Source organism: Rhipicephalus sanguineus, chromosome 9 (genome assembly GCF_013339695.2).
Source record: "Rhipicephalus sanguineus isolate Rsan-2018 chromosome 9, BIME_Rsan_1.4, whole genome shotgun sequence".
In the NCBI taxonomy this organism is placed as follows: domain Eukaryota; kingdom Metazoa; phylum Arthropoda; class Arachnida; order Ixodida; family Ixodidae; genus Rhipicephalus; species Rhipicephalus sanguineus.
This window is the reverse complement of record NC_051184.2, coordinates 118,380,198-118,452,286: the sequence shown is the minus strand read 5'-3', so window position 1 is coordinate 118,452,286 and position 72,089 is coordinate 118,380,198. Positions and strand designations below refer to the sequence as shown.

At 48.8% G+C, this 72,089-nt stretch overlaps 1 protein-coding gene across 4 annotated transcripts; it reads left to right on the top strand.

Annotated features, from left to right (window-relative positions):
- Positions 1 to 21,474: 21,474 nt before the first annotated feature.
- Positions 21,475 to 62,488, top strand: LOC119406066 (zinc finger protein 90-like). 4 transcript variants are annotated; one of them, XM_049418853.1, is made up of 9 exons: positions 21,475 to 21,658; positions 30,356 to 30,491; positions 31,362 to 31,493; positions 33,022 to 33,086; positions 35,110 to 35,245; positions 39,622 to 39,695; positions 56,969 to 57,098; positions 61,984 to 62,278; positions 62,363 to 62,488. In XM_049418853.1, the coding sequence occupies exons 1-9, from the start codon at positions 21,625 to 21,627 to the stop codon at positions 62,477 to 62,479; spliced, it is 1,119 nt and encodes a 372-aa protein (XP_049274810.1). In that variant the 5' UTR covers positions 21,475 to 21,624; the 3' UTR covers positions 62,480 to 62,488. The 4 variants fall into 4 exon arrangements, with proteins under 4 accessions (XP_049274810.1, XP_049274809.1, XP_049274811.1 ...); XM_049418852.1 differs by having other exon boundaries at positions 61,984 to 62,479; XM_049418854.1 differs by lacking the exon at positions 31,362 to 31,493 and having other exon boundaries at positions 61,984 to 62,479.
- The last annotated feature ends 9,601 nt before the right edge of the window (positions 62,489 to 72,089 follow it).

Below are 72,089 nucleotides of genomic sequence, written 5' to 3'. Positions count from 1 at the left end.
CAGTAGTGCTCTGAGGGGCGGTATTATAGCCGTAGGTGACGAAGAGCAGAATGGCACCGCAATTTGTGTGATCGACGGCGACGTACATTGAGTGCATGTCGCCAAGCGTGCGGTTAAAGCGTTCGGTTAGGCCATTCGTCTGCGGGTGGTAAGCAGTAGTTTTGCGGTGAACAGCATGGCACTCCTTGAGAATGGCTTCGACGACTTCCGACAAGAAGACACGGCGTCGATCGCTGAGAAGCTCCAGGGGTGGACCGTGACGCAGCATGAATCGGTGTAGTAGGAAGGAGGCAACATCACGCGCTGTAGCAGCTGGGAGGGCAACGGTTTCGGCGTATCGCGTTAGATGGTCAACGGCGACGATGGCCCAACGGTTACCCCACGCGCCCAAACGGACGGTTAGGGCAAGGTAATGGTTGTAGACCGACTGGTGACACATGCGTTGAAGGTTTTCGGCGTTGGCAATCGAGGCAGGAGCGGGCGAACTTCTGCACGTAGCGGTGCATCCTTCGCCAGAAGTACCGTTGTCGAATGCGGTGGTAAGTTTTGGATACCCCAGAGTGCGCGCATTGCGGATCAGAGTACAAGGACTCGCACATTTCAGCACGCAGACTTCGAGGTATCACAAGTAGCCACTGGCGGCCGTCGGCGTTGTAATTGCATCGGTGCAGTAAGTCGTCACGAATGGCCAAATGGTGGGCTTGACGACGCAACGCGCGAGTGGTTAGTGTTACCGACAGATCAGTGAGCAAGTCTATCAGCGAGGCGATTCATTTATTCTTGCGCTACTCGGTAGCGATGGTGTGAACGTCGATGGAAGAAACAGCAATGTGAGCTACTAAGCAGGAGGCAGTGTCGTCAGGCAAGGGGGAACGCGAGAGGGCGTCAGCGTCAGCACGCTGGCGTCCGTTGCGGTACAGCACGCGGTTGTCGTAGTCTTGCAGGCGAGGTGCCCAGCGGGCGAGACGGCCCGAGGGATCCTTCAATGACGACAGCCAGCATAGTGCATGATGATCGGTGACGACATCAAAGGCGCGACCATACAAATACGGTCGGAATTTTGTAAGGGCCCAGATGATTTCCAGGCACTCTTTTTCCGTGACGGTGTAATTGGTCTCGCTCTAGTAAGCGTGCGACTTACCTATGCGACGACACATTCGGGGAACCCTGGTTTGCGCTGCGCAAGAACAGCGCCGAGGCCTACACCACTGCCATCCGTGTGTACCTCCGTTGGGGCCGTAGGGTCATACTGGCGTAGTATAGGAAGATACGTCAACAAACGACGGAGCTTTGCGAACACGTCCTCGCATTCGGACGACCACGAATGTAGGGGCCCGTTACTCCCAAGGAGCTTCGTCAGCGGCGATATGATGGTGGCAAACTTGCGTATGAAACGCCGTAAATAGGAGCACAGTCCTACGAAACTGCACAGTTCTTTGACGGATGTAGATTTATGAAATTCGGCCACGGCCCGAAGCTTGGCCGGATCGGGAAGGATTCCGTCCTTGGACACGACGTAGCCTAGGATTGTCAGCTGCCGTGCTGCAGATCGGCACTTCTTCAGATTCAGTTGGAGGCCGGCGTTGCTCACACGCGTCAAAACATGCCGCAGACGTTGAAGATGCGTGAAGAAGTCCGGCGCGAAAACGACGACGTCGCCCAGGTAACACAAGCGCGTGTGCCATTTCAAGTTGCGCAGAACGGTGTCCATCATGCACTCGAAGGTCGCGGCCGCATTGCACAGACCAAACGGGATGACGTTGAACTCTTACAAGCCGTCGGGTGTGACAAAGGCTGTCTTTGGTCGAGCGTCATCAGCCATGGGTACTTGCCAGTAACACCAGTGCAAATCGAGAGATGAAAAGTATTCTGCTCCTTCGAGGCTGTCAATCGCGTCGTCGATTCGCGGCAGCGGATAAACATCCTTCCGAGTGATCTTGTTGAGTCGTCTGTAGTCCACACAGAAGTGCACAGAACCGTCCTTCTTGGCAACGAGAAGAACAGGAGACGCCCATGGGCTGTCCGAGGGTCGAATAAAGTCGTGTCGAAGCATATCGTCGACTTGCTCATTAATTATCCGACGTTCTGTGGCAGACACGCGATATGGACGTTGCCGCAGTGGTGGTTGGGCACCAGTGTCGATGCGATGCGTAACAGCGGACGTGCGGCCGAGTTTTCCCGACATCGAAAGAAGAACGAAATTCTTCCAACAGGCACAGAAGCTAGGCACGCTGGAACGACGTAAGGTTGTAAGCAATGGAGGGACCAAATACATCCGCGGGTGACGAATCAGACGTGGAAATGGCACTGATGGTACGGGAACTGGTGCAGTGCGAGTCATCGGGTGCGTCCAGAACTTGTGCGTCTTCGAGGCGCTCCACTCTGCCAAGACCTCTCGCACCAACGTAACAATGTGCGGGGATGGGTTGGTAACAAAAATAGCGGTGCTACCCTGAGTGACTTGCACGGTCGCGAAAGGTACCCCCAAACCTTTCCTAGTGCAAACGCGGTCAGATGGTGAAAGGAGTACAATGGTGTCGCAGAGACCGGCGCAGTAAACTGGCACGGCCGTCGACGAGTTTGAAGAAACTTTGGTATCGTCTTTGCCGAGGATCTTGGTGAATGGCGATGGACTGTCTGCCGGCGTCAAATGTGAGAACGGTGAGAGTTCGATGGCGGCTGGTGCGCAGTGAATTATAGCGTCGTGGCGGGCGAGAAAATCCCATCCCAGGATAACGTCGTGGGAGCATGCAGCAATTATGATACACTCGACGTCGTAGGGAACGTTCTGAATGACGACGCGAGAAGTGCATACTGCTGTAGGCCTAATACTCTGGGAGCTGGCGGTACGGGGGGACATCCCAGAAAGTGGCGTCGTCACTTTTCGGAGTAAGCGGCTAAGTTTTGCGTCCATAACGGATACGGCGGCTCCAGTGTCGATAAGGGCAGATGCGCGAACACCGTCCACAAACACGTCTATGCCATTCGATGGACTTCGCTGAGGGCTTTTACAGTTCGATAGCGTCGCACCCGTTGCCTCGTGGACTCTGACGACTAGTTTTCCTGCTCTCGTGCGACAGATCGTGGCCGCATTGGTGACCGTGAGCGACGTCGTGGAGACGGAGAGCGGCGAGTGGATGGAGCTGGGCGTGACATCGGTGACATAGGCGGGTCGTAGAATGTACGGCTGGACTGGCTAGTGGCGGTTGACGCGACTCGAGGCGGCTGCACACGATGGAAGTAACGTCCCACGTGACCGCATGAAAAGCAGATGGGCCGATTGTCGGGTGTGCGCCATCGGTTCGCCGGGGCAGGTCCCGCCCATATCGCAGGATGCGATTGACGAGGCGGCTGCTCAAATGACTGCATGGTGGGTTGCAGTCGGGGCCTAGGGATGGCGGCAGCATACGTTGCCGGCACGCCCGCTTCGAAGGACGGAGGTCTAGCGGCAGCTTCGGCGTAACTCAGTGGTGCAGCCGCAGGGATTGCCCGGTGCGTCCTGGCGACAACTTGAGCGTAACTATGTGGCGCAGGAGCCAGAGGTTGCTGGTGGTACTCAGGCATCCCCTCCGCAATTTCCTGCTCAATCGCTCAGCGGAGGGGAGGAAGAAGGGTCATCGATGACTGCTGAACGTGCGGCGGATGGGCGAAGGCCAGGAGAGAGAACTGGCGTGCGATTTCCTCGCGCACGAATGATTTCATTTCTGCCAGCAGCGTGTCCTAGCCAGGTATGGCCGCCTAGCCAGCAAGCTCTTCGTCGCGTGATGGCGAGCGACGGGTCATCGAACGTTGCCGGCGGAGCTCCTCGTAGCTCTGGAACAGTGTTATGACCTCGGCCACGGTGGAAGTGTTTTTGGCGAGCAACATGATGAAGGCATCGTCGTCAACGCCCTTCATAATGTTCCGGATCTTGTCAGACTCGGACATGGTGCTGTTGGCTTTCTTACAAAAGTCCAGGACGTCTTCGAAATGACTGGTGAAAGATTCACCGGCCTGCTGAGCTCGTTCGCGTAAGCGCTGTTTTGCTTGCAGCTTACGAACTGCAGGGCGGCCAAAAGCATTGATGGCGGCAGTCTTGAAATCCGACCAAGTCGCAAAATCAGACGCGTGGTTGTTGTACCACAAGCTTGCTACTCCCGCGAGGTAGTAACCCGTTATACTTGTGGTACGGGTCGGAGTATTTTCATTTATGTTTTTCTTTTATTTACCCCACAATAACTGTTGTCCCGCGAGGTAGAAGACCAAGATGCTCAACTTGCCTGCTTCGTCCCATTTGTTGGGTACGCTCACGCGCTCGTAAATTGCGAGCCTGTCCGACACGTCGGTGCCATCGGCACCAGTGAAGATAGGTGGATCGCGGATGCGTGGGACACCGGGACATGTGGTCGGTGTGAGAGGTGGCGTTTGCTGAGCGGCGTCTTGAGGCATGGTAGATGGCAGAGTACGGGAACGAAGCTCCAGGGGCATCGAATGGGAGCACAGCACTTTCCACCAATTTGTTAAGCTGTTTATTTGACGGCACTCGGCGACAATGCGCTATGGCGACAGTCAAGGCAAAAGCACGGGCTCCGAGCACGAGCGGCGTTTAGAAAAGGACGACCCACTGGAGCTGCTGGAGAGCGCAACCGTTAAACAGTACCAAATGTTTCGCCACACCTTCAACAGTTATTGCGACTACGTTAGCAAGAGAGGAGCGAGAGATTGGGCAGTTTGAAGATGGCGCAGTTGTTGCCTCTTGAGGTACGGCGCTTAGTTTTCCCCGTCGGAGGGTCTGCGCTTGTGACGCATTGGTGAGAGCGATCGTCGACGAGGAGATGGAGACCGCTGCGGCTGGAATTCAGTGCGGTTAGTCGGGGCACAGAGCGGTGAGGGGCCAGGAACACATCGGGGGAAGGGCTGACTGCCATATTGGGACAACTGTGAACCGTCGATGAAAGTTTGGGGGCAATGGAGGGCGACGCGTCCGGGAGTGCATCAAGCGTATAGCGCGAGACGGTACGATTTTCCATGCGATGCGACGGCCGACGCGGCGGTGCGGCAGCCGGAATGGTGGCTGTCCGATGCTATGAAAGGTCACATTCCGGTTTCCCCACCGCCGCGTCGGACGTCGCATTGCGTGGAAAATCGTACCGTCTGTCTCGGCCTTAACAAGTGGGACGATTATCAGGCATACTCCAATAATTGCTCACTGTCGGTGCTGCCCAAGATGCATTGTAAACAGGCTGTTGCGCAGCAGTCAGTCCGTTGTGTAAGGCGGCTGCGGAAGCCTTCGCATTGTCTGCGCATACGTGAGGGGAGCGGCCACAGGCTGCGCGGCTTGCGGATAGGCGACAAGAGCGGCCACAGGCGCATAATTAACAGAAGTAGCGGGAGGCGGCTCGTGGTACGCCAGGGGAACAGCGTGAGCGGCGTCCTTGGGTATGACAGTGCGTAGCGTGGTGGGCAGTCGGGAGGTGGGCTCGTGAGTCATGGGCATTAAGGAGAGTTGGCGGGCACATTCCTCACGCATGTAGTCTTTGACCCGCTGAAGCAACGTGGAATGGTCAGGGATGGTGTCAAGGCTGAGCAGTGACTCACTGCTTCGAGGAGGCTGCCGAGTCAGGGCGCGTTGCTTCTTTAACTCATCGTATCTAACGACTTCCGAATCGGACGACTTCCGAAACTAACGACTTCCGAAACCGTGCGCGGATTCGCAGCAAGGAGTATGTACAATGCGCCGTCGTCAGTGCCTTTGATTATTTTCTTAATCTTGTCAACTTCGGGCATGGTTTCGTTGACACGTCTATAAATGTCGACGGCATCCTCAATATAGCTTGTGAAGCTTTCTCCAGTCTACTGCGATCGGACGCGCAAACGCTGCTCTGCGCGCTGCTTGCGGACAGCCGATAGACCGAACACTTCAGAGAAGGATGTCATGAAAGCGGACCACGCGGGGATGTCGTGTTTTTGATTGTGGTACCACAGTTCGGCGACTCCAGTAACATGAAATATGACGTGACCTAGCTTGTAGGAGTCATCCCACTTGTTATGCGCGCTCATCAGTTCGTAACTGTTCAGCCAGTCTTCCACGTCGGTCTCATCTACACCGCTGAAAATCTTTGGGCCCCTTATGCGAGGAATCCCGGTGCAAGTGACAGACTGCAGTGAGGGCTCCGGTGGGTCTGCGTTGGGTGCCAACCCGTCTGCCGTGCCATCTTCCTATTGGCGGCCGCCACACGTGCCATGCCCCGCCGACGTCTTCCTCTTTGATGTGTCGCACGTGTCCGTTGCGCGGTGCTCCTATAGCATCACCCACCGCGCTTCGGAACCCTTGCGCCACCAACACCAAGACACAGCACCGAATACATGACGCTCGCATTGTTCGCGCACTCACTCATCACAGATGCCCACCTATTTCATTTTGCGAACCTAATTTGCGTGACACGCAGCTGGGTTGAAGGCAGGCGCGAGCTTTGTGTGGGGGTGCACTTCATACCTTTGAGCGTTTCCTTTGAAGAAAATCTAGTGCAAGGTAGTACTTTCAAGCACAAGCAATCAGCATGCTTTGCCACTTTCAACGTAGTATTAAGCTTCAGTGCTTTTGAGAGCATCCACGCCTTTGAGATTTCGCCTTCAAAAGGTAATAAATGACACGGTGCTCCTCAACAGCTGGCCAGAATTTCGTGCTTTCATTTCAGTGTTTGATTTCCTCAAATTTATTTGGACACGAGGCATCCATCTGCACATAATACATATACTGGCACGTAACTAAACAGTACTCGCGCCAGTGTCCTTTACGTCGCAGGCGTAGCTCACCGGCTTAACTAAGAGTAGCACAGTTTCGCTTGCAAAGCACCATCATTACAAGAATAAAATCGCGCAGGTAGCTTCCAAAAGGGGTCGCTGAACGATACTGCAGTTTATACTCTCTGACAGCACGCTTTTGTGAGCAAGACGCATTATTGTAAGAGCTCTCGCGCAACAAAAATTACGTTCCGCGAAACTACCCGCAAAGCGTACTCTAATTAGTACTCGCTGCATGCTGAAATGATGAGCTCTCACAAAACTTTGTGCACAACTTGTAATACGGGGCAACGAAACATCGTTTCACTCTTTCGCGAGCTGCACTGCAATTACGATTCACGCGTACTACAGCGAGCACGTTTTTTTACAAATCTAACAGCGTACGTATCTGACGAGGTTGCTTCCGCAGCCCACTCAGCACGTACTGTATACATTGTGGACTTGCATGTGCAAGATATTCTTGATGTTCCAATAAAATCAGCGAAAATGTCCAGGCTAGAAAAGACGCGATACACGCTCTCCGACGGGCTGAGTTTCGGGAGTTTCACGTTTGCTCTGTGTAGCGTCTGCTGGCGTGGCAGCCCGCGCATGTTGTTTCGGTGCGTGTGCGATAGATGGCGCGACACGCGATGCAAATATGGCGATGCGCATGAAATTCGCCGTGTTCTGGTCTATAGGTTCAAGGTATTTTGGCGACAGCAGCCCGCTGACAAAAAACATTCTTGGAGCAGCTCTAAGCATTATATCAGCGGCAAAAAAAAAACTGCGTTTTTCTAAGTTTTACGTAAGGTGCAGTTGACTCATTTAGAGAAAAAAAACGTGTCATGTGTTTTCTGGTCATGTCTCGCAAAACGTGCTTTCCCTATTTCGTTACAGAAGCCACTAACTAGTGCTTCTACACAAGGCCACATTAATGCAGTCTTTTACATACCAGTGCCAAGCGTAAAATCATAATGCAAAAAAAATTTTTAAATGCTTCTGCTGTTACGTTTCGCATTAAACATGCACCAACTACGCCGACCAAATGAACATTAGGTGCATAAATGTGTCTTTATAGGGACAAGCGATGCATTTGTTGGTGGTCATGTCATGAGAAACGTGTTTTCGCCTATGCATTTTAGGTGACACTAAGCATGTTTCTACCTACGGCAAGTGTGGTGCATCTTTGACCTAAGTGTATAAGTGTATAATGTACATATTGTCGTTTTTAATGGCTGCGCTGTTATATATCGCAAGAAATGTCTAAGAACTGCTCGCATAAGACAAAACGTAGTGCACACATGTCTCCTTATAGCAGTAGGTAAGGCATGTGTTTGTCGTTATGCCATGAAAAACATTGCATTTCAGGTGCCGCTAAGCAATTTCCTACAACAGCATCAGTGATGCACCGATGGCCTACCAGTCACGAGTACTCGCACATAGTCCAGGCATGCTTGTTTCTTCGCTCCACTCTTACGTTTCGCGTGAAATATTCAATGACTACGCTGAGCGAGTAAAATATAATCGTCTGCATGCGCATTTGTAGCACATCTGCGTGTGGTGATATTATTCAAAACTTCTTTTCTTCATTGAATTACAGGCGCGATTAGCTGTTGTTGCCATATAACTGTCAGGCCGACACAAATTTTTACGCGACAGCGTTAATGACCCCCGTATCGCAGACATTATGGTGTCGCTGTCGGCTTCGGTATTGGCATCGGCGTCGTTAGTGCTGAGCGAAAAATTTGCCTGGCCCGGGAGGGAAATTCGCGATGGATGTAAAGAATAAACAAACAGGGCAGATCCCACGGGCCGTGAGAATCCCTATCATGCAAAGCACTCAACGAGAGGCAGCCTGTGACGTTTTTTTTTTTTCGCTTTCAGCCAACCGTTACGACGCAGAACGACGTATTTGTGAAAATTGAGAAGTGCCCATATCGTGGACTTGCCATGTGCGACGAGTGCATTGGCATGTAAAGGCTACATAATGCTCTAACGTAACATTGCTACTCACGTTAAAGCAGAGACGTCAGTTTTAACGCAGCGGAGTGGACGCTTCCTTGCGAACATGTCCATACCAGAACTTGCGGTCATCGGCGCCTTCAAGCAACGCTTGACTATATAGTCACAGATGTAGATATGTATTATGTATTACATTCATATAAAAGCGGGTAGGCAACAAGGCAACCACAGTTGCCATAGGGCCTTTTTCCGAAGCAGGTTGACGCACTGGCACGGCTCTGCGGTAGAATAGTTGACTGGCATGAAAAATACAGATTTACACATAAACTTTAAATACAAGTTTTACAGGCAAGCAGGAAAAATTCGGCGACTCTACAATAATGATGCACCAAGCTGAAATAGAAGTCATGCTTATTTTCGGCAGCAGTGTCGCAAGGTTGCAGTCTAAAAACATAGGTTATAAGCAAGAAAAAACTCTTTCAATGCGATTTTTGGCGCTTACTCGCGAATATCTACATCAAGCTTGCTCGCCGACACACGCACAATGTCGTGGAGGTGTTCAGTGGTTAGTTAAGGAAGGGGAGGGGGGATTTTGTCGTCGTGCCGGGGGCCAAATAATACTGCCCCGAGGCCCGCAAATTACTGACCTCTGACCTATGAAGTGTACCAGGGCTCTCAAACTCATCTCTACAAATAGGCTGCAGTCCCGAAATTCGGTCCAACAAGGGCCGGGACCGTGAGAAAAGTCGGCACATTAAATAAAATGTCACCTAACGTTGCGATTTGAAAGAACGCCTTTCTCATATCTCATATATGGGTCATATCCGAAGGAGACTTGACGTAGGTTTCACGAAAGATATCGTTGATATCGATACCAATCCGCAAAATGAGTAAAATTCTGAAATACAGCGTTTCTTGTACGGCGATGTTTCGACACTTAGCGACCGCATGTGGTCCCTCGCGAAAAAAATGCTTGACGCCAGTCCCGTGTCTGTAGCTCCCCCTAAACAATAATAACAAAAATAAATCCTCAAAATAAATCGAAGTAAAAGCATAGCCATTATTTTTCGTGCCAAAAATAAAGTAGTCACTTCCCATCAGCGTTTACTTCTTGAATCAGTGCCGATAGATATTGTTAATACACACAAAATACCTCGGATTTATTTTTCATCAAACCTAGGCTGCGATGCACATGTAAATTTTATTTGTAAGAAGCTTTCTGCGGTAACAGGAGTGTTGTCTCGTTGTCGTAATGTTTTGTCGCTCAAGGTCAAATTTCAGATATATTACGCGCTGTTTAATTGGCATCTATATTATTGCCCCCTTGAATTACTCTGCAAAGAAAGATAGTCCGCCAAATTGGAAATATTGACCCTTTCGGAACAACGCGTAAAGCTTTCCAAGAATTCAATATTATACGAGCTGACAACCTTTATACATTTCACTTATTGCACAAACTTTATTTTTTATATAGGAAGCTGTCCAACTTCATTAGATCACTGCCATGCCTAGAGCGTCGTGTCATTACAGTACCCACAAGAAATATAGACATTTCGTTCGTACCGCGTTTCCGCACTTCATATAAATACCAAGCCATCGCCTACAATGTTCCACAATACTTAACACGCACGAAAGTACGATCACTTGCAACAAGAAACAATTACGCTTATATTTCTGTTCTCTGGCGTCATAAGGACATTCGCAAGAAACTATTTTCCTAGTCGATTTCATAGTTTCCTAGCTTGGTCTAATGTATATATATTGTATCATGTCAGATTATATTATCTTGTCTTTTATTAGCAATATGTATTTCTGTGTATATGTATAAAATGCATATATACGCATAAGTGCGTCAGCGGATACGATGGCCTATTGATAGTGTACTCGGACTTCCGTAAACCCTTTTTATCACACACTGATATTATGTATTGGAAAATAATCAGTTGTGAAATAATTTCACAAAAATTATGTATTGTTCATATTTGCTCTTGTGCCTGCGTATTTGTACCTTGAGTTATTTCCGCGCCATTGCCACGTGTATGTACAGGTTAGAGCACTGCACGGGCCCGGGCCGTCCGAAGCGTTTTCTGGCGGGCCCGGGCTGGGCTCGGGCTTGAAAGTGCGGGCCCGGGCCGGGCCCGGGCTGGAAGCCGCAGGCCTGGGCCGGGCCCGGGCCGGGCCCGGGCTTGAGGCTGCGGGCCGGTTCGGACTCGGACCCGCTCAATAAAAGGCATAAGTCGGACCTTCGAGCACACGCGAACGTTATGCATTGCATGGTCTAAGGTGTACTGTGCCAAGCTGAAGTGACACGTGCAAAGAGCTGGCTCGTAGTAAAGCTTAGCAATGAAAATAGAAAAACAGTTGAAGTGCTATTTTTTTTTTCACCAGTATAGATAGGCACTGTATATTTTCACTAACGTTTCGTCTGCGGGACCAGACTTTGGCAAAGTAACAAGTACATCGTGGTGGGTTTCCTTATATAAACACGCCAGATCACATATTATATTTATATATATATATATATATATATATATATATATATTGTTACGGAGAGGAAGTGAAGGAAGACGAAGGGCTGAAGAGCCTGACTGGCGCGCGAGTGTGGCGGTCAGCCATCTTTACTCTTTTACTGATTCCTTTCTGTAAATACATATTTTATATACTCATACAACCCCGTATCATATTGGTGGACGTGCTGGGTACTTCAGCAGGCAACGGAGCTCCGCAGCGGACGTCGCATCGCCCTCCCAACCATGGCTAACGTTGAGCCTCCTGCATCAACGTCGCTGTCTCCATCAACGTCGCCATCACCACCACTTGTTTTTGTACCACCTAAGGATCCCGGTACGTTCTGTCGGACCGATGGCGTCGACGTTGAAGACTGGTTGGCCATGTTTGAACGCGTGAGTGTACCGAACAGATGGGATCCCACACTTCAGCTGGCCAACGTGTTATTTTACTTGAGGGGCACTGCGAAGGTGTGGTACGAAAACAACGAAGAAGAACTCACTAGCTGGGACCAATGCAAAGAAAAGTTGCGAGAGGTATTTGGCAAACCCGCCGGCCGTAAGATCGCCGCCAAAAAGGAACTGGCCTGCCGTGCTCAATCCTCCACGGAATCGTACCTCTCCTATATTCAGGACGTGCTCGCTCTCTGCCGAAAGGCCGACAGTGACATGACGGAAAGTGAAAAGGTCGGGCATGTGCTGAAGGGGATCGCCGACGATGCATTCAACCTCCTGATGTGCAAGGGCTGTTCGACCATGGATGCGATCATCAAAGAGTGTCGTCAGTTCGAGCAAGCAAAAAGCCGCCGCATTCTGCAACCGTTCGCCAGACTTCCAAACACCGCTGCCACGTCGACGTTGGAAGAGCAGTCAACACCGCAACATCCTTCGCCGCCGGAAGACCTGACACGAATTGTTCGTCGTGAACTGGAACGATGGCGCCCTCAGCATTCTATTCGCGCAGCTCCAATGCCACTCCTGTTACCGTTCCTCTCGTTCAAGCCATCGTTCGTCAGGAGCTGGAAAATATCGGAGTGCATTCTGTGTGTTCTGTCGCCACGCCCAGAGTCAGCCAACGCCTTTCTGCCACGTCCTCCTCAAACCGACGATTCTCTCCACGTTCTCGCAACCCGGCTGAGTGGCGAACTGCAGATGACCGCCCAATATGTTTCACCTGCCACCGCGCTGGACATATTGCCCGCTACTGCCGCAGCACATGGTCCTCGGCCCCTCGTGCAACGACCAATATGACCCGTTTTGACAGTAATGCCCGCCATTTTTCACCCGCTCCCGAGTCCAACGCCGCTGACGATGCCGCTAGGAACACTTGGTACAGCCGCTCGCCTTCGCCACGTGGACACCAATCTCGTTCGCCGCAAACACGTCGCCCATCGTCCCGTTCGCCACAGCCACGACGCCTATCGTCCCCCGTGGCTTTCAGCCGCCCCATTTCGGAAAACTAAGAAATGCAGCCCCCGGAGGTGGCGCTGCATTGACGACTACGGCAGCAAATCCTCTCTCTGTACACACCAGACGAAGTGTCATCGACGTTAAAGTAGATGGCGTACCTGTTCAAGCACTTGTCGACACGGGAGCGAACCTATCTGTAATGAGTTCACGGCTACGCACACGTTTAAAGAAAGTCCTCACACCAGCAGCTACACAAGTGCTCCGTGTGGCCGATGGCGGCACGCCAATCGTTCTTGTTATGTGTACTGCCCGCTTAAGTATAGTCGACCAACCTACTTCAGTCATTTTCGCCGTGATTGACCGCTGCCCTTACGACGTTATCCTTGGACTGGACTTTTTGTCAAACCACTCTGCTCTCATCGATTGCGCTACCGGCGTCCTTCAGCTAGAACTGCCTCAGCTCGTCGCTGCTTCCAACACTACCCCGCCGCGACTGTGCTCTCTTCAAGACGTGCGTCTCTCACCTCAGGCAGCCACCTACGTCGTTCTGACAGCAGAGCCGCAGGTTCCCGGCGGTGAATATGTCCTCTATCCCCTCGTTGACATTCTTTTGAGCCGGAACGTTGCCGTTCCGCATACACTCGTCACTGTCACCGACAACCGTACCTCGCTACCACTTCTAAATTTCAGCTTGTGCCCTCAAGTACTTCCTCGTGGCTTGTTCTTGGCCAACATATCTGATGCTGACGAATTTGAAATTGCAGCTCTCAGCGCCGAGACTGATTTATTTGCGCCTACTGCGACTCACAGCTCATCTTCTTTGCCGGCTGATTTCTCGAAGATGATTGCCCCGGACCTCAACCCTGCACAGGCCAATGACATCCGTCGCCTCCTCGCGTCGTACAGTGACATTTTTGATCTTGACGACAGACCTCTAGGGCAAACGTCCGTCGTTCAGCACCGTATAAACACCGGTGACGCAAGTCCTATTCGTCGGCGCCCCTATCGTGTCTCCCACACTGAGCGCAGAGTGATCCAAACGGAAGTCGAGACAATGCTTAGCAAAGGTGTCATCGAACCGTCAGACAGTCCTTGGGCCTCCCCTGTCGTCCTTGTAAAGAAAAAAGATGGTAGCTGGCGCTTCTGCGTTGACTATCGCCACTTAAACAAGATCACCCGCAAAGACGTATACCCGCTACCACGCATCGATGATGCGTTGGACTGTCTGCACGGAGCTACATACTTCTCGTCTATTGATCTTCGGTCCGGCTACTGGCAGATTTCTGTCGAGGCAATGGACCGCGAGAAGACTGCCTTCGTAACACCTGATGGCTTATACCAGTTCAAGGTCATGCCCTTTGGCCTATGCAATGCTCCTGCGACATTCGAACGGATGATGGACTCTCTGTTGCGAGGTTACAAGTTGTCTACTTGTCTTTGTTACCTTGACGATGTGATTGTCTTTTGTTCCACCTTCGACAGCCACCTGACGCGTCTCGCTGCAATTCTCGCAGTCTTCAGAACAGCCGGACTTCAACTGAATTCCAAGAAATGCCAGTTTGGCCGCCGGGAGATTACCGTGCTGGGTCATCTTGTAAACGCTGACGGCGTCCAACCAGATCCTGAAAGGATCCGCGCTGTTCGCAGCTTTCCTGTGCCCCGCTCTACTTCTGACGTGCGGAGCTTCATCGGCCTATGCTCTTACTTTCGTCCTTTTGTGAAGAACTTCGCCGACATTGCTAGGCCACTAACAGATCTGCTGAAGAAAGACACCATATTCTCATGGGGCCCTGAGCAGGCTCAAGCGTTCACCGCTCTCATTGGCTTCTTGACTACTCCCCCCGTACTTGCCCACTTTGATCCATCTGCTCCAACAGAAGTTCGCACCGACGCCAGCGGGCACGGTATCGGAGCAGTTCTCGCTCAACGGCAGCACAGTCAACAGTGCGTGATAGCTTACGCCAGTCGCCTGCTCTCTTCCCCCGAGAAAAATTATTCCATCACCGAAACAGAGTGCTTGGCTTTAGTCTGGGCTGTCGCTAAGTTCCGGCCATACCTATTTGGCCGCATGTTCTCCGTCGTTACGGACCACCACGCTCTCTGCTGGCTCACTTCTCTGAAGGACCCGACCGGACGTCTTGGTCGCTGGGCTTTGCGGCTCCAGGAATTTTCGTTCACAGTCACCTACAAGTCTGGACGTTTGCACAAGGATGCAGACTGTCTTTCTCGTCATCCGGTGGATCCTCCTGACCCCGCTGCGCATGATCCGGACAGCTGCGTAATGGCTTTTACTGACGTGAGCCACATGCGCACCGAACAACGTAGGGATGAGTCATTGCGCACCATCATCGATGCCATCCAGTCTGGCAGCACCGACGCCGCATTCCGTATGTTCGTGTTGCATAACGGCATCCTCTACCGCCGCAACGTCAGTATTGAAGGCCCTGAGCTCCTGCTTGTCGTTCCTCGCCATCTACGGCCCGTCATACTTGAACAACTTCACGACGCACCGACGGCGGGACATCTCGGAGTTTCGCGCACATACGACCGCGTGCGACGTCGGTTCTTCTGGCCTGGGCTATACCGCTCCGTGCGTCGTTATGTTGCTACTTGCGACCTATGCCAACGCCGGAAAAGGCCTTCTCTGCCGCCTGCTGGATTTCTACAACCAATTGAAGTTCCCTCGGAACCATTCCATCGCGTCGGCCTTGACCTGCTTGGCCCTTTTCCGACGACGACTTTGGGAAATAAGTGGATCGCGGTCGCTACAGATTATGCGACACGTTACGCCATCACGAAGGCCATGCCAACTAGTTGCGCCACTGACGTCGCGGATTTTCTTCTTCACGACGTCATCCTCCTCCACGGTGCACCGCGACAGCTGCTGACGGACCGGGGCCGCTCTTTCTTGTCGAGAGTTGTCGACGACCTACTTAGATCTTGTGCCACAGAGCACAGGCTGTCTACCGCCTACCATCCACAGACTAATGGACTTACTGAACGTCTTAACCGCACACTCACAGAGATGCTTTCCATGTACGTCTCTCAAGATCATCGCGACTGGGACGCCACGTTGGCCTATGTGACTTTTGCATATAATTCCTCTAGACATGACACCACGGGATTTTCACCTTTTTATCTTTTGTATGGTCGCCACCCCATATTGCCGTTTGACACCGTCTTACCTTCCGCGCCATCTGTTACCATGTACGCTCACGACGCTATTGACCGGGCTCACATGGCTCGTCAAGTCGCCCGATCTCGTCTCGCCACGTCGCAGGAGATGCAGAAAGCCCGCTATGACCACCGGCATCGCAATATGACGTTTGCCGCAGGTGAGTGGGTGCTCCTTTGGTCACCATGTCGCCGTGTAGGGCTCTCCGAGAAACTCCTGTCCCGCTACACAGGACCCTACCAAGTCTCGCGTCAAGTTAGCGACGTGAATTACGAGATTGCGCCGTTGCACTTCGATTCGTCGAGTACGCCACCTGTTGACATTGTGCATGTTTCGCGGATGAAGCCCTACTTCTCTCGCAATTCATCGCCGGACCTGCGTCGAGACGGCGCTACAACGCCCGGGGGTCCTGTTACGGAGAGGAAGTGAAGGAAGACGAAGGGCTGAAGAGCCTGACTGGCGCGCGAGTGTGGCGGTCAGCCATCTTTACTCTTTTACTGATTCCTTTCTGTAAATACATATTTTATATACTCATACAACCCCGTATCAATATTATCAGCACTAACAATGGGCCAGATCACGGTTGTTCCCATGGGAGAAATAAAGATTTCGGTCTTTTATTCGAGGTTGACACATACGGTACATTTCATTTATATTCCTTGGTATTACGTGCCAAAACCAGGATATGATTATGAGGCACGCCGTAGTGGCACCGGAACAATTTCGACCACCTCGAGTTCTCTAACGTGCACCTAAAGGTAAGTACGTACACGGGTGTTCTTGCATTTCGCCCCCATCAAACTGCGGCCGCCGTGGCCGCGGGAATCGCACCCGCGTCCTAGGACTTAACAGCGAAACAGATTAACCACTAAGCTACCACCGCGGGCAAAGCAACATTTCGATGCATGTACACACCGGATTTTCCGTCCGATCGCCCGCTACAAAGCGCACGGCATCATTAATAATCATCATCAACAACTAATATCCTCTAGCGGGCCCGGGTCGGACCTGGTCATGAACAAGCGCGCCCTGGATTAGTTTAGTAATGAACGCCCGGGCCCAGGCCGGGCCCGGGCGTGGAACGACTGGCCCGGGCCGGGCTCGGGCTGGGTACGGTCTAGTACGCCCGGGCCCGGGCCGGGCCTGGGCTTGGAACCACGGGCCCGGGCCGGGCTCGGGCTGGGTTCGGTCATGTACGCCCGGGCCCGGGCCGGGCCCGCGCTTGGAACGACGGGCCGGGACTGGGCTCGGGCTTCATAAAGCGGGCCCGGGCCGTAAAATCCGGCCCGTGCAGTGCTCTAGTACAGGTCACCAGGGCCTTCGTCAATTCGTTCTCACGGCTTTTAGCCTTGGCGACCTTCTGGTTTTTGTCTGGTAAATAAATAAGTGAATTTTGAAAGCGTTATTCATCGCAACAGGAGAGAAAGCAATGCGAATACAATTTAGCAAAGCCACAAGTTTATTCCTTGTGAAGCCGCGGCCGAAGGCTCGCGAGCCGGTGTTTGAGACCTCTGGCGTATATTATGGACAGCAGTATGCGGGTATGCGCCACACGGGACTTGTGGAAAGAGTTTCATGAAGTAGGCGCCAGAGAATTCACGTTATTCATGTCATGACATGTCAGTCATATTCGTCATACACTCATATCCTCCTAAGTCAATTTTCATATCTACCAAGTGAAGGAGACCACCGAGAAAGCACCAAGACGTAGGCGGCTAGATAGATAGATAGATAGATAGATAGATAGATAGATAGATAGATAGATAGATAGATAGATAGATAGATAGATAGATAGATAGATAGATAGATAGATAGATAGATAGATAGATAGATAGATAGATAGATAGATAGATAGATAGATAGATAGATAGATAGATAGATAGATAGATAGATAGAAACGCTCACAGGGTCGTTTTTTCTCTAAGAAACGCCTTGGCATTTAAAATTGAGGGTTCGAGACGGAGTCGAACTCCACATTCTCAGTGGCAGTCAGATGTGCTACGACAGTGCTACGCAAGTGGTCGCCGTCCGTGTGCTTCTTTGCGCTACCGTTCAGAATTGTGATATTTCAGAACGTGCCGCGAGGCAATTCCCCTATGGCTTCGTCGCTCACCTTCAGAAATGGCGCTGATTTGCAGACGATATCATCTGTTTCAGAACTTCAGAACTAAACGCTTCACTTTCGCTTTATTTTAAATGCGAAACATTTCTTAGCGAACATTTGGCACTTTGAGCGTTTCTATCTAAGTATCTATCTATCTATCTATCTAGCCACCTACGTCTGGGCAAGGAGGCGTTGGTCTGGGTGTTCTCATGATCGCACCCTTAGCTTGGTGTAGACCAAAATTGGCGTGGGAAGGTAACAGGATTTCACGAATATGACTGTCGGATTGCGACATGAATAACGTGAAAATTCTGGCGCGTACGTCAGGAAACCTTTTCCACCAAACACGTGTGGCACATACCCGTTTACCACGGGCCGCGGTGTACGGGTATGCACCACAGGTGATTGACAGTTTATATCTACCCAGGAACGGCGAGAACAGACATTGATAACTTAAATGCGAGAGCGTTAAGAAAAACCGACATCGGCAGCGTTCACCCGACAAATGGAAAGAATTAAAATTAAGATCCCAGCAGGAATTGAACCCAAGCATTCTGCGTGGCAATCAGGTATTCTACCACACAGCCACGCCAGGTCTATGAACTGGTTTGGAAAAACAGCCTATGCCAGCGTATTGTCGGTGCAACGTCAGTTGTGGTTGTGGTGCTGGCTATTTATTTTGCAAGAAAGCTATAATCACTACATGATACTCCTACGATGTGTACTCCTACGATACAGGGGTCATATCAGATTAACGTCGGTGGTTCCAGCATTCGCTTCGCTTTTATAGCAGTGTAATAAACATTGCGTTTGTATTCCTATGGTTCAGAAGCTTTATTGTAGCATTGCTCGACCCCGGAGGATTACATTAACGAAAGTTACGTATGATATTCCCATCATCGCACCGTAAAGTGCACTTAGTCCGCAAGAATGACGCAGAGTCCTCTTCATTTCTTACGAGGCTGGGCGATGGCCTCATGCTAACCGAGGATGATGCTGGATTGATTGACAGCCGCTTTGTAGACTAGGCTACGTAGGCCACATACACCCAGGTAATCTACGAATACGACAAGCGCCATCGACTGATGCTGGTCTACGTAGAACTATCCAGGCCTCCCAGCTTCGACGGCCTATATCTGACCAACGCGAAGGGTGACTTGAGGTTCCGCCATGTCGCCGGCTCTATCGACAGACAATTTGTCGACAAAATGAGCGAGGCATCCACGATTTCCAATAGCTGTACTATACCTCATACTTCACTACACATGGACGCATCGTCACCGCTATCTCGACCGGATCCGATAACAAGTCATGACCAGCTGCTGGTGCTCACTATTCGCGGTGATGTCGACCTTCTTCAAGAACTGTCAAGAACCTCTTCCACATATTCACACGGGTTCGTGAAACGTGCATCGTTCTCCATCATAAGGGACAAGTATAAGCACTACATATCAGTTTACCACTTCTGGTGTTGGTAATACCCACGTTGCCGTGGCAGTGTTACCCAACTGTAAAGAACTGGTTACATAACACATATGCAGCTCTTCAACATATATGGGTGCGTATAAAGGATACAAATCTTTAGCGCCATTTTGTCACGTTTCGCTCAGTAAAAAAATTACGCCACAGTCACCTTCACGCCGCGTGCTTCGCATTACATCGGCTCCCACGGTACGTGGCATTTGCCCAATTTTTTTTTCTTGCCTTTACAATTAAAGGAACAAAATGTTATTTAGTTGCACGTTTCTTTGTATTTCGTGTCCCCTTTACGTCGCGTTGCTTAAACAATTCATGTGTTTGCGTCACCATTGTGTACACGTCACGCCTTCGTCAAATTATGTAGAAAATGGCGAAAGTCCAGGATAGCACCCTCGGCATACCTGTGTTTGATACGCTGCTGTCGGTTACTGGCCGCTGGCTCGCAGCAAAAGAAAAACTGAAACTAGTCTACATTCGCTCAGCGGGAAACTGCGAATGCTTGAATAACTGTAATAGTATAGCCAAATGTTAGGTGGTGGTGGTGTACTCTTTATTACGTCCAAAAAGAGCGTGTCAGGTTGTGTGATGGAATTCACTTTCCTGCAGTTGAGCAGAAGGTCGTTGGCTCGTGCGCTTACTGCGCACTTTATGTTTTATTGCGACAGCAGTTATAGAGACAGAGATCTTGACGGGTTTTTCCCTACGCCGTCGTCGTCATGTCCTGTATAAAGTCCAAATTGATAAGATCCCCCCGCGCATCGTATGTTCTACCGCGGGTTAACGCGCGCGAGCGGGGGCCACGTAAGCGGCCGAAGCAGAGATCAAAAGAGCCGGCCCGTTTGCGTAGGTCGCAGGGCGCATGCAATAACAATACCCCGCTCGGGGGGCCTTCCGTCGAAGCAGACAGGAAACGCCCCGCCCGTTTTGAACGAGCAGGAAAAGACGCGAATGGGGGGGGGGGGTGTCACACGAGCACCAAATTTGAACTTTGATTCTAAGGGCGCGGTAGCGTTCGCTGGCGCGCCCGCTATCTAAGGAGCCATCAGCTGGCGGCTCGTATGCCCCTTCTACGTGCTGCGCTCTCAACGCGAAGTGACTATGCGGAAAGAGCATCTCTCCCTGGAGCGGCCGCATTCCCTTACACCAGCGTTTTGTAATTATGCGAGTTCGGATACAAAAGAGTTAGCTGCCAGCCTCACTTCGTATAACACTATCATTTCATGCTATCGCATTCATGGCTTCGCCGTTGCGGTGAAAGTGTGACTATTTTGTTGAATCCCGTGCGGTAGCGCTGCCAAGATTTACGCTCACTGTCAAACTTCTTGTATTTTACTTCACGTGTCGCGTTATTTTTTTTGACAAAGCGTAGCAAATGAACCTATTGTTTCAAGAAACAAAAAAAATAAAGAAAACTAATACAGTTGTAACAAGTGACACTAAAAACGAAAACCCCGCACCTACGGCTGCAACACGAGCCCGGGTCTTTTAAGTACAGCGCGGGAATTTTACCAATGCACCACTTTGGTAGAGCCGCGCGCCGTTCTTTAACGACCACACATTACAGGCAACCGATCGCAGCGCCATCAGCGGCTTTACTCTCTTTTGGTTTCCCTTTCTGTGCATTGGTGATGCGGTCGTTCCGATCGCAACCCTTGTTATATTATACTCTACTTTCGCCTTTGAGTCGTTAAAGGTGGTTGCATAAGGGACCATGTGAATTTTTGCCTTTGTCTGCATCGTTTCGCGCTAAAAACAGTTGAATTGTGTTATCGTACCATTAACCCCAACTTTAAATACCCTAGAAAAGTACTGTCCCTCTTGAATCCAGAGGATCCGAATGCAAGAAAATAAAAAATAAACTACAATAATTTGTGCAAATGTAGCGCCTGTTAAGGTGACCGTGGCGGCAATACACTAGTATAGAAGGAAAGTATTGGCGTTCGTTTTATGCCCAAGAGTGGTGCACCCTATGGTCAATCGGTCTTTCTTCTTTCGTTCAGAAAGACTGTCTCAACTCGAGGTACGGATGCTTTGTTAGCTTCCTTCCTTTTCTCTTTTTTTTTTTGGCAGTAAATGCGCATGCGCTGTGACTCGACACCGCGCTGCGGCGAATACACGACAGTGCTCTTCAAACGCGGTGTCAGACATGGCTGAGGACAGAAACGATCTAAACACACCTCCTACGCTCAGCAGCATCGACGCATCGCCCGCCATCGAAAGCTCGGATGATGATTCGTCTTTTCGGTTGGACCTTGATTGGTGAGGCTTTCTTTACGCCAAGAACTTCGTTGAATAACGCTACCCGTAGCCACGACCTTAGGTACTGACCCGCCGTGTTAGCTTAGCACGCAGGGCGACGCACTGCTAAGCTCGAGAGGCGGGTTCAATTCCGGGCCCCGGCGGCTGCATTTCGATGAGGACGAAATGCAAGGAACACCCGTCTGTTTAGAATTAGGTGCACGTTAAATAACTCCAAATGGTCTAAATTAATCCGGAGAACCCCACCCTAACACGGTGTGCCACATAGTCATGTCGTGATTTTATCGCGTAAAACCTAAACAATTATTAGTAATTACCTTGCGTACTGAGTACGGCATATTCAAATTCACTGGCACGGTAAAGCGAGCGTGTCGTAACCAACTTCGTGGCCATTGAGCCCTTCTACTCCTTTCTACGCAGCCGAGATATGTAGCGCGAGCAATCTCATGTGCTGCTGCAGAACTTAATGCCGTGCTACTGGCGCACCTGATAAGGAAACGAAGGTAATTAGTTCAAAACTTGAATTTAATGACGTTTTATTTTAATGGGTGGCCCTTTGTTGGCCTTGAATACGTTTTCCTTAGGGCCATTTAAAAGACAGGACAAAAGAAGACAAACAAGTGCAATCGCGACACCGACCTTGTGTCGCGTCTTTCACCAGCGCTACGGACAACATATTCAAGAAGTGATATGAACAAGCTCCCTCTGCAACTGTCGTGAACTTTGTCAGGTTTATAAGGAAAAAAAAATTTTTTTAGAAAAGTGTTCGAGCTGCAGGAACATAGCGGCGCCGCCATGGTATCTTACCCGATAAGGCGTGGCTCTGCTGTAAGCTCGATGATGCGGCTTCAATTCCTGCTCGCGGAGCTTTCATTTCTACCCGCGGACGAACTGCGTGACACCCGTGTAATCAGGCTCAAGTGCACTGTAAAGAACACCATGTGATGAAAAGTTAGCCCGTGTCCCCCGCAGCCGCGTTTCTCATATTGTTTGGCACGTGAAATTCGGGCCATTATTTCTCAAAAAGAGGAGGTGCGGGAAAGAGCTAATCATGCTCTCACATCAGCGTAATAAGCAGATCAAAATGATATAACGACGAGGACAAGCGCCGACACATTCAGCGCTAGCAATACATGATGCATGTCCTTCTTGGCATTATTGCATGACCATAGACGTTATGCGCAGTGCCCATTCACGTAATATATCGTTTAGTATAATGACATGGGATATCAGTGCTATAGTGTACCACCGCACACTTCAACCCCAATTCGCACTTGCTTTCTGTGTCGTCGTAGAAGCATGGTAGCAATACATGCGCTCAATTGAAGCATTCTTTACTTACGTCGCTACTTTAAGAAATGCTGATTTGTCATTTTTATCGTGATCTGTTTCTTTCAACGCTGCTCGGTCTGGGTAAATAGCGATGCGCTGCATTTATTAAGCCCTCGTTTCAAAGCTACACTACCAGCTAGTCTACACTCGCATCATTTAACGTGTTTCGAATTATAGGTTCAACTACCTAATGTTTGCACAAAAAATAACGAAATATTATACTGGGATTGTGCCCAATGTTACGCGTGACTAGGACACGCTGTAGGGAAACCTGTTGGTTTGGCTTGCGCGCTTAAGATTTATCGCACTCGGGACATAACTCTCGTAATAATCTGCGCGTGGGCGGTGTAAAACATCAATTTCTGCAGGAACATTTTTACTCAATAGTATCCCGCATCCATCTTCATTTCTTTAACCGCCGTCCCTACGCGTTCATCTACTTAAAATGGTTCTGGTGCAACGTTTCTTCAAAGGTGCAACACGGCCTTTCATTAAATGTGTTCCAGCCCAAACATCAGAAGAAAAAAGAAGCCGTTATAGAAACACCGAGTGTCCAGAACACAACTGACGCGCACATGGCGCTCTTGAAATTTTGGTATTTGGCATAAGGTAGTGCAGTGTTCGCAACTATGTCCACCGCTAGCCTTAGCACGTGTTCATACACGACGCTGGCGCCTGTGTGTGGGTGCCGCCTGTCGCCAGTGGAGGGTTGCTGGAGTTATCGTTGCAATATGGCCTGTAATGGCTATTTATAGACTATTTTACGTAAGACATGAGGGCGTCGCCACCTTGGGCTGTTAGACGAATGTTTTCTTACTTTTATATCGCGACCCGAATTGATAAGGTCATGAAACGTCGAATGCGCCAACCCAATCACGTGTAACGTGAACCGTGGCACTGTTTCTTTATTTTACTAAACATACGGCACGGTAAAGTTAACAGACCAATATGGCGGCACCGAAACCCATCCCTAAAGTAGTCTATAGCTCTTAGACTGCATCGAAATTGTTTTTGTGTGCCCACCATTTGAGCGAAATCGACAGATGTTGCGAGACCGACTACAGGTCTTCAGCTATCACACAGAGAGGAAAAGCGCAATTTCATACCGTTTTTTCATTCTATCTCCTTATCGTAGTTGTTCGCACACCTGATAAAGAGCGCAGTGGTAATTTTCAAATGATGCTTCACACTTTTTCTATTAATTGGCGCTGCACCAATTCCAAAGCAGTGCCTGTGTCCCTGCTTGTTTAGCAATGGTGCAGCGAATTCCTTCTTCAATGGCTTAATTTAAGCTCAGCTGTGACTAAGCTGGCGCTTGCCAGAACACCCGTAAACCATCTTTTTAACCTTTTATTTCTTCGCATATTTAAGCAATCCTGTACTGCGTCTTTCTGCTCAGCGTGGCTATTGCAACCCATAAGGTCGATGTTTCACAATATTGCCTAGAAGTTGAAAAAGGGTATTTTGTCAATTATGTTGCGGGACGCCTCGTCGATGCATGTTTTTGTGTTTGCTTTAAGGTTATCATGTTCTACATGCGTACACTGGCCCGATAGCTTACGCTGTCGAAGCTATGGTGACAGCATAACATGTGCGGAGGCTAACACAAAGTTCATCGACGGTCACTGTAAGGGAAGAGACCCATCTCTAATGCGACATTTATGTATCTCTAGAAGGCTACACCTGGCTCTCCTGTTTATGACATTAGTGCATAGAAATCTCTGTTGGGGTCATTGCGTGTTAAGTGTTATAGCGCTCCTGTAGCACCGGGAAGTAGCCTTAAGAGGTCATGCACCACTTTTCGAAGCAGTGATCTAATGACCTCAGTATCGGAGTTTAGTGCCTCTCGAATAGACTGCCACAAAAATTTCTCGAATCCGTCAAGAACGAGCGGAATTACGGGGGTTTGGCGCACGCTCTCATCGTTTTCTCCCGTTTCTCGTCCCAACGAGCGCAATGGAAGCTACACAGGGAGGGATTGCACGGGGAAAGAAGTTACGTCAGCGCGCGCCGTGAAACGCGATCGCTCTCCCGCTGTGATTCGCGTGCGCGAGTCTGGCTACCGTATAAAGTTAGCAGACTGAGGAGTGCGGCGCCGGCAAGTGGCGGCACCCCGTGGCAATAAGCGCATCTGATCTCAACGCCGCTCTCGATTTATGTCGGCTATCAGCTAATGAGGATGCTATGTCTTTTGCGACGCGGAGAAGCAGATACGCGACGTCAACCCGCAGGCGCTCTGCCCACCGACGAGAGTGAGAACCGGCCTATGTTTGAAAAAAAGGGCGCCTGAGCAAACAGCAACTACGCGCTCCGCTCGCAGCCTTTACGCGGCGCCCACGACTGCAATATTTGGCTGAGCAGTTCATAGCCGTGTCAGCTTTCCGCAGGATCTGTTTTTTCAACAAGCCCATGGTGTGCTTCATGACCTCTTTAGCATTCCTTAATGTCAAACAATTCCTGACACTTAGCACCGTATTCACTTTGTCCCCAGTCTTAACCGCTCCTCAAGCCAGCCTTCCGTTATGACATGTTGTGCAAGTTTACTTCTTTAAAACTGTCAGCATATCTGCGTGCTTCGCTGCAAATGTCCTCGAAAGACGATAGTCTTCTGCCGGCCGTACTACATGAGTCCTAGTATCATCCGCGGCCCCCCGTGATGCTGTTCCCAGGGTCACTACAAGGTGGCAACACCATATCGTCGGCAGAGGGCTTTTTTGTCCATAGCATCGCATTTTCAGCACAGCCGAAGAAACTCTAGGGTCTCTACAATTACGTATCTACGTATTTTCTAGTAAAGGACCACCACTTAATATTTACGTATTGATGTTGCGCCTGAGACATGCGTAATATTTGCTTTTTGATTGACAATGTACACAAGTTTGAACGCAGCTACCAATTGAAGATGGCTGGGCGTTCAACAAGTGTTTAAACTTTGGCCGGGTGGCTGAATCGTGTGAGAAACAAACAGATAGACCAAAATTTCTGCGTTCAAGTATCCCAAGAAAGACTGTCGTCTTTAGAAACGTCGCAGTTTCCCCATAAGGGCGATGCCACAAATGCGATGGCGACAAGTTGGAATGTTATACGAAGTGAGGCTAGTAGCCAACTCATGTAGGATCCGATGTGGAGCAATTGTAGAAAACGCTGGCGTAAGGGAATTCGCCTGCTCAGGTCAGCGAAGTGGTTTTCAAGTTGTATGTCGCTTCAGCGCGAGTTAGGAAGTGAGTTATAAGGGTACTTGCTTGGGCCAGTTGGTATCTATTCATTGTTACGTTATTGCGCACCACTTTGAGGACGAAGACTGAACCACACGAACCACGCGCTTGTGTTCGTGTGGTTCAGTCTTCGTCCTCAAGGTGGTGCGCAATAACGTAACAATGAATAGGAAGTGAGAGCACAATAGGCACAAAGGTATGAGCCGTCTATTAACTCTGCAGAGTGGCGAACGCGACCGCACCCTTTTCATCAGAGTTCGCAGTTGCTGCACGAGCGACGCTTACCCCCCCCCCCACCGGCCTCCCTTCCTGCTCCTTCGCCCGACGGAGCCTGCCGGCGCGTTTCACCTCTGATTGATCCGCGTACATCTGCAGCCTGCTCAAGCTTTTCCACGCCCAGGGAACATACGACACGCACGCCGATCTTATCGATCCGGACTTTATGGAGAACATGACAGCGATGGCAAAAATGTGCCTCGACAGCCCATATAATTGTTATCGCAATAAAATTCTCATGATTGTGATGCTGAATCGTACCAGGCGCTTCGCGCTGAAAATTCCTTTATTGCAGAGTTATATTTAGCATTCTTTCGATGATCACGCGTTGACGCAATCACTGTCGTTTGAGTTCTAGTGGATTTCCAAGTTTCGTCAATTGAGTATATGGGGGAAAGTCTGCCACCTTGACAAGTTCTCACTATATTCGAGCGGGACTTTTTTTGTGGGTCGAATGATTCGTGTATTGGAAGCATGTCGCAATAAAGGGTTGATAGAGGCATTTCGGAAAGCTCGCCTTGTGATAGGCAGTCCTGCGAGTGGACCTGCGAGTAGAAAATCCCACCAGCTCGTTGACACCTGTATTGTTACCGCTCATCGAGTGGTGTGTCATCTCTGGCCTCGTTCATGTTTCAAAAGCCTTGTTAACGTACAAAGTCAATGGCCTCTCCGATAAATACCTACCCTAATACGACTAGCGTTCGTTCGTTCATGAACTTATCAAGTTTTTATTGCCGTAAAAGTCGCGTTTCTACCAATACTGCGACATTCCAACGGAAAAATGTTTCCCTAACCACCACACTGCTAGAGGTGCACCTTGAGATAGCATGTTCTAATGTTGCCTACTTTCCCAGGTTTTCTATATGTATAACAAAATAACCACTAAATATTCCGCCGGCAGGACTTCCGATGGAAGGAGGGACGTCGATTGGACCGTGCTAGTCAGCCTGAACTTCGGCACACCCTGGTATTATGGTACGTCAGATTATTTGGACTGCTTTAGTAAAGCAGTCGAATACGGCTGCCATTGCAAATGCTTGACTGCGCGAATATATTTTTGTAGGGCATGTTAGAGTATCCTAGTGCGTTGTTTACACGATATTAAATTGTATATTATGAGTATGAGTGCATAACTATGTCGATGAAAATCGCACGCTTCTTCATGCATTCGCCTAGGCCCACTCTCAGCCTAAATCCACCTCCTTTTCTTTTCAATCGATTGTATCAATACCCCCCCCCCCCCCCCCCCCCCCGACATCTTTCTGCACTAAACGTGTTTAAGCACTGCCTCCGGGATGGGAGGCATTGCAAGCTTTCAATACCTCACTTCCTTTGGCATTGCACCTGTGATAGGCCCACCTTTGATCAAGCAACGATGTCGTGCTATGACGTCATCATGTGACGTCATGTCATTATGCCATCATAAAGTGATCGCGAGGTCATGGTGACGTCGCAAATTTCGGCGATCTTTAACGGCATGATGGCGTTACAAGGTGATGTCATCATGCCCTCACAGGTCGCACAATGTTTGCGATGGGATTTTGACACCAATTTGTGACGGCAAAATTTGTCACGCGATGATAATTTTTACAGCGCTCGTGTTTACGCCGCGGATGGATTTCGTGTTCGATGAGGCATATCTAAGCCTTTCGCCTTAGTAGGTACTTCAGGAGGCGTAAATAAGTACAGTAAAACCTCGGTGATACGAATCTCGCGAGGTCACCAAACATATTCGTATCCCCAGAAAACATGAACAATTAGTATGCGACAAAAGAAAGCTGCCATACGTTTTCATTTATTGTTTCTGAGGGCAGCACCAACGTCATGAACATCTCTCAGTGATTGCCAGTAGAGTATTTAGACGCCAAAGATAATACTTGTACTCGTAAATATGCGGTGCGTGCGTGCGTCAATAATAAACCAGATGTGTTGCGGCACGTGACAGCTAGTAGCCCCTTCCCAATTTTAGTGCGCTTTTTCGCATGAGATAGCGGTGCGGCGAAAGTTACTTACGGAGCGCTTTACGTGCGATAGAAGGCCAGAAAATTTTAGAGCCACTGTCATTTGTTGTCATTTTCTTAGCGCGGTGGTGTTGGAGATGTTTTTCTGTAGATTGGCGGCCGTGCCCGCACAGTCGGGAGGTTTGCTGAAAATTCAAGAGGCTGCTGTGCGAATCGGACAATTGGTACGTGTGCGCGTCCCCAACAATCGTGCACGTTGCGAGCACCTTCGCCAAGTCCGTCCGTTTCCTCTTTCGGTACTCGTCCACCTTTCGCAGGACGTCTCATTGCGACATGGATTGCGAAGACATGACTTGCATCGATGTGGCAGGCACGTGTAAGCACAGTACAGCGACGCTGCCTCGTGCACAACACACAACACATGAGGACCATGAGGCGATGCGAAGCCGGAGCACTTGCACGGTCGCGTTCCGTTGGCGTTCGTTGGGCATGCTACCGACCTCGCGTCGTGGAACGCGAAGAGGGACGCTACGCGCGTCGTATATTCCATCTAGCCTGGCCGTTAATTCTCACAGGGCGAGCGGGGAACGCGGTCGACAGGCGGGCGAGAGGGGGGCAGCGTAGGAGAGGAGAGAGAAGGGGAGGGGACGCGCATGCGCTCGAGCTCATCGCGGCGTTGCGCAGGAGAGAATTTTGGCATGTCTAGCCCGCGTTTCAGAGGAAGAGTGGAAAGGGGTATGGGAGAGGGGAAGTGGAGAGGGGTATGGGAGAGGGGAAGGTGAGAGGGTGAGTGGAGAGGGAAAGGGGAGAGGGGTAGATGACATGGGGAATGGTGAGGGGGAGTGGAGAGGAGGTGTGTGGAGAGGGTATGCGCATGCGCAGTAAGGGTGGTCACGCCGCACACCACCACCACCGGACAGATACTGCCGTTTACTGCCGGCTGCCGGGAGATACGCCGGACAACGGAGACGTGACAAGGTTACACTAAGAGGAGCTACGCCCCTAAAAATGTCGAAAGACGATAGCCTTCAGCCGGCCGTACTACACGAGTCCTCCTCCTCTATGTTGAATCGCCTCACCTGGCTCATAGCGTCGCATTTGCAGCGCAGCCCAAGAACAGTAGCATTTTCAGCGCTGCATAAGAAACACTAGTCATTAGAATTGCGTATCTATGTATTTTCTAGTAAAGGAACACACCACCTAACACTTACGTATTGATGTTGCGCCTCAGATATGCGTAACATTTTTTTTTTTGATCGACAGTGTCCACAAGCATGAACGGCATTACCAGGTCAAGATGGCGGGGCGTTCAGAAGGTGGTTAAACTTTGGCCGGATGGCTGAATCGGGTGACAGACAGACAAACAGAAAGACAGACAGACCAAAATTTCTGCGTTTAAGTTCCCCAAGAAAGACTATCGTCTTTAAAAAAAGAGCACGGCGTGAACGTCATCTGTAATGTGAACGCGAAGGCACACGAAGGTGCTTTAAGGCCAAGATTTGCGCGCACAATTTGGGAGGCTACGGCGCGCCGCTGATGGCCCATTCTAGAATGACAAACTGGCGGCGTGGCGCGCATGCCCGCGCATGATTGCCGCGTCTTCCGCGACAGCGCGGGCAGCACCGGTTCGTACCTGCGCGATAGCGTACGTTCGTGTCAAACGTCACGGGGTGAAAATCGGTTCGCAACAACCGCACTTCACTACATTACAGGCTAGTAGGCCTTGGCCGGGACCACGGAAAAATTGGTATCACCGCGAAATTCGTATAAGCTGTGATCGTATCACCGAGGTTCTACTGTACTTCCTGCGTGACACCGTGGCGACAACGTGTTTGCCACCCTTACCTTAGGACCGGATATTCATGCCTCGTTAATTTTTCACTCACTTGGTCAATCAGCACCTTCGCTTTCAGGGGACACCGACACGACTGACAACGCAAGTATCGCCTTCCAGCCTCCGATGTCGAGCGCCAGCGTCGCTGATTCCATACCCAGCACAAGCCATGGTGTCATGCAGGAAGCGCCAGAACTGCCGGGAAACGACGATAGGTGAGCGTCAGTTTGTAATAAAAAGAGTGCCAAGAAATTTCGCTGCTCGCAGAGGCTCAATTATACTTGCACTCACAATCTTGTTTCTAGAACGACCGAATTGATTGCCCAAAAGAGCATATTATAAGCAGTTTGTCTCGGCCTAGGGCGCTGTCAGTATGCGTAGCTGGTCATAGCATTACATATTAAACAAGAGATTGTATTTCGGAACTCCTAAACTTTACTGGTTCCTTAATTAGAAAGAAATGGCTAGAACGTTGCAAGTGTCTGATTCGCATTTGCGACATGCCGGGTGTTTCAAGAAATGTGTCCGAAAAACTTCAAAAATAAAAGGGGAAATAGAATGGCTGCTCGCTGCCTTGATAATTACATTTTCTGTAGCAGCAGACATCATACGATCACAAGAGACATCAATTAGGGTCTTACTATCAATAAATAAATTAACTGTTTAATTAGTGCAAACAGGCGGTCGGGTCAAACGGGAGAACTGAAGTCCTTCCTGCGAAGCACCTATTGCCGTTTCAAGATTACGAAAAAGTGGTAATTGTGCCTATTATTTGATAACCACAAAGTGTTGTGCCCGTTATGTTACTTACCCGTTTCCTCTGTTCAATCATTTCAAATGTATTACGCTGTACGTCTAAGTATTTCTTATATTTGCGTGCGTACTGCCCCCCCCCCCCCGCCCTCCCGTCCGCTCTATTATAATTTTTTACTCGATATTTTGCTCTCATGACATGGCTTGAATAAAAAACTGATACTGTTGTCTACCATCTCAGGTGCTCTGAAGGATCTGTCATGTCGCGCAAATAAATAGGAATCTATGCTAAGTGTTTGATTTCTGCATTACGCGATTATTGTACTGTCCAGATTGTGCATGCCGCTTTCACCGACAGAGATGCCAGAGGTAGCGGGAACATCACTGTTCAAGACGACGGGTGGCAGTAATAACATATCGGTGCCGAGTACGAGCAGCGCACCAATTGAACAGCATAATGCTAGGTGGGTGGCAATTCAATATTTCCGTCGACATAAATCACACTGTTAGATTCTTCCTCATGCAGGAGACTGTGAATTTACACCATTTTGTTCATACGCAAACGGAGGATTTGTAATTTTCGTAGGTGGTCAATTTTTCGTAGGTGGTCGCGCATAAGGGCGGTATCAAGAAGCGTTTTACTCCGGCACGGTTATGCGCATACTCACCTGCCGGTGCTGCATCACGCAAGGATTGTCACAGTGACAGGTCGCGCTCAGTGGGTGAACCACAGTTTGTGTATTGCGACGCCTGACACGGCAGTTGGATTAGTTAATATAAGAGTGCTCCCGACATGTTTAATATGATATTCATAATTCTACCAAAATCAATTACTTCCTTCTCTTAATACCTTGCAGTTAGGGAAGTTCGGAACAAGCAACATTGCATGGACACGTGAGAAGCCAAAGGCACAAACTCAGCCTTTACTAATAACTGGACGTTGTTAAGCCAAGGTGAAACATATAAGGATAGCAAATCGTGAAACGTTTACAATAAGAAATTCAGGAGCTGTTCCCCTGTCGGGAAAATGGCTGAAAAGGAAGCTCTGCGATTGCGTTCCTTCTTTATTTTTAACCACGGTGAGAGCGACACAGCTCTGGCTGTTGCGGGAGCGGCGTGAGGGCGCGTCTACGCAGTTGGCACCGTGCCCAATCACTCACGTTCCGGCGCCGGAGTTGGAACGTGAGGTCATGTGTCAATACCAAGGCAACAATGAAATATGCCAGTGTGAAACCAAAAGCGACGTCGATAAAATATGGGATTTCCATATCAGAAAAGGCCGTTCGCCGACAAGCCAAGAGAGATCAAGAGAACTCCAGTTATTGGGAAAAGTTGCATACACGCATGTGAACGGTGCAGCTTCGAGGGCTGCATTTCTGCACGCTCACCGGCGCCGCCATAGAAATCTGCATCTCACAACAAGCTTCGCTTGAAAATGAAACTGCCAGGGGCGTAGCCAAGGGGGGGTTCAAACCCCCCCCCCCCCCCGAAATTTTGCAGTTTTGCTTGCGTATATATACACGCACACATACAAACGCACGCACGTACATACATAAAGTATGGTTGAACCCCCCCCCCCCCCCGAAAAAAATTTCTGGCTACGCCCCTGGAAACTGCGGATGGGAGTGCTGTTATGGCATGATCCTTCATTAATAACAACACTGACGAGCTGCAGACGTACAAACTGCCGCTTTTTATTCTCGTAATCGCCCTGAATATTCACCTATTGTTGCGCTGGTTGCGGTGCCGCTGTATCCTATTTATGCTTGCCCAAGGCGTCAATACGCGAAAATTATCAGCCAGCTAACGACCTCGCTGTGCCGTCAATAAAGTTGTTTCTCTCTCTCTCTCTCAGCCAGCTATCTGTTGTCCGTGTAACAAGACATAGTGTAGTAGCCAAAAACAAGACTTGAATGTGATACAGTTGTTCTTTCTATCTAAGGCATCGCTGGTAGAAAACCACACGAGAGGAATGCCTTTTCTTGCCTGCAGGTTTCTCGGCCTCACCAAAGATGTCCCATTGAAGGCGGCTCACGACACGATTGCCACAACATCAGGTAAGTACGTGTGCAGAGATGTTAAGACGCCAGCGTAATATACGCACCAGCGCTATTTGCCACATTAGAGAAGGGATTGCGTCATCCGTGACGCAATTTCACGGATGAAGGCTGCCGACGGTGACTTCATCACTGTTAGAAAGTAGACTGGAAAGATGACACAGATAGTTACGTTGTGGCTACGTGCGGGTACCGCAGAGACGACGTGCGCGGCTAGAATTCTCCATTCCAACTGGACAGCGGTGCATTCAGAGTTCACCACAACATTTATGTGCGGAATACACAACTTCGGTCGGTCGAGAGTAATTCGGTGTGTCCCACTACGCTTTGCTCATAATAACAGCGTCGAGTTGGCATAAGAGTATGAAATTACCAGTTCCCGAATATGGTCATCTTTCATTCGGCTGGAATAATAAATGGTGTCCCACTCGAAGACTGGAAGTGGCTATTACGAAATGGCGATGCGGCATACCCCCACTTAATTTTTATTTATACAAGTCTGGTCTGGTGCCATCTCCTATGCGCTATTTTTGTCAGGAATCTGAAAACATTGATCATTTCTTGCTTACCTGCCGTCGATTCATTAGGCATAGAAAAAAGCATTTCGAAATGTTATTCAGAAACTTAAGAAATAATCTGAATTCTGAAAATATTCTTTCCCTTGGGGCGTCTTCTCTTGGCTTCAGCAACAGGAACGTCTGCTCAGCCCTATGCGAATTTCTCGGTGAGACACAAAGAATTCCTTGCTAACTTATTCCTGAACAAAACTTAGTACTCCAGACTTTTTTTCATTCATTCGTTCATTGTTTCTCATATTGTTGTATTATTCTGCTCCTTATTCCATATCGACAAGTCATTCTTAAAATTTCGTTTATTCTTTCGGCAAATGATTTATTCCTCATTTTTTATTTTAAAAAAATTAACCGCCGGTTTCATGGCCGATCCCCCGTAGTGGGTAAGAGCCAACAACAGGGAACAAGCAAGCAAGCAAGCAAGCAAGCAAGCAACCCTACAATAATTTTTCAAATGTATAGGATTACAGTGAAATCTTGATTTGAGCTATTTCCCTTTGACCCCCTCTTCCTCAAGTACTAGCTTGACCTGCAAAGGACTTGACGAGGCAAGTGAAGCAGCTAAGCACAATTTTGGGCAAGACGTATGGAAAGTAAATGATGAAATGTTGATTTTAATATGACCGCTACAAAACACCACAGTCAACGCGTTCTTTCCAAGAGGTTCATATAAGAGCCGAGAATGAAGAACCATAATCAAGAGCTTCGGTGTTCCTCTCCGACTGGATTTCATACCAACTAAGCATTCCGCAGCAGGAAAACGAAAAATGCAGCTGCCACGAGAAAGATTGAAAACCGATGACGGATTCGGTAAAGTTGTGACACGACGCGCTCTTGTTATTGAGCGTGCCCCCAACACGCGCCAAGGACAATCAACGTTTCAAAGCGAAACTGGCGAGCTCGATGTATCCAATCCTACACAAAATGTCATGAAAGGAAGTCGCGTTTTGGTAGGACCGTCCATCGCTCACATGTGCTAGCCTTTATTTTTTTTTTTTGCGGTGGACTTGGACGTGTTCGTGTGGGAATACCGCTGGATATTCACAAAGCGAAGCTTTCAAGAAAGAGAGAGAGGAAAGTGGGCAAAAATATTAAACTGGCATTTCGAAATTAACGAATGCTTACTCTGGGCTCAAAAGATAATGAATTATGGAAAGAGCTTCATAACCCTAACCATTCTTTCTTACATCGATAAGTCATTCATGAGAGCGAATAAACAAAACAAGTTATTCGCACAGCGTCGCTGGCGTTGACTTTCTTTTTGTGTGAAATAATGCGATTATCAAACTTCCACATTGAAGCTGTCGGCAACATTTCTTCACGAGTTCTAACCAGCATCCCCGTATAGGTGTTCTAGACGAACTTTCTGCTTTGCACTGTTTATTAGCAAAGGAAGTTTTGCCTCGTAAAAGTACTGTCACGGCGTGCGTGAACAACTTCTCCGCTTTCAGGGCACGTAGATCAGTTACAATCCGGAAGCAGCGATTTCTTGATTCCGATGGACATCACCGGCTCCTCTCACACACTTCCGAGTGCAAGACAGGAGAGCTTGGTGCATGAACCAGGAAGATACGGAAACAACGCGAGGTGAGCCCTTTGAACGAGTGACTTCACCTCCGAGACGGCAATGAACGCTATGCACAAATACGGGAGTCAGGGGAAGGTGGAAGCTCGCGAGGAAGATTTCGTAAACAATGGGTGTTCGCAAGAGCCGACGTTTCGACAGGCGGATTTGTCAAAACGTCGTACTTGTCGAAACGGCGGCTCAAGCACGCCCCGTGTTTGCGCATTTTTCATATGCACAAATAGTGAGAAGGTGACGATATGCGATAGTGAACCGCCAATTAAAGTGAGGATGCTGCGTGTATGCGCAAATATTCAACATGGGTAGTGCCTTTGGAGCACCGTCGGGTGCTGAGAATTTCCGGAAAGCACGGCAGAATTCTATTGTCACGAAACCTGTTGTTTTCCACAGTAGTTCGCCGCAGCGCTTAGCGATGTGTGTTCCGGAAGTACGTCGTAACGTACAGTCTCTACGGAAAAAAGATTAGCAAAAGTGAACGGTGGCCGGAGCTGCAAATAGCGACACGCGACGCTGTTCTTCACATGCACGCCGATAGCGATATTTCTAAGCACGTTCCACTTTCCAAAGCAGGGGTGGCCGGTGGACCGCCGGAAAGCAGCCCATATTGCCGATCCGCAACCTCATATCTTAAAGAAACGCTTCTCCATTGCTTATCGCCAGATGCGACTGTGGACACGATGTCCTTGTCGTTTTTTTTTTTTTTCGTTTTTTCGCTGAAGTTGCGAGCAGTCGTATCTTTATCACAGTTGCCCACAAAAAGCTGTTTGTTGTAGTACTTTCCGCCGGCCACCCCTGCTTTGGAAAATGGAATGTTCTTGGCACTCTCGATACCGGCGCGCTCGGAGAAAACGCAGCGCCGCGTGTCGCACTCTTGCCGCTCAGGCAACTGGTCACTTCTGCCAATGTTTTAACACGAAAGTGTGTTATGCCGGGGTCCACCACGGCTCCGCTGACGTATATCCGTCACGGATATGGCGTTGTAAAATATAAATAAGATTGAAAAACCTAGAAGGAAAAGTTCGGTCACCGGGAGTCGAACTTACGACCCCTCGCTCCAGAGCGCGCGGCGCGAAACGATTCGGCCACGGACGGCACGTTCTTCGCCATGCTAACTGCGAGCTCTTTCTATACACCATTTGCCGGTGGCGGTACTCGGAGATCGGTGGTACACCGGCTTGTTTTCGTTATCACTAACGAGATGGTGCGATGGGCTCGAACAGCGCGCTTTAAAGGTCATCGCCCCAGAAGTTGCAATGAGCGCACTTCTACAGGGCGTGGTCGCTCGTGGGCGCGCTTATCTGGTCATGGCAGTGGTTTGTACGACGTGCACTCCCACCGCAAGTTTCCGTTGAGAGCACGAAGGTAATTTCGCTCACTGCAGCGGCCGCTTCTGCGAAAGGAGCGCGCTCCTCACACAAAAATAAGTTACAACTGTGACAGTTCGTGCTCATCCTGTGTATATTCGTTCCGTGCGTCCTTTCTGCTTGCGCAGAGCGTTCCAAGTTTCGAGCTGCTTGCCGTTCTTCGCGTGACATTACAATATGTTCCTACAGCATTCATTCCATCGTCCTTGGGGCGAAAGAGTGCACAAAAAACGCTCATCTACGTCTTTGAAGACACGTTTCACTTTCATGCTATACCGTTTCCTATGACAGAGGGATCAGCCATGTTTTTCCTTTGATGCTCTACATTACCAACTCATTTGCAACCTTTGAGGACTTATGTTTACAATAAAGCTCTCTGTGCCTAGGATCCCAGATTTCCTGGCGTGCGCGCACGGAAAAACTCTCCCCTGAAAATTGAGATTGAAAGAGATATCAACAAAAGCGAACGCATATCGCCGCTCGTTGAGAGCTAGAGCTAAGTGGGAAAGGATGGCTTCCGAAGCAACCCTCCTTCTCCCGACTGGAGAGAGCGCCGGAAGGGCGCCTTGTTCTCCATTCTTCCTTTCGTCTTTGTCTCGCTTGTTCGCGCGGTTTTATTGCGATAGCAATTATATGGACAGTATCGGCTGAATTTTGCCATCGCCGTCGCCGTCATGTATCGTATATGTATAAGTATGTATATATATATAAAAGCCCCAAAGAAAAATAATTCAGAAAAATGCTTCCGAAGCGCGGAATAGAACCAGGGACCTCTTGCTCCGCAGCGAGTGGCGCTAACCGCTACGCCACGAAACGCAGATCCTCCACATAGCTAACGGCGAGCATTATATACACTAGAGCTGTGCACGGGCCGTATTTCCGAGCCCGAGCCCGGCCCGGGCCCGCGGACTTTGTGGAAGGCCCGCCCGAGCCCGACGGCAAAGGGCTGCGAGCCCGCCCGGCCCGGCCCGACGTACGAAAACACAATCCCGGGCCCGGCCCGGCCCGGCCCGGCTTTTTGAAGGTTCGCTGCGAAAACAAAACATCGTTTTCCGGCAATTTGGCATTTTATTGAGCATATCGAATATGATCAAGCGACGCACGACGAGCAGTCTCTATTACACAGATTTACAAATTACAAGTAGACGGCCTCATGCCAGCAACAATGGAGTTCGCTCGCCAAAGCCGTCACGTGTATGGAGTATGCCCATGCAAGCGTCAGCTTGCACGAAGGCGATCTACGTCGGGTCGCTGTCGCGTGCATTTTCACTCATATATAACGCGAACAGTCGCGTGGCGCCATCACTATAGCTCGGGTGGTGTTACTTCTCTGTTTGTCGGAGTGCAACAGAGTCAGTGCTTTACAGGGCGGTCGCGGAAAAGGCGCTGCATGCGTGCCGGTAAACAATTCCCGCTCATTCCCTATATTTCGGGCTTGAGTCGGGCTTTGTGCCGGGCCCGAGCCCGGCCCGATAAAACTGTAAGTAGCCCGAACCCGGCCCGGGCCCGAGGTGAAAATGCGTCGGCCCGCCCGAGCCCGGCCCGCGGGCCGGGTCAGGCTCGGGCTTTCGGGCTACCCGGAGCCCGTGCACACCTCTAATATACACACCCCTTACCGCTGGACGGACTCAGAGACGGCCGGCGCTTATAAGCGTTTCTTCATTACGAGCGAGATGGCGCTAGGAGCACGACAGGCGCATTTAAAAGTCGTCGGCGAGCTCGCTCGCTTCTTATATTTGCTCAGGGAGAAACTTGCCCTTCCGGTGTCTGCTCGCGCGATTTTCTGGTGGTGAGGGGAAGAGGGTTGTTTCAAGCTTTCACCGTGGTGTCCGCGCTCATGTTACGAAGCGTACGAAAGTCACTTGAGCTCAAGGGACGCCGCTAAACGAACAAACAGACGATGAGCGCGAACTATCAAGTGTCACAGCTCGACACTTGAAGCACGCTAGTTTCCTTCGCTGCTTCGGCCGCCTTTGCAACAGGAGCGCTGTTCAAACTGAGAGTATCCATTGGCGAGCCTCACTTCGTGTAGCATTAGTTTCTTGCTATCGCATTCATTGCTTCGCCCTTGCGGCGAAGCTGTGACTTTTTTCAACAGAAAGACAAGCAGCCGATCTCCGTATTGAATTTAACTTTTTCCGTAATGGGGAGGCCGCGTCAAGTGCGCACTCCCGAGGAGCAATTCCCCGCTCAAGACAAGTAATGACCACGGATAATAACAGAAAGGTGGGCAACTTGGTTTGGGTTCGTAATTATGTAAAAGCAGCGCTAGAACGGATACAAAAGGGCTGACGTATTCGTTCTAGCTCTGCTTTACGTCATCATGATTACTGATAAATTTTTGTCTGTGGCTTTCGTCGCGATGACCACCGCCACAATTCAAGAAAATTAGGTGTTTGTAGGTTTTACCTAAATTGTGTGACATCTCTCTCGTGTGTTAAGCAGCTTCGCCGGTTATCCGCGTTCACAGAAATGGCTCATAAAATGTGATACATGTGGTCTGAAAGCATACGATTCATGTGCTCTTTTTATTACCCACAACGATAACCTGGCTTGCTGGTGTTTCTTGAAAACTTGCCGCTGGCTGGTTTCCGATTCGTGACTGCTATGTACCGCTGAAAGCGCGTATGCCGTGCAAGAACTCACCAAGGAAATACAAGCAAAAATGATTGTGTTTACACCTCATGTTGTGAAATGTACGCTTTGAGATAAACATAATTCACCTGACAGTGCCTCGTCAGAATGTAACCACGAGTGATTGTCGCCTTCGAGTGATCCGCAAGATTGTCTTTCGCGAAGTGACGCGTAGTGTGTGTGTGTGTTACGCGTGAGTGGTTGTAGCAGGATGTGCTTTCAACAATACGGTGACGCCAGTACTTCGTTTAGTATTTTACAAGCTAACTTATGGAGGTATGCGGCGCCGCACTGCTGACACAATAACATTTGGGCGTAAAACTTTACTTGTGCCGTCCCTGGCTGTACACGTCACGAGATCCCTACGTGTGTACCTTTAGGACTTCCGGGGCCACTTCGAATTACCATCTGAATATGGAGTATCATCAAGCCGACCACCCGTTATCCTTCAATGGTACGTGTCCTCCTGTAACATCTCAACACAGCGAGTCCTATCCAAAAGCAGTGTAGCCAACAGAAACTGCCCCTAATGAAGTCTCTGCAAACAGTGGGCTTCTCCTTCTCTCAGAACTGTCCTTCCCTTTCTCTTTCACCAGTGCGATGCAGTATCCATGTTCAATCTTGGTTTATCTCTCTGCCTGTCCTATGCCCTTTCATAGGTCATACCCTTTGTCACATGTTCACTGCTTATACTGGCGATGAAGTAATGCTTCATTAGTGATAGAAGAGCACGCTATTTTTTTGCAGCAGACCTTGTATGGTGGAGGTTGGATGTGTGTCGTAGATCTAAAATTATCATAATCATGAACCGGCACGCGCTCAATCACCACTCAAGCACTCTGTACGGATGCTAACAAGAGGAACTGAAACGTGCGGCCACTAATCCGTGTTTGCCGCCCTTGTGTTCCCTTCATTTTTAGTGAAACAGTGTGGTGAGCAGTGAGATTTGGCCAGTGTTCGTGGAACATGCGCGCTATAGGGGACAGCAAGCACAGCCATGTATAGTTCTAAAAAGACAGGGCATGCAAACGCGGACACAAGAAAGAAGTCACGGCACCACAAACGCCGACTAACACCTGAAGCAACGCACAACGGCGGAAAAGAAACAAGGCACGAAAACTTATCTGCGCATGCCCATGAAATAGTCGAACCTATCAGTCCGGCACAGCACACGGGGGGGTCTACGTGAAAGGTAAACTGTTAACGGATTTGATTTCATCTCTATGCACGTTAATCGACGTTGGCTCACGCAGGCGCTATCGTTATTCTCGATATTCCATGCCCCAATCATCCGGCGCGTTTCTTTATTCCTATGCCGGTGCAAAACTGCGCATTCACCGAATTTTGGCGTCTCTTCCCGGCCAGGCGGGTTTCCGCCAAACGCTCGACTTCAATTTGTGCGTGCACTTACACTCTCGACAATGTAAAGATGTAAAGATAGATTAGAAGGTCAGCCTCTGGTTAGCGATCTCTTATGTTCCAACAATCTCTGGTTAAAGTAGCGGCCCCTCTGTCCTACGCTGAAGCGGCCGCAGCTGAAACGGACGTTATACACCACACTTGTACGGCAATCAGCGAATCAAGTGTGGTGTATAAGGTCCCTTTCAGCTGCGGCCGCTTCTACACGTAAAAATTACGGAATCATAAAAATGACGAAAAATCATCAAAATGACGGAAATGGAATGTTTACTTTTTCTGTGATGGACGACATCTTCAGATGACCAGACATAGCAATTACGGCGGTAATTAAATAAAATAAACTGACCTTTAAATAGTGGTGATAGGCGGTTGGGTTAAATCGGAGAATTGCTGTCCTTCCTGCAATGAGGTCATTGGCACTTTGATATTTTGAAAAATCGGCCTCTGGTAATTGTTGCAGATCAATGAAATACAAATTCACCTGTGAAACCGAACCTCCTCTGAGCGCAACTAGCAGACGACTAGAATGACATCAATGTTCACGAAGGCGAGTGCAGTGGTGTTCGTGCTGCTGCATTTGTTAACGTTCATGTGCCATACGTGCTCTAATCGCAAACGAAACCCGTACAAACATGAAGCGAAGTCGATCGATGATTGGTACAACGACGCTCCCTCATTCTGGACCTCTTAGAAGAGCGTGGCACTTGCGCTCCTCCGAGGTTTGGTTTCCCCGGCGAAATTGGACAGATGTCACTCTTCATTGATAATTGCCAGCGGCTGCTTTTGCGACATCTGAAAGAGGCAACAGGTTCTTCGCCGGAAGGGCTGTAATTTCCCATTTCACCCCTCCGTCTCCGTTAATTAAAAAGTTAATTAACCTAATTTCTTTAATGACTATCGTAACTGGTGCCCTGACTCATCTGAAAATGCCTGCCGCCACAGAAAATGTAATTGTAAAGGCGGTGTTACAATCTCTTTTTTCCTTGTTTTTGAGGACTTTCGGTCACATTTCTTGAAACAGCCTGTGTGTGTGTGTGTGTGTGTGTGTGTGTGTGTGTGTGTGTGTGTGTGTGTGTGTGTGTGTGTGTGTGTGTGTGTGTTGTACAGGCTTCTCTAAAGCAATGCACGGCTGAGACAGACCCACTGGCTAGCGCTGGAGAGGATGCCCACTGTAGCGTTATTCTTCGCTACAATTACGCTCGGGGACGAAAAGGGAGTCGTCCGGCGATAGCAGCTTGACACAATGAGTGGGTCATTGTACGGCTTGAGACGCTCAATGTTGACAGTGTCACGTACCAGACGCCGCACGTTCGAAACCGATTCAACTGCTTCAGTCACATAGTTGACAAGTGGTGCGCGTTCGACGAATCGATAGGGACCTTCATACTTTGGCAGTAGCTTCGAAGAGAGACCAGGCGCAGCGGTAGCAACCGAGTGCCACAATAGCGCTCCAAAAAGGAAGGTGTGCGCAGAAGTAGTGTAGCGGCGAGTGCGCTTTTGACACTCTTGGTAAATGGAGATAAAGGTGAGGTCGCGGCACTCTTCGGTACGTCTCAGTGTCCGTTATGAGTGCATAATCAGAAGCATTCGGGCGGTGCGGTAGAATTGTGTCCATGGTGCGCGATGGGTGCCGACCGTGTACTGTAGGAAATAGGGTTAAAAGTCATTGCCGGAAGAAAGTCATTGCAAACACAGCTGCCGGAAGGGCAGCAGTCTCAATGTATCGCGCGAGGTGGTCAACCGACACAATGAAGCAGCGATTTCCAGCAGTCTTCATCGCAAAGAACCTGTTGAAATCGATGGCGACGCGCCCGAAGGGCCAGTTAGGCAAGGTAAAGGTTGCAGACCAGCTGGCGAGAGGCGGGGGTGAAGATTGCGGCGCTGACAATCGGGGAAAAAGCGTAAAAACATCTGAACATAGCGGTACACTCGAGCGCGATATGATGGTTATCGCGCGAGAGTCGACTGGCCTAGCATTCCAGGGGCCTAGCGGGGCTTTTCGGAACAGTGGAAATCGAGATTGCGCATTCTTCTCGCCTTCGTTGGCTGTTCCATGCTACAACAATCGCCCCTATGACGAACTCTACACCCTTTCTCTCTATTTTAAGCTTTCCATTCGTTGCGATCAAGTGTATTTTTCGTTGGCTCTTATCTCCGCGGGAAATGAAAAGATGCTGGGTAACATCTGGTAAAGCTCATGCTTGGCACAGCTTCGTTTACACGGCTTGCTCAGTTGAACAAAAAGATATCGAGTTGTCATAAAAAAAAGAAAGAAATGAAAGTGTGCCTTCGTTAGACGGCAGTGATCGCCATTTAAGGAACAGCAAAAAGAGTGAGTGAGGCTCTTCCGATACTTCCCTCTCCTCGAAAAAGAATTCTGGGTCGGGGCGTTGTTGTAGCTCTTGGTCGACGCTCGCGCGATAACCTTCAAATCGCGCTCCACTATACATCACTCGCCCGTGCTTGGAGCCGCTGGTGTGTCTTGAAAACTTCAGGATGAAGCGTGGAAAGCTGCGCATATTTCGGAGCGCAGGCTGCGAGGTACCACTAACAACCACTGGAAGACGTCGGAACTGCAATTGCGTCGGCTAGGAGGTCGTCGCGAAAGGCGAAATGTTGAACTTGACGGCGCTTCGCGCGCTTGGTTGGTGGTATCGATGGATCAGAGAACAAGCCCGTTCTGAAAACAATCCAGGGGTCCTTGCGCTGCTCGGAAACGGTGGTGTCAGTGTCGACGGAAGAAGCAGTAAGATGAGCTGCTATGCATCGGGCATTGCCTTCAGCCAAGGGAGAGCGCGAGAGGGCATCTGCGTCCGAATGTTCTCCACTGCGTTACAGCACGCGGATATCCGGTAGTCTCGCAGGCGAAGTGCCCAGCGCGCAAGACGGACGAAGGGGATTGTTTAACGACGACAGCAAACAGAGTGCGTGTGGTCCGTGACGACGTCAAATGGGCGACCATACAAATACGGCCGGAACATAGCAAGAGCCCAGATGATCGCAAGACCTTCTTTTTCCGTCACGCTGTAATTTTTTAGGGGCGAAGCGCCTCTTAGTGTAACCTTGTCACGTCTCCGTTGTCCGGCGTAACCACCTTTGCAAACTGCCAACTACTTCGTCTTTGCAAACATCCCACTACGACCCATCGCCGATCCATTAATTCACCGGCCATAAAGCCGTTATAATGAAGGGGAAACGGAAGCCACCTTTGCTAACTGCCCACTACTTCGTCTTTGCAAACATCCCACTACGACCCATCACCGAACCATCACTTCACCGACCATAAAGCCGTTATAATGAAGGGGGAACGGAAGCCACGTCTAGCTACCACTTACGATTAATAAAATTTTTATGTAAATATATACAGTGTTTGTCACGTCTTTGATGATGTACCGGGCTATCGCTTTGATTACTGCTGGGCAAAACCACTGAAGATTTCACGGTGTAACCATGATTGCCTCAGGAGTTTCGCCCAAGCTCTCCATCATTCACCCGTGGATATGCTGTGAATTTTTTATTGCGTTAGTTTACCCTACGGCGTCAATACACATTACACAAAACTGTGCAGCCGTGTTTCCTCCATGAAGTCCAGGAGGGACCTACGATTTGGACCGTATATCCATCGCTGCAAGTCAGGCGGCCTGGTGTGCTTAAGTCCCACACACCGCAGAGGGCGTCGAAGAGCCGATTGTAGTCCATGGCATGTCCGTATAACCTGGTCTGCGCTGCGCGAGGACAGCGCCAAGCCCAACACCGCTGGCATCTGTGTGCACCTCTGTGGGGGCGTCTGGTTGTAGTGGCGCTAAATTGGGGGAAACGTCAGCAAGGGACAGATATTCGTGAACGCCTCCTTGCAGCCTGGTGACCACGAGGGGAGGGGCGTCTTGGCGCCAAGGAGCTTCGTCAGGGGACATATATTTTGCAAATGAAGATACACAAGAATAACGAACAATAATAAGTGATAATTTATTTACTAACGTTGCGGCCGGTGGACCGGCCTTCGTCAGAGTAAGTATTCGACGGTTCACGGGTGAATGGGAGAAATGAAGAAGAGGAAGATGAGGACAATGAGAATAAACAGTTGTTCTGACTGACGCCTTGGTCCAAAAAATGGTTAAAGGGCGCCGTCATTTTAAAGCCATTCGATGGTGCAACAGCCTCTTCGTGTTAATAGGCACTAAGGGAGAGGAATGAATGCGGGGAACGCCACAAGTGTGAGCGTAAAATAGTTGCCTTGGCGGTCGCCTTCAGTCGCGACACCATGCTGCAGCTTTTTGCGGAACAGCGGCACATGTGTCGTTGGTTACATGTGTGTATGCAAAGATGGCATAATCGGCCAAGATCAGTCATGGCACCACGCTGGAATCCTTCACAGTGGTAGAAAAGCAGAACCGCACCTACCTCCGAGGGATTATCCTAGTGTGCAGCACAACGGGAACCCCACTCGGGCGGCAGCAGCGGCGCAGATCACACACGTGTCTTATTCTTGATACTCTATTTTACAGCCGGTGTCACGCCGATCAGCAACAGAGTTTAGCTACAACTGCTGACGCCTTCTTGTATTCCTGACTTGGCCCGCCAAAAATCTAACGATCTGCAACCCCGGTCTGCCGTGCGAGGGCATCACCGTGCCCACCTATAAAGGACCGTGCAGCTTCTGCAAATCTTATTGGGCAGCAGCAGCGGCGCAGACCACACACGTGTCTTATTCTTGGTACTCTATTTTACAGGTGCGTTACGATCACTCTTTTGTACGAAGTTCTTTTTCATCTTTCTGTGCTGCTGTGTGCTGCCCTTGCGAATTCTGAGAATGAGTATTGCAGAGCACGACGAGTGTTGCTTTGAATGTGGTTTGCAGATAGAGCCCAACGCAGGCCATACTGTGTGCAATGAATGCCTGAGCTCGTATCACCTAGGTAAATGTTCGGGTATTTCAGAAAGAACATTTAAATCGAGAAACGACGCGGCTCGAAAACAATGGCGATGCCCAATGTGCAGGGGTGTGAGGCAAAAGAATGCAGTTGACACAATTAGTGCTGCTGCAATAGCTGAGCTTCAAGAGAATGTCACCAGCCTCACGAACACCGTGAAAGGTATCGAGACAAGTGTACAATTGTCTGATAAATATGATGCAATACTGTCTCAAATAAGCAAGCAAGGTAACGAGCTAAAGGATATCAGACAGCGTGTGGAAGGACACGAGGCTGGGCAGCAATCACAGCAAATATGTGAGCTGAGAAAAGAAATTAATGAACTCGAGTGGCACAATCGAAAACTTAATTTTGAATTCCACGGGATTCCGAAAACCGAACATGAAAACGTTCTCGAGAAAGTAAATGAAGTTTCTGCCTCGCTTGAACTGCCGACACTCACTCCCACTGATATAACCGCTGTGCACCGCTTGCCATCAAAGCCTGATAAAACACCCGGTGTTATCATTCGTTTTGCCAGACAGTCCGTCAGGGACGACTGGCTTCGAAACCGAAGCAAGCTGCGAGCTCTTAAATCAGATGTACGCATCCAGGAAAACCTAACTAAGCAAACGCGTCAGGTTCTGTGGGAGACGAAGCAGTGGGCACGAGAACATGACTTTCCTTTTGTCTGGCACAATGGTGGGAATGTGCTAGCTAGGCGGAAAGAAGGCGAGTCAGGGATCGTCGTCAGGTCAAGAAACGACTTGACAGCTTAAGTCTTTCCACGATTTCAGCAAAGACCACATCTCATTTTTTTAAAGAATCATGTATATCGAACCTAACGATGTAAAGAAGCACCTCGGCGAAATCGGTTTGTCAGGTCTAAAAGTTTTTCACGTAATTGCACAATCTGTTCGAAATAAATATGTCCACTTTGACGCGTTTTTTGATCAACTTGGTTTTCAGTTTGACGTGATTATGCTATCTGAAACCTCGTATGTACATGACAGTGACGTATACCAGCCACCTTGCTACAATGCTTATAAGCTTAATCGCTCAGGTCGTCGCGGAGGTGGTGTGTCTGTTCTGGTCAAGGAAAGCTTGTCATGTGAATTTATCAGCGATTTTACGTGTTCAAATGGTGACTGCGAAATACTATCCGTAAAAATTAATCATTGTATGTTTTCTAACGTTTATCGCCCTCCAAGTGGGAATTCTGGTCCATTTTTCGAATACCTGGAAGAGTACTTTCACTACTGTGTTAGAAATAAGCTGGCTATTGCGTGTGGTGGTGACTTTAACATAAATATGTGAATTAATACCAAAGAAAGTAGCCAATTGACCTCTCTGTATAAAAGTTTTGATTTAGTGAATGTTATTAATTTACCAACTAGAATCGGTCGAAACAGTGCAACTTTAATTGATATCTTTCTTGTGAGTTCTCATATCCCAATTGTGCAATCCGGTGTTATTGCAAGTGACCTTAGTGATCATTTACCAATATACATGGTATTGCCGCAAGCCCACAGAGTCCCGAAACCCCGATCTTTAGTGCAAAGTATGTCTTCTCACAACCTCGAGCGTTTTCGCCAAGAATTGTTGACTACTTGCTGGACTGATGTTCTTACTTCTAACGATGCTTCTGTGGCTTTTGATAACTTTCTTTGTAAATTCAAAAATTTATACGACACACACTTTCCGTATAGATACTACTCACGTCCTCGAGGGATACGAAAGCCTTGGATTACTCGCGAGTTACACGCCAAAATCAAAATAAAAAAATTCCATGTATAACACATTCATTCAACTTCGTGACCCTGCTTTACATAAAGAATTAAAAATAAAGAAATTCAGCGTGCTAAAGATACCTACTTTAACAACATGTTTTCAGAGGTGTCGAAGGACGATGGTGCAACATGGAGAAAGCTTAACTCAGTACTTGGGAGAAGCAATAATATTACCACACATGAAATTAATGTAAATGGCGAAGTAGTTCGAGGTACCGAACTAGCCAATATGTTCAGTGAATATCTTAGAAATTTATCTTTTTCTACGGCTCCAGGTAATCCTTTGGGATACTTGAAAGGTGACCACGCTGATTCGGTGTATTTAAACCCCATATCAGAAGATGACGTTTGCCTTCTGATAAAGCAGTTAAGAAATAGTAGTTGTTGTGATATTGTCACGTGGTCGTGACGTCAACGAAGACAACAGTCCGCACGTCCGAGATGAAACTGTTTATTTGGCCGAACTTGTGGCCGAGAAACTGAGAACTAGAACTACAGCAATACACGCTGTACAATGATAGCGGCGAACAGGGCGTCGTCCGTCGATCAACTGACAAGCGGTCAAGCGCGTCGGCTTTTATACAGGCGCTATCGAACTTTCCAGCAATATCGCTGGTGGCGGCATTATCTCTCGACAAAGCTAGAACATTCACGGGCGGCGCGCAATCTTAACAAAGCGATCTACTAATCTCGAAAAGCTTCTCGAACACTGCTTTGCGGACAGCGTCGATCGTTGATAAACGTCCTTGCTGGTCAAACCCGAATAATTCAAAATAAAACAAGAAGTGGGCGTGGCATTGCCCCCCTCTGAAAAAAAAAGCATCGTCCCGATGCTTGTGAAACAACAAAGAAGAGAGAGAAAAAAACAAGTGCATACATAAATAAATTACAATAACAAAGGAAAAGTACAGTCCCCAGGTTCGCTAACGCGCAAAAAACGGCTTAAGGCGCACGACATGGACGACTTCAGGTCGTGCGCGGCGTCGCTGGGAGTTCGTAATGCCGTCCGGGATGACCTCGTAGTCAAGAGCGCCGAGGCGTCGAAGAACCTTGTATGGCCCGAAATATCGCCGAAGGAGTTTTTCGCTTAGCCCACGTCGGCGTATAGGCGTCCAGACCCAAACACGGTCGCCGGGCTGGTATTCCACGAAGCGTCGAAGATTGTAGCGACGGCTGTCGGTGTACTGCTGGGTCTTGATGCGCAGGCGGGCGAGCTGTCGAGCTTCTTCGGCACGTTGTAAGTAGGTGGTCACGTCGATGTTTTCCTCGTCGGTCACGTTTGGTAACATGGCGTCGAGCGTCGTTGCCGGGCTCCGTCCGTAGACCAACTTGTACGGCGTCATCTGCGTCGTTTCTTGCACAGCGGTGTTGTATGCGAAGGTCACGTACGGAAGGATGGCATCCCACGTCTTGTGCTCGACGTCAACGTACATGGCCAGCATGTCGGCGATGGTCTTATTTAGGCGCTCGGTGAGGCCATTGGTTTGAGGGTGGTAGGCAGTGGTCCGGCGGTGGCTTGTCTGGCTGTACCTCAAGATCGCCTGAGTTAGCTCCGCTGTAAACGCCGTACCTCTGTCGGTGATGAGGACCTCTGGGGCGCCATGACGCAGAACGATGTCTTCAACAAAGAACTTCGCTACCTCGGCAGCACTGCCTCTAGGTAGGGCCCTTGTTTCGGCGTAGCGGGTCAGGTAGTCGGTAGCTACGACGATCCACTTATTACCGCTAGTCGACGTTGGGAACGGCCCCAGGAGGTCCATTCCGATCTGCTGGAACGGTCGCCGAGGTGGCTCGATCGGCTGAAGAAAGCCCGCTGGTCTTGTTGGCGGTGTCTTGCGTCGCTGACAGTCTCGGCATGTCCTTACGTAGCGAGTGACGTCGGCGGCAAGGCGCGGCCAGTAGTACTTTTCCTGTACTCTTGCCAGCGTTCGGGAAACACCGAGGTGTCCTGCTGTCGGGTCGTCGTGCAGGGCCTCGAGAACTTCTGGTCGCAATTCTGGAGGCACCACGAGAAGGTACTTGGCTCGATGTGGCGAGAAGTTCTTCTTTTGGAGAACGCCGTTGCGTAAGAAAAACGACGCCAGTGCTCGCTTGAACACTTTCGGAACGACGGCGTTCTTGCCCTCGAGGTATTCCATAAGGCCTCTGAGTTCCGGGTCGGATCGCTGTTGTTCAGCGAAGTCGTCGGCACTTATAGTTCCCAAGAAGTAGTCATCATCCTGGTCGTCTTGCGGCGGCGGGTCCACGGGGGCACGAGACAGGCAGTCGGCGTCAGAGTGTTTTCTTCCGGACTTGTAAACGACGTGAATGTCGAATTCTTGCAGTCGTAGGCTCCACCGTGCGAGGCGACCGGAAGAGTCCTTCAAGTTAGCTAGCCAACGCAAGGCGTGGTGGTCGCTCACAACTTTGAAGGGCCGGCCGTAGAGGTAGGGGCGAAACTTCGATGTAGCCCAGATGATGGCCAGGCACTCCTTTTCCGTTGTGGAATAGTTGATTTCTGCCTTTGATAGCGACCGGCTAGCATAACTGATGACCCTCTCCAGCCCGTCAGTCTTCTGCACGAGGACGGCGCCGAGTCCTAGGCTGCTTGCGTCGGTGTGGATTTCCGTATCGGCGTCTTCGTCGAAATGCGCTAGTATTGGAGGCATCTGAAGGCGTCGTTTAAGTTCTTGAAATGCCTCGATTTGCGCCGTTTCCCACTTGAATGGCACGTCGGTTTTCGTCAGGTGCGTTAGTGGCTGGGCTATTCGTGAAAATTCCTTGACGAAGCGTCTGTAGTAGGCGCACAAGCCGAGAAAACGGCGTACGCCCTTCTTATCGGTGGGTGGCGGGAAGGCAGCGATGACAGCTGTTTTCCGCGGGTCCGGGCGAACACCATTCTTGCTGATCACGTGACCCAAAAACAAGAGCTCCTCGTACGCGAAGCGGCACTTTTCAGGCTTCAGGGTGAGTCCGGAGGTCTTGATTGCTTGAAGTACAGCTTCAAGGCGTCGAAGGTGTTCGTCGAAGTTTGAGGAAAACACAACGACGTCGTCCAAGTACACAAGGCACGTCTGCCACTTCAAGCCGGCCAGTACTGTATCCATAACCCGTTGGAAAGTCGCGGGCGCCGAGCAAAGACCAAAGGGCATGACCTTGAACTCGAACAGGCCGTCTGGTGTTATGAAGGCAGCCTTCTCGGTCTCTCTCGTCGACTTCGATTTGCCAGTAGCCGGTCTTGAGGTCCATCGACGAAAAGTACTTGGCGTTGTGGAGTCGATCTAGGGCGTCGTCTATTGGTGGGAGAGGGTACACGTCCTTCTTCGTGACCTTGTTCAGGCGACGATAGTCGACGCAAAAACGTAGTGTTCCATCCTTCTTCCTCACTAACACCACAGGAGACGCCCACGGACTCTTGGACGGCTGGATGATGTCGTCGCGTAGCATTTCGTCGACCTGTTTCTTGACGGCCTCGCGTTCTCGCGTCGAAACTCGGTACGGGCTCTGACGGATTGGTCGGGCACTTTCTTCGGTTATGATGCGATGTTTCGCGACTGGGGTCTGTCGAATTCTTGACGACGACGAGAAGCAGTCTTTGAATTGTAGGAGCAGGGTTTTTAGCTGGTCTTGCTCGTGCTTCGGGAGGCTCGGGTTGACGTCGAAATCTGGTTGGTTTCGTCGATTCGTCGAAGCAGGTTCGGTAGCATCGAAGAGGGCGAGAGCATTGCTGGATTCCACGAATTCGTGGATGTAGGCGACCGTCGTACCAATGTTGAGGTGCCTATATTCGTGGCTGAAATTTGTCAGCACTACCTTTGCTTTGCCATCACGCAGCTCGGCTATGCCTCTTGCGACGCAAATCTGACGGTTGAGAAGTAGGTGCTGATCGCCCTCGATGACACCTTCAAGGTCTGCGTGTTCTTCGGTGCCGACGGAAATGATGATGTTCGAGAGAGGCGGAATGGTGACGTGCTCTTCTATCACATTCAATACGGGCTTTCCTGGCGTCGTGTGTGGCGGCAGCGCTTTTTCTGAGGTTAGTGTTATTGACTCAGATCTCAGGTCTATTACGGCACCGTGTTCACTTAGGAAGTCCATCCCAAGTATCACGTCCCTGGAACAGTGCTGCAGGATAAGAAAGCTCGCAGGATAGGTTCGGTCACTGATGCTGACTCTTGCTGTGCAGACTCCAGCCGGCGTTATCAAATGACCTCCAGCGGTGCGGATTTCAGGACCTTCCCAAGCAGTCCTTTCTTCAACTTCGCGGCGAATGACCCACTGACGACGGAATAGTCGGCCCCAGTGTCGACGAGAGCGGTAACGTTGTGTCCGTCGAATAGTACGTCGAGGTCGCTAGTCCGCCGTCTTGCGTTGCGTGTACGGCGCGGCGTCGGGTCACGGCTACGTCGGTTTGCACCGCTGCTTCCGCGTTGCGTCGTCAGGTCTGCTTCCACGGGTCGCAAGGTTTCGTCTTCAGGACGTCGTTCGGCGTGCGGCGGGGGCTCGGAACTTCGTCGCGGCGTCGTCGTCGACGGCGGAGGATCTTCAACGTTTCGTCGTTCAGCAACCGCACCTCCATCGGTTGCTGCCCTTAGTTTTCCGGATACGGGCTAGGCGACCGACCCCGGTTTGGGCCAGTGTACTGCCGGCGGTGCGGTGACATGTAGCGGCCGGGCGACGGCGAGCGGGAAGGTCGTCGTTGTTGCCACTGTGTTCCAGTGAGGTAGTCGTCGATGTGGCGAGGGCGTTCGCCTGGCTGCGGGCGCGGCGCGTTCACGGCGAATCCGCGTAGCCCCATCTGTCGGTACTGGCAGCGGCGGTACGTGTGGCCGGCCTCCCCGCAGTGGTAGCAGAGCGGGCGGTTGTCAGGGGCGCGCCAAACGTCGGTCTTCCTCGGGGTGTAGTGCTGGCCGCCAGGTGGGCGGTAGGGCGTCGATGATTGCGGCGGTGTCTGGCGACGGAACTGCGTCGATGCGGTGTCTTGACGCGGGCGCGGCGGGGGAGCGTAGCGTCGGGCTGCAGCAGCGTAGCTCAAGGCTTGCGGCTGAGGCTGTGGCGGTTCAAGGGTGCCCAGCGATTGCTGGATTTCTTCTCGAACGACGTCTGCGATGGAGTCTACTTGAGGCTGGGGTGAGGGCAACAGCTTGCGCAGTTCCTCTCGCACGATCGCTCGGATTGTTTCGCGCAGGTCCTCGGAGCCGAGCGCATGAACAGCGGGGCTGTCTTGGATTGATCGGCGATCATATTGGCGGGTGCGCATTTCTAGCGTCTTCTCGATGGTCGTGGCTTCTGAGACGAATTCCTGGATGGTATTCGGTGGATTCCTCATAAGTCCAGCGAAGAGCTGTTCCTTTACTCCTCGCATGAGGAAACGAACCTTATTCTCTTCAGGCATATTGGGGTCAGCGTGGCGGAACAGCCGGGCCATTTCTTCCGCGAAAAGCGCCACGTTTTCGTTCGGCAGCTGCACGCGGGTCTCGAGGAGAGCCTCAGCCCTCTCTTTGCGAACGACGCTCGTGAACGTGGCGAGGAACCTGGCGCGAAATATGTCCCACGTTGTCAGGGTTCGCTCTTGGTTCTCGAACCAGGTACGAGCGGCGTCTTCCAAAGCGAAATAGACATGCCGTAGCTTGTCTTCGCTGGTCCAGGCATTAAAAACGGCGACTCGGTCGTAGGCTTCGAGCCAGCTTTCCGGGTCTTCGAACGACGATCCGCGGAAGGTTGGCGGCTCCTTGGGCGTCCGGAGAACGATCGGTGCGGGCGGCACAGCGTCTGTCATCGTCGCTGTGGTCGAGGTCAGGATCTTTGTTTGCCGGGTCTTTTCAGGTAGAGGCCCGTGCTCTGGCGGTAGACCTTGTTGCCTGCGGCTTGCTCGACGATCCGGGTTTTCTTTGCCGTCGTCCTCCTCGCGGCTTGGGCTTGGGTCAGCGCTTCGCGGGGGCGTCCGGATCATGGAAGAAGCAGCACCTCCACCAGATGTCACGTGATCGTGACGTCAACGAAGACAACAGTCCGCACGTCCGAGATGAAACTGTTTATTTGGCCGAACTTGTGGCCGAGAAACTGAGAACTAGAACTACAGCAATACACGCTGTACAATGATAGCGGCGAACAAGGCGTCGTCCGTCGATCAACTGACAAGCGGTCAAGCGCGTCGGCTTTTATACAGGCGCTATCGAACTTTCCAGCAATATCGCTGGTGGCGGCATTATCTCTCGACAAAGCTAGAACATTCACGGGCGGCGCGCAATCTTAACAAAACGATCTACTAATCTCGAGAAGCTTCTCGAACACTGCTTTGCGGACAGCGTCGATCGTTGATAAACGTCCTTGCTGGTCAAACCCGAATAATTCAAAATAAAACAAGAAGTGGGCGTGGCAATATCTTTGGAATTCAAGTGCGTCCTGTTAAATTCATTGCAGATTTAATTGCTAAACCTCTAGCGCATGTATTTAACCTTAGCATTTCGAACGGTATATTCCCTGCTAAACTTCAGAGGGCTAAAGTTTGCGTCTTGTACAAAAAAGGAGACAGGAATCACTTGGCGAATTATAGACCAATTTCAATATTGCCCGTATTCTCCAAAATTCTCGAAAAAGCTCTGTAATCTCGGTTGGTGTCTTTTGCCGATAAACACAACATAATCACAGAATCTCAATTTGGCTTTCGTAAAAACTATACCACGCAACTAGCACTCCTTATTCAAAAAGAACTTATACTGCAGAACATTGAAGACAAGAAGTATGTACTTGATATATTTATAGATTTTACGAAAGCATTCGATTCTCTTAATAGAGATATTCTTATCCAGAAATTAGAATTCTATGGCATTCGTGGTCAAGCTCGACAAATCGTCATATATTATCTTAGTCACCGTAAGCAGTGTGTCTCTATCGACAACACAGTATCTTCATTTAAAAGCACTTCTTCTGGAGTGCCGCAAGGTAGCATTTTAGGACCATACCTTTTCAATATATACATTAATGATATAGTTAATATGGACCCCAATGTTAAATATATTATCTATGCCGACGACACGACGCTTTTTTTGGCCGACGATGAGAGTGACCGCTTATTCCAACGCGCTAATCAGGTTTTGCTTAAGCTGGCGGAATGGGCGTCGGGTAATGGTCTAGTTATAAATGTTTCCAAAATGCGAGCTGTTGTATTTCGGGCAAAATCCAAGAATTTTGTACCATGCAATTCACTCCTGCTAAACTGAAGCCCCATTGAAATTGTTAACGATTTCAAAACTCTTGGTGTAGTATTTAATCAACATATGTCATGGGACTCGCATACTGAGCATGTAGCTAACAAAGCGGTTCGTGCGTTAGGACCTCTCTACCGTCATCGCGACTCATTGCCAATAAATACCAGACTTTTAATCTACAACTCTTTATTTATTTCTTACATCGAATACTGTTTTCATGTTTGGGGAACAACCATTTCTACAAACATTTTTAAATTTGAAAGAATCCGAAACAAAATAATAAGGGTAATTGCTAACACTGCTCCCGATCATTCAGCTGAACCGTTACTAAAGAAGTACGGCTTAATTAGTTTAGACAACCTCTATAATTTTAAACTAAGTTTGGCACTGCGGAATGAAATTAAGAAAGACACTCATAGTCTACGCACCCTGGCTAAATTAAAAGTAAACGCGCGTAGCGATCACACTAGGCATCTTGAATATTGGGATGTGCCTCTCAGCAGAACGAACTATGGTGAAGATAGGCTGTGTTGTCTCATTCCTAGAATGCTAAATAATTTTTATGCACAGAACATACATATATAGTACTTCACATTCGACCAGCTTAATGAATATTACATATGACATTAATTATATGCTTTATTCTATTTTTCTATCCCCATTTTTGTGACTGTTCTTTCTTTCTTTTATTCTGAAATAAACTGAAAAGTTTCACAATTTGTTACTGTATAAGGATGTATGCAGCATCACGTACTATTTAATCACTGTATTGTTTTCTTTTTGTACTACTTTTCTCGATGATAATAGTGTGCAAACTTGTCATTTTAATGACTTGTATATATTCCATTGATGTATTAATAGTGTCTGTGGCCAAATGCTGACCGAAGTCCAAGATACACGGGGTGAGAGCTTTGTCAAGCTGCCTAAAAGCAGCTTTTTCTCTCACTCCTCATGATCTGTATTGCTCATGAAATAAACTTGGGATCGACTTGATCGACTTGTGATATAAGCAGGCAGTCATCACTAGTCCTAACACGCTAGGAGAATGTGTGAAATGATCGGTTACGGTGGTTCGTCAATCTACAGGAACGCAATAAATAAATAAATAAATAAATAAATAAATAAATAAATAAATAAATAAATAAATAAATAAATAAATAAATAAATAAATAAATAAATAACTACAAGACTAAGCAAGAAAAAAAGAGACAAAAAACGCCTAGTCTCTTCAGTAAGAGGTTACGAATGACGCGTTTGTGTGAGGGATTGTGATTTACGAAGACTTCCTCATAAAATATTTATTCCAATAGCTAGGAAAGCATGTAAAGTTGCCCATGCTTTCATTAATACCCGACGGTGGTCTATTGAATATACACATGACATAAGACTCGCAAATCTTCGTTGTTGAATGTTGGTCCACCAGGCGAGAGTGCAAATGCGTGTAACCGCAAGGTTATTGTTTTTCGCCTTGTTTTAAGTACGTTAAAATTCCCTTCAGTGCGTGTATATATATATATATATATATATATATATATATATATATATATATATATATATATATATATATACTGGGCAAATTGCAAACGAAAAAGCCGCCATCTGATGAAGAACAAGCTCCGTACAATATTACCATGCTTGCTATAAATATCATTTAGCCATTGATGGAAGTACAGAACGGAATATTCATACTTTTGTTTATCTGCAGCGATCGAGCTGGCACCTGTAATGTACAACCACAACCGGAGGACCACGGGGCTTCCTTTCACGGTATGCGTGCGGATAAATATATCAACTTTCTAGCTTTGTTAGCAGCGGACACAACCGCAGGATAAGGATACGCTGTTGCGCCGTGTATGGGAAAAAATTAATGTCATCCATGCTCACCAAAAGTGAGGTGCCCCAACTTTTTTTCAAACAGAATAGTAGCGTAAGATGATATTTAACAAACCTTTTACGGAGTGTACCAAATACGTCCAGCTCGAGTGAGTGTGAGTGAACGATAATTCAGTACTTAGCGATTGCATCATGTTATTTTTGTGAGTTTGCAAAGGTACGTACATTCGTACTCCTTGCTCTATGGACAGCTTCGCAACAGTCCCAACCATTCAGGTGAAATTATCGCAGTCGACAAACATTAGGTATTCGTCCAAATGTTGACATTATTACTGAGAAAGTCGCACACGTGTTCATGCAACGGAGACCCTGTCAATGCTACCGAAGAAATTGATACTCAGCACAGCTGTCACCCGTGGCCTCAACGATATACAGGGACCTTGACCTCTAAGCGAATATAAGTTCAATGTATGTAACATCTCAGCACTTCCACAAGACCTTCAACTGAAACTCTACGGAGAGCTATGAAAAGAAACTCATTGTTAGCGCCTCTACCCCAACACTAAGTCAACACATTTCTTTCAGTGCCAACATACCCTACCTTGGCCGGGAGTAGCGGTCTCTCAGTCCCGCTGTCCAATAGCGGCGCCTGCCATTCAGTCCCTAGTACAAGCCGCGCAGGCATCGAAGAAACCATGCGGGCATACGACGCGAGGTGAGCCCAAATCTCGAGTAGTCTTATTCACTGTGGCAACTCAGGGAGCACAGCACGGCGTCTACTCTTTTCCCACAGGCTTTCCTTGTGATTGATGTGCGGATTATTCCTATGGCCACATATTAGGTGGACCACTCAGCGTACATCATTGAGGTCTCGAATTCCTGTCTGGATACGCGAAGACTGCAAGATCGCTTTGAACCAAAGTTACATCGCATTAATGAGCATTGCCGCGTTGAACGAAGAAATGAAATATTACAAGTTCCAGTGAATAAAATAACGATAAATCCTTGATTAGAGAATGTCGCTGGAGCCAGCGTTTCGACAAGTGGGCTTCTTCGAGGCATCTTGTCGTGACTGTATTGACTGCAATTGGAGAGAATTTCATTGTGCTTGTCAAAAATAAGAGGCAGGCCATATTTAAAATGTTCCCCATTTAGCATTACTGGCGACGCAGGAGGAGTATGGAAAACGGCGAAAAGCTATTATTGCTTACCCCTTTTCTGGCTAGTAAAGGGGTATCGCGAGGAACCAAAACGCGCTCGAAACTAGTAAATACATGTATTTACTGTTTATTGACTTTTTTAATAGTGTATAAGCAGGCATTGCTGAATAAATCAAGACGTGAAGTTTGTTATGTGAGTGATCACAAAGAGATCTTTATATTTTCCTCGGCGTTTAGCATCTCAGCAAACTAAATACGTCAGTCTCCAATTGTCGCTGAACATGTCGCCAACCTTACTTGTGTGGTTGCCCATTTGATGTCGTCACCGACCATCATGCACTATGCTGGCTGTCGCCATTGAAGGAACCCCCGGGCAGTCGCGCCCGAGGGTTGCTGTGGTCCCTCTTCAGGCGTCTACGCGCTGTTCCTCTTTCGCCTCTGTCTGTCTGTCTGTGCTAGGCGACCCGTTTGGCCGCATGTCTTCTGTGTTTTTTTTTTCTCATTTCATTGGGCACGTTTCGCCCCTGTGTCTCGTCTCATTTCATTTTCATTAACAAAAATGCCCGGTTTCTGTGCTCGTCGTCCCAACACCTTGGGACCCATAAGCGTTACCGTTGCCCGCAATTTTCTTTTATCTAATTGGCTTTTCCACTAAATTTGCGCTTTGGGTTGTATTGAAACCCCTTTTCATTTATATTTAATGGCTTTATACCTGGTATGCTTCGGCAGGTACAGGTTTTTCCCATGCCTTTATTTTTGCTTTCATTTTTATCGCAACAATGGGAATGAATTTTACTGGGGCACTTCGCCTGCAAGACTACGACATCCGCGTGCTGTACCGCAGCGGACGCCAGCATGCTGACGCCGACGCCCTCTCACGCTCCCCCTTGCCTGAAGACAATCCCTCCTGCTCAGTATCTCGCATTGCTGTTTCTTCCGTCGATGTTCAAACCATCGCTACCGAGTAGCGCAAGGATAAATGGATCGCCTCACTGATAGACTTCCTCACTGATCAGTCGGCAACACCAATCACTCGCGCGCTGCGTCGTCAAGCCCACCATTTCGCCATTCGTGACGACCTACTGAACCGACGCAATTACAACGCCGACGGCCGCCAGTGGCTACTTGTGACACCCCGAAGTCTGCGTTCTGAAATATGCGAGTCCTTCCACTCTGATTCGCAATGCCCGCACCCTGGAGTATCCAAAACTTACGACCGCATTGGACAACGATACTTCTGGCGAGGGATGTACCGTTACGTGCAGATGTTCGTCCGTTCCTGCCTCGATTGCCAACGCCGAAAACCCTCAACGCACGTGTCACCAGTCTGTCTACAACCATTACCTTGCCCTAACCGTCCGTTTAGGCGCGTGGGCATCAATTTGTATCGACCACTTCCTCTGACGTCGGCTGGTAACCGCTGGGCCATCGTCGCTGTTGACTATCTAACGCGATACGCCGGACTGACTGACTGACTGACTGACTGACTGACTGACTGACTGACTGACTGACTGACTGACTGACTGACTGACTGACTGACTGACTGACTGACTGACTGACTGACTGACTGACTGACTGACTGACTGACTGACTGACTGACTGACTGACTGACTGACTGACTGACTGACTGACTGACTGACTGACTGACTGACTGACTGACTGACTGACTGACTGACTGACTGACTGACTGACTGACTGACTGACTGACTGACTGACTGACTGACTGACTGACTGACTGACTGACTGACTGACTGACTGACTGACTGACTGACTGACTGACTGACTGACTGACTGACTGACTGACTGACTGACTGACTGACTGACTGACTGACTGACTGACTGACTGACTGACTGACTGACTGACTGACTGACTGACTGACTGACTGACTGACTGACTGACTGACTGACTGACTGACTGACTGACTGACTGACTGACTGACTGACTGACTGACTGACTGACTGACTGACTGACTGACTGACTGACTGACTGACTGACTGACTGACTGACTGACTGACTGACTGACCTGACTGACTGACTGACTGACTGACTGACTGACTGACTGACTGACTGACTGACTGCCGACTGAACTGACTGACTGACTGACGACTGACTGACTGACTGACTGACGCCTGACTGACTGACTGACGACTGACGACTGACTTCCTGACTACTGACTGACTGACTGCCCGGCTGACGGACTGACTGCTGACTGACTGACTGACTGACTGCGCGACTGACTGACTGCTGACTGACTGAGCGACTGACTGACTGACTGACTGCGAGCGACCGACTGACTGACTGACTGAGCGACTGACTGAGCGACCGACTGACTGACTGACTGAGCGACCGACTGACTGACTGACTGAGCGACCGACTGACTGACTGACTGAGCGACCGACTGACTGACTGACTGAGCGACCGACTGACTGACTGACGGACTGAGCGCCACGGGGGGGGACGACTGACTGCGACGACTGACTGACTGACTGACTGACGACTGACTGTGACTGACTGACTGACTGACTGACTGACTGACTGACCTGACTGACTGACTGACTGACTGACTGACTGACTGACTGACTGACTGACTGACTGACTGACTGACTGACTGACTGACTGACTGACTGACTGACTGACTGACTGACTGACTGACTGACTGACTGACTGACTGACTGACTGACTGACTGACTGACTGACTGACTGACTGACTGACTGACTGACTGACTGACTGACTGACTGACTGACTGACTGACTGACTGACTGACTGACTGACTGACTGACTGACTGACTGACTGACTGACTGACTGACTGACTGACTGGCTGGACTGGACTGGACTGGACTGGACTGGACTGGACTGGCGTCCGATCATATCTCAAATCACTGCGATCTTGACAGTCCAGACAAAGTGCTGAAATGTCGGAGTAATGACTATTAATGGAAAGGCTAGGGTATGTCCCCATCTGAAGCACGCGAAGAGAGATTGCCTCTGGCCTAGACAACTTTTCGTGCGGAGAGGCTACAAAAAAGGAAAGAAAAACTAATAAAAAACTAAACAAAGTAGGTATCCACACTGTTTAAAGGCTATCTGTAAGCCCGGTCGTTTTTAAAGGGACACTAAAGAGAAGCAATGAATTGGTTTAGATTGATAAAGTGTGCTTGGAGAACTCTTTTGTAGTTTATTTCACTCTTGTGTATGTTTATTATTAGAGGAGAAAACCAAGTTCAAAGCTTCATTTTTAAATTTCGCGCCCAACTTTGTAATGCGTGACGTAGAAGACTTTAAAGAGCATTTAACGTATTTTGGCGCCACTGGCTCGACGAAATTTGCACAAACTCGGTATGTCAAGTCTCTGGCACCCTCAGAGGACAATGTACTTCGATTTAACCGATTAGGAGCTACGTAGGCCCAAGCAGGCGCCGTCAAAAATGTGACGTCACGGCAAATGGTGCGGGAATTCCAAGGTGGCGTCGCCACCTGTATTTTCTTTTTGCGCGTTTTCTCGCTTATTAAGCGCCTTCGCGCAGAAAGCGTGATGTTTTTGGTATCGTGGAAGACTAGTTTACTAATGCGAGAAAAATTGTTTTGCTCTTTAGTGTCCCTTTAAAAAGCGCTACAACGCTATCAACGCCTTCTGTGCTGAGGCTGGACTCGGCCAGCGTCCCAGGGCCCTTTCTTGCGACACAGTAAGGTTATCAAGTGCGTCTGACGTACTGGAACGTTCTTTTCTGGGCGCACTGAAACGCAGACGCTTACAGAGAAAATGGACAATCGTTTGTTCGCAACTGCAGTTGTCGCATGTAGGGTTCTTGGTCATTTCGAGCCGAAAGGATTACGGATTCCTGAGGGCCGCGCCAGACCACAGTTGGCACAGTAACGTGTCCTCAGTTCGAGATATTCCCGACGGAATACAGAGCTGGAGATTGAGATCCAAGCTTTGTGGGCGAGCGTTGAATTCCGCTTAGTTCCACAGTGCTAGTGTGAGTTCACGTGCCAGGGAAAAAGAGAGAGTGAGAGAGAAGGCTCTTTATTGCATAACAGAGACTGGCAGGCATGCAGAGAAGAAAAAACTTGTCTCCTAAGTACAATCTGCTAGCTTCAGAAGCACCGCTGAATACCAAGGAAAATACTTGGACGGGCGCCTTCTCATTGTACCAACCAACCCGCATTAACATTCTGAAGCAGTTTATCTCATTTTCGGCAATGCTGAGTTTTAAAATTTCCGTTCAGGCTTCTCGGTGTCATTAACTTCATTGGTAAGCTGTAAAAAGACTTGCATCAAAACCATCACACTCTCACTTCCACATGCCAGTAAAATAGCAATCCCGTGAAAGCTATATTCTGTTCGGCAAGCTATTTATCGAGAGCAACGTGACCCTGTCCTTCAAAAAAAAAAGCGATCAATGCACCTATTACATTCCATTCTCCGGTTACTCGCAGCGCTGCTACTGGCTCCACGAATTGGGAACAGCGCGAGGACGGTGTCCGTGGTGCAGTCAACCACGTCACGAAACCACCAAGGGAACGTCATACATGCGAGATTTGCGCTAAATCATTTACATGGAGCAGTGATCTCGTGCGACATCGTCGTATTCATACGGGTGAAAAGCCATATCGTTGCGACATATGTGGTAAATTATTTACGCGTTCGTCCGCTCTCGCGCCACATCGCCTCACTCATTCAGGCGAGAAACCGCACGTATGCGACATATGCGAGAAATCATTTACACAGAAGGTTCAACTCGTGGTACATCGCCGTACTCATACGGGCGAGAAACCTTACGCATGCGACATATGCAAGCAGTCATTTACACAGAAGGTTAACCTCGTGGAGCATCGCCGTATTCATACGGGCGAAAAGCCATATCTTTGTGAAATATGTGGTAAATTATTTTCGAATCAGTCCAGTTTCGCGAGGCATCGCCGTACTCATTGATGCGAGAAACGCACTCAGGAAATATTCGTAGACATGAACGCACGCTTACAGGCGAGAGGTCGTGTAAATGCGAAATATGTGGTCATTCATTCCCGACATGGTACTCGCTTAACAAAAAACATCGACGCATACACTGAGAACGGAAACTCTGAAAGCGCCCCGCCCAATAAAAAAAATCATAATCACTTCGACCGGTGATGTACCAATGAGTAACTTCAATCTCATGGAGGCGTGTACTTTTATCTAGCGAAATGAGTGTGAAATCAATCGTGTACACACACAAAAAGTGTTTTTACGTGTCGCCTTTGTGGACGTGATTGAACAGCCATTGCAGTCTTCATTTTTTGAACGAATGGTACTGTCAACTAACATTTCCGCTGACCTTTTATGCGCAGTTTGTGCAGCTATCTTTTTAAGTGTTTTCTTAACTTACCTCTTATTTTATGTGTCATGCGTACGTGGTCTGTAGCAGCAGCGAATCATGCGTGTATGAATCAGTTTTTAGCTATACTTTTACTTCAAGACGTGAAAAAGAAGTGGTGCAGAACAAACAATACTGTCTTTCTTTCTTAAAAACAAAACGAAACCCGATTAAAGCCACGCGTGTGACAAGCCGGCTTCCCGTGTCGTGATAAACGGCTGTAATAGATGCCCGCTGTAAACCAATATTTCCTGGCTTTTGAAAATCGCGGCAGTAAACGTCATCACCCCAAGTTCTAAGTGTGTTCTAATGCAAAAAGAATTTTGGAGACACAGCCCAGTGCTTGCTGTACGGATACCTATCATAATTGAAAATTTTGTTGAAGCGCACTAAAAAAACAGACGGACAGAAGAGACTGACAAGGACAGCGCTTGCTCTCACAACTGAAGTTTTATTAATCAGAAAAAGGTATTTAGGGAGTGGTATATATGACACCTTTTTCTTGTGGAAAAGTCTACATAGGCCAGTCGGGAAGATGCGTGAACGACCGCCTTAGAGAACACCACGCATCTGTTAAGGCATCAGGCAACTCTCATCTTGCAGATCACTGTAGAAACTGCGGATGTTACCCCGTGTTTAAAGAAACAGAAAATAATATTTCGGCACAAGGATCAGCTAACACGTGAGATAGTGGAATCTTACCACATCCGAAAGAGGGGACTTGATTGTGTTAGCCAAGCTACGATTGTACTGCACGATAAAGAATACGCGTATCTCGACACTTAGGTTTTGCAAAATACTAGATGACAAATAACAGGGACTATTATGTAATCCCGATACGAGTGGTTTCTGTTGCACCCTGTTCTGTTGCACATGCGCGATGAGCCATGTAACCGCTTTAAATACCTTTTTCTGATTAATAAAACTTCAGTTGTGAGAGCAAGCGCTGTCCTTGTCAGTCTCTTCTGTCCGTCTGTTTTTTAGTGCGCTTCAACAAAATTTTCAATTATGAACGTAATCCAACTGGCCCAACTTGCCATCTTGCTACGGATACCTAGCTATGTTTATTGACGTGGTCATACCAAAAATATATCTAGGCCAAACCTAACTGACTGCACTTGTGTGTTGTGAGAAATCAGAGTTGAAATATCCGCAGAGAAACCTCTGTTAGCTGGAATTACCAATTGCTGTTGGGAAGTTTGGGTGAATTCGATTGTCTGTCATAATTACCATCGAGATACATGTGTGACATGCATGAAATTCTTATTCATGCTAAAAGACTGGGCGTGCAAACACGGAAACAAGAGAAAAGTCAAGACACCACAAACACCGTGGTGCAATCTTGCTGATGCCCTTTTCGCTCGTTTTTTTTTTTAATATCGGGAAGTTTACTGGTGAGAGCTATGATCGAAATCAAAGGTTTGAACGTGCATTAAAATGGCGGACTGCAAACTCTTTTTATCTTCGTTTGATCTTGGGAAGGGCATTTTGCAAGGTTTAAAGGAACGTCTTTTACAGCCGTGCCAATCGCCTCTTCTGACCCGGTTTTATCGTTACAACTGTAAATTTATTTTCTTCGCTAAGTTAAATGTATCCGCGCAAGCGAGGGGTAACACGATGTGCAGTGTTAAGGTACAATTTCGCTAAAGCTTTAGCTTCACGGAATGTTGATCGATGATGAAGAAACCTATGGCGATGTCTGTTTGCGTTTACTCGAGAAGTCTTAAAGCACGCACTCTGCCACTGTTCCCGTTACGACGTTTCCTGTCTGCTTGACGAGCAATCAACGGAAGGCCTCGCACGCAGGATGATGTGAAAGCATGCGCCCTCCGTGTGACGTAGATGGCTGGGGCGTTTCATCTCTGCTTTTAGCCGCGTTTGTGTTCAGCACTCGAGAGGTTTTTCTCGCGGGTAGAACTGATACGATGCGCGGGGGGATTTTATTTATTTGGAGTTTATACAGAAAATGACGGCAACGGCGACGGCTGTAACCCGTCGAGATTGTCCATATAATTGCCATCGCGGTAAAAAAAAAACAACGAATGCACCTATTACATTGCGTTATTCGGTTACCTAGCAGCGGTGCTACTGGCTCCAGACAAAGGGGACAGCTCAAGGGCGGTGTCCGTGGCGAAGTCAACCGCGGCAAGAAACCATCAGGGGAACGACGCCACAAATGCGAGATATGCGCTAAATCATTTACACAGAAGATTGATCCGGTGCATCGTCGCCGTATTCATACGAGCGAAAAGCCCCACCTTTGCGACATGTGTGGTAAATTATTTAAAGAGCCATTCAATCTCGTGACACATCGCCGCACTCATTCAGGCGAGAAACCCTACAAGTGAGCGACATGCTCTAAATTATTTGCACGCTCGGAAAATCTTCGTGACCATGAACGCACGCACACAGGTGAGACACCGTTGAAGTGCGAAATATATGGCCATTTATTCATGAACCGTTACTTTCTTAAAAAACACACTCATACACACAGACCGGGAACTCTGTATGCCTCCTGCACCTCAACAAAAAAAAGACCAGAATCACTTCGAGAAGTGATGTATCCATCAGTAACTTCGCTGTCGCGCTGGCGTGTACACTCCACTCGCAAAATCAGCGTCAAATTATTCACGTACCAAAAAAAAAAAAAAAATTACCGCGCATGTCCGCGTTAACCACGTGAATGGACCGCCATTCTAGTCTGCGCGCTGCACTGGTCGTTTTCTAAACGAATGGTACTCTCAAAGAACATGTGCGAGCAATTTTTATGGGCGATTTCTACACAAACATTTCTTTGTATATTGCTTTTTTTTTAAATTTACCTCTTACCTCATTTGACGTGCATACGCTGGTATTCATTCTAAAAAGACAGGGCGTGCAAACAAGGACACAAGAAAGAAGTCAGGACACCACAAACGCCGACTAACAACTGAAGAGACGCACAACGGCTGAAAAGGAAAGAAGGCACGAAAACTTATCTGCGCATGCCCATGCAACAGGCGAACACCGTTACGCTGGTATGATATACGCTGATATACGCGTTACACCGTTACGATATACGCTGGTAGTCGTAACAGTGTATAAGTCAGTTATATAGCTGAACTTTTACTTCAAGGCGTGAGAGAAAAGCAGTGCAGAACAAAGAATACTCTGAAGTCGAGAGTTTGGCGGAAATCCGCCTGGCCGGGCAAAGACATGGACGAAGGAAATACAGCGCCGACCAAAAGTAAAAACAGAGGTTGCAGACCTCGCGAGGCTTCTCCGGTTCTGCTTGCAGAACACTTACTTTACGTTCCGGAACAAGTTCTATAAACAGGTACATGGCACTGCCATGGGTGCTTCCGTGTCTGTCACCGTCGCGAACCTCACCATGGAAGCGGTCGAGAGTCGTGCTTTGTCATCATATGCCGTCCCACCGAAAATATTCTCACGGTATGTAGACGATTGCTTTTGCGTTTTACAACGCGAGGGGTTGCCGGCTTTCACATCTCAGCTAAATTTAATTGAACACTCGATAAAATTCACAGTGGAAGAAGAATTGGAGGGCTGCCTTCCTTTCCTCGACGTCCTCGTAAAACGAGAAGACGGGCACTTGAAGTTCTCCGTCTACAGGAAAAGCCCACACAATGGCCCCTACCTGAATTTCAGATCGCTGAATCCTTCCTGCCACAAACGCTCTGTCGTCTCGACTCTCATACAACGGGCTCAACGGACTTGCTCAAGCAAAGAAGACGCACGTAGTGACGTGGAGAGCGTCCGTCGGGAGCTGGCCGCATGCGGTTACCCGTCCTCGTTCATCAATTGTTCAACGTCAAGTAGCACGGCTGGTCCAACCAAGCAATCTTTTAGCAAAGAAAAGAGCGTCGATGCCGTATGCTCCGGGCTTCATTGAGGCACTCACCAGAATTTCGCGCTCCTACGACGTACAGGTCTCCCATATACCTGCGCGTAAGCTGGGAAACAGCCTCACGAACGTCAAGGACAAGTTAGAGCGGGATAAGTTTCCAGGTGTCGTCTACAAAATCCCTTGCACAGATTGTACGTACACATGTTTATATCGGTGAGACCGGCAATTTTTCAAGAGAAGGTTACGCGAGCACTGCAATGACGTGAAAAACATAAAGGTGACGTCAAATGCACTCGCCGAGCATGTTGTGTCCACGGGCCATGTGATCAACTGGGAAGATGCTTCCGTAATCGCCACGGAAAATAAACTCTTTCCACGGCTTCATCTCGAATCATTGTTTATTCAAACCACTGCCCACACGCTGAACAAGAGCTGTGGTAACCTTCCGCCTATGTATGCGCATTGCCTCAAACATGTGATTAGACAACCTTATAAGTAAGCGAACTTGCTGCACATGCTTCATTGTGAACAAGGCTCCCGTGTGGGAGCCGAAACGTCTTTTTAAGAATATATTTTTACTTTTGGTCGGCGCTGTACTTCCTTCGTCCAAAGAATACTCTCTATATTTTTTAAAATAAAACAAAAATTATTAAAACCAAACGTGCGAGAAGCCGGTTTTTCGTCTCGCGACAAACGGCTATAATCATTAAGAGGGTGTGAACTTGAGCTTGTTGGCTTGGCTTCATAGCAGGGAACAGCGCAGATACACGAGACAAGAGAGACTGACAGGACTTGGCGCTGTCCTGTAAGTCTCTCGTGTATCTGCGTTGTTCCCTGCTATGAGGCTATAATCAATACACGCAGTAATCAATAATGCCTGGCGCTTGAAAATCACCGGAAGAAGCGGCATCACTTCAAGTATTTAGAGTGGTCCAATGCGGAAGAGTTTTGTAGGTGCTTTCCAGTGTTTGCCGTTCGGATACATAGAGGTGTTGATTGCCGTAGCCTTACCCAAGATGTGTCTAGACAAATTCAAATTTAGTGCAACTGTGCGTTGTGCGAAATCATGGAGTTGAAATATCCGCACAGGAACCTCTGTTAGCTGTAATTACCAATTCCTGGTGTGAAGTTTGTCTGAAATCGTTAATGCCTGTCATAATGATCGAGATACATGTGTTGCAAACGTGGCCTTTTTACTGATGTCTCTTGATGTTTCTTTGTGGTTGTTGTTGTTGCGCCTAAAAATTTATCGGTGAGACTTGAGGTCAAAAACAGGAGGTTGAACGTGCCTGTAAATGCCGACTGCAAACATCTTTTGTGTTCGTTTGATCTTGGGAAGGACCATTTGTAATGTTTAAGGGACAGCCTTTAAGCCTAAGGCTGTCGTCTGTTCTGACAATGTTATTGTAGATACAACTGTAAATTTATTTTAGCCTTCCGTGAGAAATGCATTCGCGCAAGTGAAGTGTAACACCAAATGATGTCTTAAGACATGAACGTGATAGAACTTTATCTTCGAGGCGTGTTGATCGACGGTAGAGAAAGCTATTGCTATGTGTCTTTGCGTTGACTCTCACATTTTACTTGGAGCAGAGAAATCTTAAGTCAGTGACTGCGATAAAGCATGTGGGAAACGAAGGATGGCGACAATGAACAGTCATCTGCTTTGTACTCGTTTAAATACCAACAAAAGAATTATTTACTCTCTGAGTACCTTTACATAATCTTTCTTTGCTTATTTCGCGCTGTGATTTAGCCATGACTCTCTATTCACCTTCTTCGTTTGCTTTTCAAGTCGATCCTCACTCAGTTTCTTGTTTGACTTTATTTTCTGCTGTGTATTCCATATTTCATTTTACAAGAATTAATAAAGTATCCTTGTGCAATACCTCACTTTGGGACTTGTGTCTGTAAGTAATTTCTTGTAATATTTTTCATGGATTCAAATAAACTGAAACTGAAGCGTCCTCATTGAACTCTGCTAACTCTACTAGCCACACCTGGTCGTGTAGCAGATATCTTCAACGGAGTTCTTACAAAGCCGGGCAGCATGCTTTGATATGAGCCACTAAGTTGCCATTGAAACGCCTAAGTTCTTGAAGGGTCCCTAAAACGCTGTTTTGACATTTCGTTTATGCTAAGACCATTACTAGAGCAAATCATTGGGACTATAATTCAGTCGAAACGCCCTTTATTAAGGGAGCTACGTATAATAAATAGCTTCCCTCCTCCTCCACTCCGCCTTGCACCCTCAACTTTTCCTTCGAACGCTCAGGAATATGCTCCGCCTTCAAGAGGCTCTGCGTCATGATGTGATGCGCGAAAACGCTTGCGTGCCGTCACGTCTACTTCTGGTAAGTCGAAGCCAGCGCAGTAGCCACCAGTGGGTTAGGCGCTGGGCCGCTGGCTTGACCATAGCTCGGCTGATCATCCGTCTCCTGCGAGCGCCATCCGAGCAGCGTGTGTTTTGTTTCATGGCAGGTCAGACAGTTGCTCAGAATGGACCCCGGCCTCGAAGAGCGGTTGCGCCGAATGAGCCGAGAAATAGGTTTCGACCCATACAGTGACATGCCATTTCGCGATCCGGTGCTCCGTGCTGAGGGTTGCAGCAGTGATCCGTCTGATCCGCCATCACCAGACTCGCCGGGCTGTATTATATCAACGTCGTCGCACACGAGTTGCACTATTGCGGGGTTTTCATTGAGCTCATTATATACGACACCGCACACTTGAACCGGGGATTTCCAGCTGGCCCTACGACGTACACACTTGTGCAGAGGTTTCAAATGCATTGTTTTAAATGCACATGCACACTCATTTTTTTATCAGTGCTGAAAATTGCAAAGCGCCGAAGGGCATTCTGTGTATATATAATTATTGCTAAACTGGCCACATATCATTAAGGAGACGGAGTCGTTATACTTGTAATTAACGAGATTACGTGGAATTTTGTAAGTGTCCACGTGCGAGCCGCGCACTTCGCGCACACAGCACACGATCCAGATCGATTGTGAACTTACCTTTCCACCGCTAAGGAACAAAGACGGCAGTGCGTCGGCTTTGAGGGGATACCTCTTCAGACCAATGCCGAATAGCTGCATAAACACGGACCTGAGCTCGTAGTCCTCCGGCTTAAAGTGGCGTCTGCAAACGCGTATATCCTGCCGTCGACCCGATACAGATTCCGATGCGCTGCAGCCACTCGGCGCGCCTGCTGCCTTCCAAAGGCACACGGTGTCGTATATTCACTTGTTGCCAATCGCTGGACTTGCAGCCCACAACGCATCAAGGGCGACTCATGATGTCAGACAAAAACCTCGCGATACACACTGGTAGCGCAGTTCATGTCAACATGGAGTACGTGGTATCACATGCAGTCGACGTTGGCTGCGCGCCGTAACTCCTGAAGTCTAGTTGTAAGTCGCGATTGTGTTCGCTCTATTAGTGACTGATTTTAAAGGCGATAGTCTTTCTTGGGGAACTTAAACGCAGAAATTTTGGTCTGTCTTTCTATTTGTCCGCACGTCATTCGATTCAGCCACCCGGCCAAAGTTGAACCACTTGCTTGCCGCCCAACCATCTTGAAGTGGTACGGCTGTTCCTACTTGTGAACGTTCTCGATCAAAAAGTAAATATTACGCATATCTGAGGCGCAACATCATTTGGTAAGTATTAGGTGGTGTGTTCCTTTAATAGAAAATAGATAGATACGCACTTTTACAGACCCTAGTTTCTTAAGCTGCGCTGAAAATGCGACTGCGCTGAAACTTGTCTTCCTCCGTGCCCTCTGCACAAGCTCATGTTGTGTTTCGGTTTTGGTTCAGTATTGCATTGTACGAATGACAGGGGGCGCCGCTCTGGCATTCCTGTTTTAGCCAGGCGACGTGTAAATAAGAGAGTTTGTGGAGAGTACTCGTTGAGTGCGGACGTTTCTTCTCCTTCGGCGCATCGCGCCAAACCGCGTGTTCGGGCTGGCCGGCGTCCCCGCCAATCTTCACCTGCCGCTGCGCCGGGACTACCAGCCCGCAACACAGCACTCATGTTTCCCGACGTATTGCCAGATGGCGTCCATATCTCATGCAGCGCCTCTTCTATCGTCTTCAGACGACATTTGCAGCGAAGCACGCAGATACGCGGCCAATTTTTAACTAAAACAAATTATAGAGAGTTTGAAAGATCACGAACAACATTTGTTCGCAGTTATGTCGAAAAAATTGCCTGTGACGTGTACTGTGGATCCAATCAGATCAGCCGCCTGAGTGACGTCGCGCTTCCAATACGACGCGCACTGGAAGTGGGCGGTTTGAAAACGCGTTTGGCTGAGCCGCTGTGATCGGTGGCGATTCGCAGCTTTAAAGCTGCGAATTGTTACACAGTTCACGCACAGAGCTTAAATTGGTCTGTAAATGTTCCTTAGGACTTTCTCTACTGGCCCAATGTGTTTGTACAAAATAGTCAAAACCGTTTCAGCGTCCCTTTAAAGACCTTATTCCGGAAACCTGATTCAGAGAATGCACGTACTGTTGTCGCCTACCTTGCGAAGCGGTTCCACCGTTAGTAATAATGTGAAAGCCTCAGATGCCTCATCGAACGCAAAAATTGACCGTCGGCGTCTTATAGATTTGGTGAGACCTCCCGGTACATTGTGAGACCAACGTCGGCGTCAACACGAATGATGCAAAAAAACAATGAAGTAGCAAAAGTCACGTGATACTCATGAACGGGTGTGTGCCGTCGGCGGACCAAAAGTGAAGGCCTCAGTGTGGCATGACGTCAGCATGACGTCACAGATTGTCAGACCTTGTGACGTCAGTGATATCATATTGACGTCACAACATCATGTCATGGGATGACGTCATCGCATGATATCTTCGCTTGGTAAAAGTAGGGCCGATCACGCAGGCTGTGCGAAACCATATGCGATGCGGAAAGCTTGTAATGCCTCTGATCCTGTGACCTTCTTAGCGCTTGTTAAAAAGACCGTAAACATTTCGTTTCTGCCAAGCCTGCGGAGCAGCGAAGCTTCATGGCCACACCAGGCACGTAATGCGCATTTCTTATAGGCGGCTATAGTTCAGCAAAATTATAACACAAGAAGAAAATTCTGGAAGTGCTGGCAATGAGAGCTTCGCCTCTCAAAATTAAAACGCCTTCATTGTGAAACGAGTGGCGTCAGACTGGTGGGACCACAATGCTTGCGTAGATTTTACATCATCACTTCATTCACGGGTACCTGCCAACCTTGATTAATCTGAAATAGAAATCAGACGCGATCGACATAGACATCCGGTCTTTGGAGGCTAACGTCCACCTAAAAGTAAGACAAGAAATCACCTTGCAAG

What these genes read in the sequence shown, in the direction of transcription:
- LOC119406066 (XM_049418852.1), top strand. Translation starts at nt 21,625, where the DNA reads ATGATGATTCGTCTTTTCGGTTGGACCTTGATTG. An exon ending in AGATACGGAAACAACGCGAG is followed by an intron (nt 35,246 to 39,621) that starts GTGAGCCCTTTG and finishes GTGTACCTTTAG; the next exon opens with GACTTCCGGGGCCACTTCGA. An exon ending in CCACCCGTTATCCTTCAATG is followed by an intron (nt 39,696 to 56,968) that starts GTACGTGTCCTC and finishes CATTTCTTTCAG; the next exon opens with TGCCAACATACCCTACCTTG.